The sequence below is a fragment of the Petromyzon marinus genome, unplaced genomic scaffold (assembly GCF_048934315.1).
Source record: "Petromyzon marinus isolate PM22_M1 ecotype Great Lakes invasive population unplaced genomic scaffold, UKy_Petmar_22M1.pri1.0 PM_Scaffold_1, whole genome shotgun sequence".
In the NCBI taxonomy this organism is placed as follows: Eukaryota; Metazoa; Chordata; class Hyperoartia; order Petromyzontiformes; family Petromyzontidae; genus Petromyzon; species Petromyzon marinus.
In genome coordinates, this window is record NW_027423057.1 from 2,969,951 (window position 1) to 3,042,039 (window position 72,089).

The window sequence follows — 72,089 nt, forward strand, 5'->3', positions numbered from 1 at the left end:
CTCAGGGTGAACGGCTACATCATGGACCTTCTTTGGGAGTATATTTTGGTATTGGCAAAGGAGGTCCCATGATGTAGCTGCTATAACGCAGAACGCACACGTTATAACACGGAACACGCCCGTTATGACATGGGACAACCCCATTACAGCGTGGAACACGCCTTTTATAGCGTGGAACGTGCCCATGATAACATGGAAGGCTCCCATTATAACACGGACCGCACCCATTATAATCCGGAATGCTTCTGTTCTAATGCAGGAAAGCGCCCATTATAACGTGGAATGTGCCCGCTATAAAATTGCAAAGCTGAGCGGTATGACACAGTAGGCGGAATGCGGAATGATCACGTGACGTGACAGCATGCCCTCCGTTATTGATCTCTTTACATCACTGTGTGCGTGTATTTTATCTTGCAAAACTTTATCGTTACATTATATATGGGGATATTATGTTTGCTTAATGTGCTTTCCCTTAATGCGGCACTTTTCAGGAATGCATCTACCGGGTTAAATGAAGACTTAATGTAATGTAAGAGTGAACTGATCCAGAACAGGGGGAGAACATACAAACTCCACACAGGAGGACACCCGAGTCAGGAGTCGAACCGGGGACCCTCTACGTGAGGCACGACTTGTCACCACCTCATCACACAGCCGCCCACAGCACTTGACGTAACAACAACGTCGTCCTTGTGACGACACCACTCTGAATTCTTACCTCAATGGTGATCTCAAGATCTTCACTGCCACCAGGGTGTTCATCTTGTGGTCAAGGCACCGGATCACCTGGCCTTGAGCTCCATCCCCAATCTTCTTCAGCACCTCATAGCGGTAGTGAAGGTGCTCATGGTGGACCTGCACAAAATTACACAAATTTAGACTGACTATATTTTGAAAATCACAACATGTGAGCATTATTTTACGAAATAATTGCTTTTATTAAGTATTTGGTTTTCTTAAATCTGTAATTGTGGAATGCTCTGATGTCTGCTGGCCGAGTCACCCTAAAAAAAGCTCTTTAGCTCAATGGGCTTAACTTGGGAAATAAACTTCTGATTGTGAAGTGTGTGGGAGAGTGCACGTGTGCTTTCTCTGGTTGGTTGCTGCTTAAATTGCAATGACAAGAAGCCACGAACCCCGCGACCGCTGCGCCCTGTGACCGCCCCCACGGCGGGGGCTTTGTGGCGAGTCTCACCGGAATGTAATGATGTTCGTGGTCGTCGTATCCATCGTTGTTGTGTCCCCGGGATCTGTTACGGAGCGCAAAGTACCATACTTCCTGTATGGCGACAAGCTCCAGCTTCTCCCGGTGGGTCATTTGTGGGCCAAAGAGAGCCAGGATTGCTGCAGGCAAGAGAATAACAACAGCTGTCGGTGATCTTTCATTTAAGCAGCACTGCCTCAAAAAGTCTCAAGATTCCTTTTCAGGAGGTTCCTGCAGATGCTTTACAGAGAATGGGGGTGACGCTGCTGCCATTACGTCTGCTGTGTGATCCCAATTTGAGGAATTTGCAGGGGATTTGGATGTTTTGGCCAATACCAGTTATGTCCGTATGTTAAACCGTGCTTCGGCAGCCCTGCTAATCAGAAGTGAGGGGGAAAGGCAACAAACTAACAAGTTCGCAAAAATTATTGATTTAAAAGTGCATCGCTCCAGTGGCTGCCTAATGTCGGAAGAGCATTCCAGATGACTGCAGAAGCACATCTGAAAGCGTGCCATGCAGTGATCATCTTTGTTCGATGTCCAGCTATATGCAGCTCTGAGGACATCTTAGGTTGCTTGGGTTTGAAAACGGGGTTAACGAATTAGATAAATATAACACAGGTATGCCAAGAAGGATTTTATGAAATAAGAATAGCTTTTACCATTTCTGGCACAAAAACAGGTGTTAATATGTTCAAACACCAAATAGATACCTTTTGCAAGGCATCAAGTCTGCATTTACCACACGTACTTGTTGAAAAATATGCAAACAAACATGCTCCGATAATATATGGGCATTGTCTTTGAAACTGACTGGCCCGCACCAGAGACAGCCTTCTTTATGACCTTGTCTCGTCGGTGTTAGACCAGAGAACGGCAAAATTCGAACGGTACATCACCCATGCAACATGGCCACCATGAAGTCCCCCATGCATCATGGTCACTGTGACGTCCCCCTTGAAACATGACCGTCGTGATGTCCCACCATTCAGCGTGGCCATCTTGACGTCACTCATTTCTATTCTTACCTTGTGGCGATTTGCTGTGGATGGAGCCGGTGCGCGCTGAGGACAGCGCACTCCACGTGGTGCAAGACTCGCCGTTACTCCGAGCCTCTCCAGCTCGGCTGATCTACACACACAAAAACAAAGGTCCACCACATGGGCTTGATTAAGATGTTGGAGCAAGTGCAGTGGGCGAGCACTGAGCCAGCATCTCTGACATCCTGGGCTCCACATTCAGGAGGGTCCTGCCGAGATGTTGCCAGTTCTCAGCGTTGGGATATTTGGCCAATATCAGTTGCCATGCTTGGATTTACAATGAAAGACGTGTGGATTTCGAGGTCACACGCAGGTCAATGGGATCGTTCAAACTGTTAAGAGGAGTGAGTGGGACTCGGGCCGGACGAGCCATGGCTAGGAGGGACAACAATGGCTCACGGTCAAGAATAATAACGGAGCGACAACCAAGGAACAGAACACATCAGAGAGGAGAGCCGCCAGAGAGATGGTGCGACGAAATCGGCGCTTGGCGGATTATTCCATCACAGGATGTGAGGGGTAGTAGGGTCTCAGGGAGGGAGGCGTTCATCCATCAGTGGATAGATAACAGCGCTGTAGATGCTCACGCGTAGACGGGCACGTACACCAACAGGATCTCGGAGAGACACTCTGATAGACCCGCACACACTTAGGCGGGCAAGGAGAAGCACACCCAGGTATACAGGTGACAGGTAGGCACACGCAGAGGGGAGAACACACGTCCACCCATACTTCACCACACGAGTCGAGGAGCCACATGTACCTCCATGGTAGCAACTTGCAGACGAGGGTGCTCAGAGCTCACGGTGTCTCTCGCGCGGTCCGGGTCTCTGCGTGGAGAGCGGCAGACAGAGGCAAGGGACACGCAGAGTTGAAGGGGCATGACACACCCACGTCTAAACCCACGTCACGTCACAATGCGGACTCTCATCAACACGGACTCACATCCTCACCAGTCACACAATACGAAAAATACAAAAAACAACAACTGCCATTCGCCACTAAGTAGCGGTGATGTGACCACGGCGCCTGTGCCAGGCCAGGTGCACTTTGAGACCACGTGAAGTGCCGAAGGCTCACTGACAGGCGGTCACAGGTCAGACCCAGGTGCCATGAGTTGTCTGACTGAGATGACTGTGCCAACTTGCTGCATTTTAGATGCCCGGCTCAAAGGTTGTTGTCGTGAGCGTTGCTCCTCTGTTCGGACACCACTACTAACACTACTCCTAACACCACCAACACCACCACTACGAACACCACCACTACGAACACCACCACTACGAACACCACTACTACGAACACCACTACTAACACCACAATTAACACCATGAACAAAGATCCCCCGTATAGCCTTAACAGACTGTTGGGGTAAGTGCTGTCCGCGAGCACCTATGAAGGCCGCCACGGCACACGAGGGGGTGGGTAGCCAACACCACGCCCGGCCGCCTTTGTCTCCCCAGTGGCAATGTTTGCACCTCGCACCAGATACTCATTTAAGGCTGAGTCAATCTAGGGTGAGGCCCAGAACCAGTTCAGATAATCGTCACCAATGTTGACTGTGAGCGGGAATCAAACCCAGGTCGCCAGGTTCTTAGCGCAGCGCGCTAACTGCTACACTACCCCACTAACACCATCACTAACACCACTACTAACACCACCACCAATAATACCACCAACACTAACACCACCACTAAGACCACCACGAACACCACTACCAGCACCAATAATACCACCATCACTAACACCACCACGACTAACACCAGCAACAAAAATTCCACCATCACTAACACCAACAACAACAATCGCCATTCGCCACTAAGTGGCGGTGATGTCACCACGACGCTTGTGCCAGGCCATGTGCACCTTGAGGCCACGTGAAGTGTCGAACGCCCGCCCGCTGGCAGGAGGTCACGGGGCAGACCCAGGTGCCACAGGTCGACTGAGTGAGATGACTGGCTGATGCACCACCTGTGCCCCTTACTGTGCCAACTTGCTGTGCTTTAGCCATCCGGCGCTCTGCTCGTTGTTGTGAGCGTCGTTCCTGCGCTCTCCGTTGTTGTTGGAGGGCGACTGCCTCCAACTGCCCAGTAGCGTCCTTCACGAGCCTCTTCCACAGAGGCCGATCTTGACACAGCTGGTACCAGTTATCGGCAAGTCCACTCAGCTCCACATCCTGCTGTACCACATCATTCTATCTCTTCTCTAGCCCGTGCTGCGTCCCTTCAGCCCCCTCGATCCGGCCAAATAAAAGCTGCTTGGGCATGCGGTGATTGGGCATGCGGGCTACATGGCCCAGCCAACGCAGCCTTGCCTGCCGGAGGAGCTCACTGATGAGGCTTTGTCCAGATCTTTCGAGGATTTGTGAGTTCCTCACACAATCCAGCCTGGTTAAACCCAGGATTGATCAGAGGCAGGCCAGCCTCAACGTTTCTAACCGGCAAAGATGTTCCATTAGGGGGGTCCACGTTTCACAAGCGTAGGGAAGGGAGGGAATGACTGTGGCTGAGAAGACCCGAAGCTTCGTGTGGAGCGACAGACCAGGTAGCTTCCACACAGCGTTACGCAACTGCTGAAAAGATAATGCCGCTCGACTGATTCGAGTGAGACCTCTGCTGTTAAACCGGAGACGGTCATGAGCACACTGCCCAGGTATGGGAAACTTTCCACTCTCTCCACAACTGCCCCATCACCGATTGGGAGTTGTGGAGGTGGAGTGCCCGATGGTACAATATACCCAGGCAGGTGCTTCGTTTTGGTGGGGCTGATGGTAAGGCCCCACCTCTTAGTGGCACACTCCAGTTTTAGCAGCAGCGCCTCCAACTCCTCCTCTGAGTGAGCCGCAATTATCACATCATCGGCATACATAACGTGGTTGACCAATAGGGAGCCATCCCTTGACGGCATCCGGGCATTGATCAGCCTCCCACTGTATCTGTACCAGATGGAAATTCCTCCGGTACAGCTACTGAAGGCCTCACAAACTACGTGGTCGAAATAGATGTTAAATAATGTTGGAGCCAGAGGACATCCCTGTCGCACCCCAAGGTGAACAGGGAATGGCTCCGACTCCCGGCAATGTAGTTTTACCCGGGTCCGCTCACCATAATGAAGGTCCATAAAGATCGTGAGCAGCGGGTCAGGGACTCCGAAAGCACGAAGAACCCAGAGCCCAGGCCTACTGATGGTGTCATAGGCCTTTACCAGGCCAATAAAGCAGAGATGTAGGTCTTGTTGGAATTCCCTACACCTCTGCTTTAGCAAACGGACAGAAAATATGGCATCTGTGCAGGACCACCCTTTCCTGAAACCACAGTGGGGCTCCGCAAGCCTCTCCTCAGCATGCCTGGTAAGGCAGTGTTGAATAATCCTTGCCAGGACCTTTCCCGGCACACTGAGGAGTGAGATGCCCCTGTAGTTGTTACAGTCTGTGCGGTCTCCCTTCTTAAAGATGGGGACCACCATGGCATCCAATCACCTCACTTACACCACCATCACTAATACCACCAACACCACCATCACTAACACCAGTAACACCACCACTATCACCACTACTAACAACCACAATCACTAACACCACCATCACTAACACAACTAACACCACCACCATCACGAGCACCCCCACCACTAATACCACCAACATTAACACCACCACTCCTCCCCCTGCCAGTATGGGACACCAAAGACAAAGATCCCCGTAGAGACTTAACAGGCTGTAGGGGCAAGTGCTGTTAGCCAGCAGTACGTATGAAGGCCGGCACGACACACGAGGGGGTTGGATTGCCAGCACCACGCCCGGCCGCCTTTGTCTCCCCAGTGGCGATCTTTACACACCACACCAGGTACTCATTCGAGGTTGAGTCGATCTAGGGGAGGCCCAGCACCGGTTCAGATAACCGTTACTGCTGTTGGCCTTTAGAGGGAATCCAACTCGGGGTCGCCGGGTTCATAGCACGGCGCGCTGTCAGCTCTACGACCGTTCCACACACACACAGACTCACACAGAGCCTCGCACACATACAGACTCACACACACAGAGACTCACACAGACTCACACACACACACACAGACTCACACAGAGACTCACACACACAGAGACTCACACAGAGACTCACACACACACAGAGACTCACACACACACAGACACAGAGACTCACACACACACACAGAGACTCACACATACAAAGAGTCACACACACACACAGACTCACACACACAGAGACTCACACAGAGAGTCACACACACAGAGAGTCTCACACACACACACAGACTCACACAGAGACTCACACACATACAGAGAGTCACACACACAGAGCCTCACACACAGACTCACACAGAGAGACTCACACACACACAGACTCACACAGAGAGACTCACACACACACACAGAGAGTCACACACACACAGACTCATATAGAAAGCCTCACACACACACAGACTTGCACATAGAGACTCACACCACCACCGCCACCACTCACCCACAGCTCGGTTCCACTCCTGCTCTGGGGTCGGTCCGCGTCTCTCTAACGGCCAAACTGCCAGTCGGAAGCACGTGGCGCGAGAGGCGGGGGTGGTCCAAGGTAACCACGCCCCCCGTGACGTCAGAGCAATGAGCTCCTCCCCCTCACACCTGAGCTCCTCCCCCCCTGCCCCCCCTCGCGACCACCCCCCATGGTCCGCCATTTCTCTCCCCCTCGCTACCCCCCTGCCCCCCCTGGTGACCCCCCTTCCCCCCCCGCCCCTCCACATTCGCAACCCCCCATGCCCCCTCACAACCCCCCATGCCCCCTCACAACCCCCCATGCCCCCTCACAACCCCCCATGCCCCCTCACAACCCCCCATGCCCCCCCTTTTTCTCCACCTAACGAACCCCCTCTATGCTCCCCCTCACCCCCCCCTTGCCCTCCCTGCCCTCCCCCTCGTGACCCGCCCCCTCACCCCCCATGCCCCGCCCCCCTCCCCCGCTGCTACTTCCGGTCAGGCAGGGGGCGAGTGGAGGCGGCGCGCGCTGTGGATTGTGGGTGGCGAGCGGCTGATTTGGATTCCCGCTCACGGCCACCGTCAGTGGCTCGCGAAAGCTTCTGAAGCTGCGGCTCGCTGGGCCTCCTCTACGTCGACTCAGCCTGAAGGTGAGAACCTCGCGCGGTGTGCACACATCAGCAGTGGCGGCGGTGGTGGGGGGAGACAGAGGAGGAGGCGCCTGGCCCACAGCCGTCACGTCCTAGACGCCTGCTGAGTTCACGGCGCTGCTTCAAGCAGAGCCCGGCCCTGCTGCTGCTGATGATGAGGCGCTGACGGTGGAAACCGGCCCCAGAGTGGCCCTCGTGTTGAGCCATAGCTGATGAGAGGCACTCCCAGACTGCCGTGTGTTTTTATCCCTGGAGGGACGGGTTTGTTGTGGAGGCGAATCGCCTGCTGCTGGAAAAGGCATCCACTAGAGGCCGCTATATAGAGGTATTTGGTCTACTCTTCCACGCTGGTCCGGACGTGTTGGAGCAAAGTGGCCATGCCCACACTTTACCCCATCACACGCAGGGCGTTAGCTCGCTGGACTTGCAATGCAGAGGTGCAGGTTAGATTTCATTCCCACTCACATACCCACCGACACTCACTCAGCCACCTACTCAGCCACTCTCTGGGCATCTATGAAAAAGAGCTTCATAGCTCATCGGATTCCTCCAGCAAAAACATACTGATTCTCACCCACCCACTCAGCCATTCACCCACCCACTCTGGCACTCATCCACTCACCAATTCACTCAGCCACCCACTCGGCCACCCACTCAGCCACCCACTCTCTCACCCACTTCGTCACCGGTCACCCACTGCCACCCACCCACTTGGTCACCGGTCACCCACTGCCACCCACCCACTTAGTCACCGGTCACCCACTGCCACCGGTCACTCACTCTGCCACCGGTCACTCACTCTGCCACCCACCCACTCTCTCACCAACCCACCGACTCTCTTGCCAACCCACCGACTCTCTCGCCAACCCATCCACTCACCCACAGGGAGACACAAGGAGACAAGGGGACCCACATGGTGTGAGAGTGTATCAGCATCATTGTGGTTGTTGTGGTGGTTATGTTGGTTGTTATGGTTGTGGTGGTTATGGTTATATTTGTGGCAGTAGTGTTTATACTTGTGGTTATGTAGCTGGTGGTTATGATTATATTTGTGGTTACGGCGATTATGGTCGCAGTGATTGTGATTATATTTGTTGTGGTTATAACCCGCGATGTATTTCGTCGAGGATGGATGCCGCCGCGTGCAGGAGTTGGGCGAGGCGGGAGTGAGCCACCTGAAGCGCCCTCTCCGACGGTGGTGAGCCGCCGGGCGGCCGGGCAGTGAGCAGCTCGGCCGGCGTCGCTTCTCCTCCCCCTTCCGGGGCTGCCAACCCCAGTGGTGTTGAGTCGTCCTCCTCTTCCACTGGAGCCCTGGTACGAGTTTTTCTTCGCGTCTCCATTATAGCGATTCATCTTACTATTTGGCTACTTCTGACGCCAGTTGTAGTGGGTGGAACGGAGAGCGAGACTTCTTACCGAAAGAACCAAAGAGTATGAACTTATATGGTTTATTTCATCTATTTTTAGTGGTTTGCTACCATTCCCTTTGCACTCCTATCGTTTTTGTATTGTTTGTTGTGACGTTATGACCCCGTGCCCCCTACTGGCACATCTTTGATCAAAGAGCTTTATAGCTCATTGGATTCCTCCAGCACAGAATCAATACCGATTCTGATGAGACCGGAACGAACACGTTTGAATCGAATCGCGTACTTCGCTTTACTAAAATAGTTGTGGAATCGATTCTTGTGGAATCTGTTCTCGTGGAATCGAATCATCGATATTAATTACAGAGATTCACCATCGATATTAATTACAGACATTAATCAACGACGTCGCTAGGAGTATCGTGGTGCCGCTCTGCAAACCTTCGGGCTACTATCAAAGGTTTGTTCATCAAGCCATCCAGATATATAAACACAGACATAACTTCAACCGAGAAGATGGATACAAATTGAGTAATCATTGGAAGAATGTTATTAACCAGGTAAAACCTTAACTACTTTATGGTGTTGCCTTAACTTTCCGCATCTCTAATTTCTTAAGCTTCCCACTCCCAGCCCCGCTCTCTTCAGCACTCCCCTCCTCATACCCCCCCTCTCTATCTCTCCTCCCTGATCCTCCCCCCTTCTCTTACCTATATAGTCTCTTGTTTACAGCAGCTCTTTTGCCCACGTCGGCAATTGTTTCTTGCTGTGGTTTGTCCCACCTGATGATGGACGCTTGTGTTGTGCCCGAAACGTCGTGATTTAATTTATTTTATATTTTATGCCTATGTGACTTTACCGAAAGAACCAAAGAGTATAGCCCAAGAGAGTTTGTGTAGGTTGGAGCGGTAGTGTAGCACAGTAGGGGGCACAGGTGGTGCATCGGCCAGTCATCTCAGTCAAGCAACCAATGGCAACCTGGGTCTGTCTGTCTGTGACCTCCTGCTGCCAGCGGGCGTTCGACGCTTCATGTGGCCTTAACCTGCACGTAGCCTGGCACGAGCGCCGTGGTGACATCTCCACCACTTCGTGGCGAATGGCGGTTGTTGTTTATGGTCGTCTCGCGATTAGCACTACGCTGCACTACTAACCCAGCGACCCGAGTTCAATTCCCGCTCACGGCCAACACTGGTGACGATTCCGTTCCTGGGCCTCCCCTTGGTCAACTCAGCCTCAAATGAGTACCTGGTGCGTTGTGTAAACATCGCCACTGGGGAAATTAAGGCGGCCGGATGTGGTGCTGGCCACCTACCCCCCTTCGTGTATCAAAGGTGCTGCTCGTTAACAGCACTTGCACCCGACAGTCCTGTCGAAGGCTACATGGGGGATCTTTGTCTTTGTTTGGTGGTGCAGCTGAGGAGGCGCAACTGCACGGCGAGTACCTCTACCGCAAGGCGCAGGAGGCCAAGAAGGTCCTCGTAGAGGAGAAGGCGCGGCTCAAGAGGGCGCTCGATGGTAACGGGCGGCGAGACGGATCTAGAGATGGGCTCGCGCCGACAAGACAGACGAGAGACAGCGAGACAGACTAGAGACGTTGAGACACGCAAGACAGACTAGAGACGGATCTAGAGACAATGAGACACGCAAGACGGACTAAGATGGGACAAGACGGTCTGACAATACAGGCGAGAAGACAACCGCGCGTTGGAAAGCGTTTCCGAATGAATCCATGCGTGCGCATGATTTTTCTTCCTTGTTAATTCTCCCCTGCCCGCCCCCCACCCACTGCCCCCTGTCCCCCTGACGTCGTCACCGAAGAAAACCTGGTGCTGCCTACGGACCTGCGGTGGGAGGCGCTTGAACTCCAGAAGGCCGTGGAGTTCGACCAGGGAGGGGAGGGTGATCTCACATCCCTCACCATCACGTCTCCTCGCATCTCTCTCTCTCTTCCTTCCCGCGAGACTCCCGAGGCAGAGGGATAAGCGTCGCGCGTCTCCGCCCGCTAGACACGCCGAGTCGGCGCGCATCCCCGGCTCGCCGTCGGTCCTTCCTGCCAAGCGGTGGCACCGTGTTTTGCCGCGGAGGTTCGCGGTTCGAGAACGGCGGGCCCTCAACCCCCCCCCCCCCCCCACCGGTTTAATGGGTTTAATGCCGCAGTTGCGTTGACCGTAAATACTGCACGGCGATTGCTTCCCAAGTGGACTTTGAAAAATCCCGTGGCGTGAACGTGGAAAAAGAGTCGGCCGTGTGTGTGTGATGGCTGGCGTAAATTTTTGTGGAATGTCAAATGAAGGCCGTGGTCACCACATAACGTGTGCTTCTGGAACAGTCTTCCTTCTGGAGCGGTCTTCCTTACAATATTAGGAAGCCACTGGAGCTTTGCACTTTTAAATCATCGTCTAGATTGACAAACTCATTTCTTGAGAACTACTTTTTGTGGTTAGTTTGTCACACTTCCGATTACCACGGTTGGCTACGTGCTGTAACAAAGAGGTTTAACATGCACTGACGCACTCATTCACTCACTCATCATTTTACTCAATTTACCCACTCACCTGCCATATCACCCACCCACTCTTGCAATTGGGACTCATCCAGGTCTCATTATTGCTCAGCTCGCTACACAAAATCAACGCGATCACTGCAGAGTGATATTCTCAACCATTCCTGGTCGCTCCTTCCATCCATCCACCCACACACACACCTTCACTCACCTGCACGGTGAAGTATGGCAAATGATAACCTACCCTCTCCGTCCCCCCTGCCCCATCTACCACCTCTTTCTATCCACCCCCCCCCCCGTGTCAGTAGGAGTGAGCAGCCACATGGATGACGAGTACCGCTGAGCCGGCGTGAAGGACCCACACATCATGGCGACGACCTCACGCGACCCCAGCTCCCTCCTCAAGCAGTTCATCAAGGTGCGGGCACGGGGTCACAGGGGCTACAGGGTTTGGGGTCACACGAGGAATGTGGGTCCTCGTGTATTGCATGTGTACAAGCGCGCAAAGACAGAGGTCCCCCATATAGCCTTAACAGGTTTTTGGGACAGGTGCTGTTTGCGTGGGTGTAGGTGGCTAGCACCACAACTGGCCACCTTTATCTCTCTGGTAATGATGTTTAAACACCGCACTAGGTACTCGTTTGAGGCTGAGTTGATCTAGGGGAGGCCCAGGACCAGTTCAGATAATCGCCACTGGTGTTGGCCATGAACGGAAATAAACCTCGGGTCACTAGGTTTTTGGGGCAGCATGCTAACTGCTAAATTACTGCACACACACACGTGTTCTCTATCGGCTTTAGAATCAGTTCCTTGCACCTCACACGAGTCGTGTCGACCAATCATCGGGCTTGTGCAGTGTGAGACAACTCGCATCCGTTGAGTTAACCAGAAGAAATCTGGTTGTTGATGAAAGGTGGAGGCTGTGTGGGGGGGGGGGGGGGGTCGTAAGTGGTGGAGCGTTGGACACTTTGGTTTGGTGCATGCAGCTTTTGTCAACTTCATTCCTCGCGATTCAGTCCGCCTTTTCGCGATGACCGATCCCTTCCATTCATCGAAAATGTATCTACTGTAGCACTACGCACGGTCGGTGGTCACGGAAAGATGTACCATTGGGGGCGCCACTGTGGCGAGATGTTAACTCCCTCACCTGGTATACAGGAGGTCGCAGGTTCAATCCTGACCCTGATGCCTGCTGTATATTTGGAGTTGCGTGCCTCTTTCCGAGGAGTCGCGTGGATTTCTCTCCAGGTCCTCCGGTTTTTCCCTCCGCATTTAGAATCAACGTCCGTTTAAGAGTATTTGGCTGCTATAAATTTCCACATGGCGATAAGCCACTTAGTTGAGCTATGATTTGTGGCCAGGTCGCTTCTGGAAAAGAGCTGCATAGCTCAGTGGGCCTTACCTGGTAAAATAAAAATAGTAAAGTTTTTCCAATGGTGCATCCCAGTTGTGCCAACACGGGGTTTGGCGACCCTGTATACCGGCACGGCTCGGCTCGGCTTCCGCAATGGAAAAAACAAACAACACAACCCGAGTCGGATACAGTGGGGGGGCGGGGAAGTGGGGGGGCGAACGCAGCGTGGCCGGGAAGGACGCCGGTGGGAAGAGCGGACTCGGCGTGTGACCGCTTGCTGTCATGTTACCACACCACCACCACCATCCCACCACCACCGCAGGAGAAGAAGCTGATCCTGCCGAACGCTCAGCCGATGAACCACGGAGGCCACAAGCTGCAGGCGCTGGTGTGGGCGTGCTGCGCCAACGCCGTCAACGACTTCATCGTCCTGCATGAGCACCGCGGTATGCCAGGCACGCGCACGCACCGCAGTCGACAAAGCTCCTCCGTGTAGCCTTTAACAGGCTGTCAGGGCAAATGCTGTTTGTCGAGCGACCTACGAAGGCCGGCAGGGCACACGGCGGGGTGGGTGGTGTGGTCATTACCGCATCTGGCCCCTTTTGTCTCCCCACTGTCGATGCTTGGACACACCGGAAATCGAAGTCAGGTCACCGGATTTGTAGTGTAATGAGATAGCCACTCCGCTCCCGCTCCCCGGTGTGATGCATGGTGTGACGTGTGTGATGCGGTGCAACAGACGGGGATGGAGGTGTATTTAGCTGTGCGTACGATGTGCGGTGTGTAGTATGACGCTGCAGACATGGAATTGTGGTGTTTTAACTGTGTATGTGGTGTGATGTGGTATGATGCCGCAGATGGAAGGGCAGTCTGTTTAACTCTCCAGTACAGTCTGTGTGACACCTGTGGTGTGTCTAACTTTCCGGCATGCTGTTCATGTGACACGTGGTACGATGCCACGGTGTACTTGACACTCTCGAGCGTGGTGATGCGGCACGACATCCGGACATGGACATGATGTCCGAGGCATTCCAACACCTCGTGATGCACAACTTCACGTCGCGACTCGGAAAGAGGGTGCGTGCGGGCACCGTGCCAGTCTCACCCACATCTTCCTCCCCCATCCCCAAAGCACAAAGATCCCTCGTATAGACTATAACCCTTTCTCATTTCCATGATGTACATATACGTCGTCGAAACGGAACCGTAAGAAAAACTCAAGTACGTCTTCTGACCTGAAGACATACCTTTTGCTCCCATAAGACTATGCGGGAGGGCGTGTGGCACAGTTTTGTTCCATAGAGTGCCGGTCGTGTCACTACGGTTCTCTGCGGTGAGGGCAACGCCTTTTAAAAACAGCAGCGCTACGCCTCTATAAATAAAATTAACGCCGAGCCGCTCGCGCGTACCGAGATTCAGCGGTGAACGTGACACCTACCACCCGGCAACTTGCAGATGTCTCGGAATGGGAAAGAGTGAGCAGACTTTTGGGCCAGGTGCTGTGTGTCCGCCTGTATATTCGGAGTTTGCATGTTCTCCTCCTGGTCACTTTGATTTTTCTCCGGGTCCTCCGGGTTTTTCCCTACACATTTAGAAACTTGAATTTCGAGTATTTTGCTGCTATACATTTTTATGTGAAAAAGAGCTACATAGCTCAGTGGTAAAATAAAAATAGTTTCGTTTTACTTTAGTTTTCGAGCAACAGCACAGAGTTTTTATTTAACGCCATCTCTGAAGCTCAAGGCGCGTAATGTTGTTCATTTGCTAATGCATCCGCAGTTTTAAACAGGGTGGCCGCTGGCCTCTAACTGGCAAACGTCTGCGAGGACACGTAATGAGAGTCCAGCGCCGTCCGTGTGACTTGCCGCGACCCCTCCCGTGACTTCTGTGCCCCCCTTCCCCCCTCCCAACAGGCACAACGTCTACAAGCGCGACGGCAAGGACATCGAGTTGAAGGAGGTGGGACCGTGATTCGAGATGGAGCGTAAGTCTGCCTGACACATTGTTACTCGTCTCCACTTTACACCCCTGCAGAGGCGGTGGAAATTCCACATTCCTTGTGGACTTCCCTACGAAGTGGTTGTAAATTTTATCGACCCCTGAGAGGATGATGGGCTGAATGTAAGAGTCTAGCCTCGGGCTAGGTGGCCCGCGGGTGACTTGTAGAGCGGATCGGAACTTGAGTCGGTGGGGTCGCTGCTCTGGTCGCATTCGCTGTACCGTGACCCGACTCGCATTTCCCCACCCCGGATGCGATGTGTAAATTCAAAGATGATCGGATGTAATGCTGGCCACCCACACCCACCCCTTGGTGTGCCGTGCTGGCTTTCCTACATGCTAACACACGAACAGCGCTTTTCCCACGCCGTCTGTTAAAGGCTGCATGGGGGGGATCTTTGCTTTTGTGTGTCGCGCAGTCTATGAGATTAAACTGGGCACGCTGGACAACGCGGCCACCGCCGAGGTGGAGTGGCCTTGGCGACCGTACATGAACACGGCGAAGAAGAGGAAGTTCCTGAGCGTGGAGTGAGGGAGGGGAGCGACTTCCCCCCCCCCCCCATGGGCCTGGGGGGAGGGGCATTGGGGGGGGGGTTTGTCCCTGGAAAGCCGGAGTTGGAGTCGAACCTCGCGGCGCTCTCCGCCGAGGCTCGAGACGTTGAGGAGAGGTCGCCGCGTGGATAGGGCAGTGCGTGAATCTCTGTTCCAACCGTCGTCACACACGCGCATCATACGCGTCACACACACATTGCGGATGTACATTTATCAAACACAAACATGCACATCGTCGCATGCGTCGCACACAGAAGCACACAATTGCACAAAAAGACAAAGGTACTCCGTATCGCCGTTAACAGATTGCTGGGGCAAGTGCTGTTAACGGGTAGCACCTATGATGGCCGGCATGGCACAGAAGTGGTTGTGTGGCCAGCCCCACGTCTGGCTGCCTTTGTCCTCCCCAGTTTTGCGATGTTATACACACCCCACACCACGTACTCAGATGGCTGAGTTCGTAGTGCGCTAACTGCTGCACCACCGCTCCCCAAACGGTGTACATACACGCGTACACAAAACGAAACATTAACATTTATTTAAGTAACAAAAAAGAAAATACCAAGTCAGGCAGATGGAGAAAGTGGCGTGTCGCCGTGCACAGCACCGCTCTCGTAGCTACTCACCTAGGGTGGGAGCTCTTGGCTTCAATGCCACCCGGGATGTTTAGATGTGAAAACCTGCCATAAATAATATTTTTGGGAAGTCACAAGCGCCTTAAGTTGCATCTCATCTCGACCATTTTAATGGGCACCCCCCCCCCTGTAGCTGTCCCCCTGTGGCACAAAATAAACTAACAAAACTAATCTCTTTTTATTTTACCAGGTAAGGCCCACTCAGCTGTATAGCTCTCTTTCAGGAACGACCGGGCCACAAATGAAAGCGCTATAAAGTGGCTTGTCACGCAGAAATATATAGCAGCCAAATACTTTTAAACGCATGTTTCTAAATGTGGAGGGAAAAACCGAAGGACCCAGAGAAAAATCCACGCGGTCACGGGGAGAACTTGCAAACTCCAGATATACAGGCGTCGGGATTTAACCCACGACCTCTATACCAGGCGAGGCCCCAAGGTGAATCAGCACTTGGCCTGCGAGCGGGTATTATTAGTCTGTCAGTAGGGGGTAATGATTCCGGATTTCAGTCTCAATTGAAACTGAAATCTGGAACACTTTTGTCATATTTTGCTCGTATAAGTGTGTTCATAAAATACAAGTTTGGTCATTGAGAGAGTTATAAATGTCCTATACGCATTTCATGTTTATTGTGTTTATTGTATTTAATGTATGAAGAAAATACAATTTTGTATATGCTACAGTATGTTTCACACGTTATTCAGTGACACTGCATATGACGGGCAATGTTTGGGGCAATCGGCCTTCAACATGGAAAATACATAGAGGCCACATGACCCGTGGCCACCGCCACTTCAACCGTGGCCCCACCACTTCAACCGTGGCCCCATTGGCACGTTGATGTGTGGCTCTGCCTTCACCTGTGGTGAGAATGAGACCAGAAAAATTACAGGAGGCCGACTCCATATGAGTCCGTCACGCTCTGGATCTCGCTAATGGGACGTCGGATGAAAATAAAGCATGGAAGCGACAAGTTTCTTCTCTGGCGAGGACATTCCCACAAGATTGCCACCTTTCCCAATTAATGGAATTTGCCCCAACATCACCCTGATCCAAACCAGCGGGAGCTGAAATCTTCCAGAAGGTTCAGGATTTATTGGTACAATCGTTCGGATGTTGGTGTCCGCATGGACTTGCATTTAAAACCCCCGGTCCGCTTGACGTCTTTTAAACAATACCTGTGGTCGGGTCCGCTCCCCCACCTTTCTATCCCCTGCTTTTTTTTTATAACCGGTGTAGTATATGTTGACGGTGTGTGCGTGTATCACAACGCGATGTAACCGGGCCCTCGAATTGCCTCAAGAAATGAATAAACAACACCTGTCGCTTTGCTGTTGTGATGTCACCACGAGGCGCCGAATGACGGTGGGACGGCGTCGTCGCACTCGTCGAGCGGACAAGGACTCCGTGAAATGACGGTGCGGATTGCGCCAAGCGTATAGAGGTCGCCGATTGCACGCCGCTGTGGCTCAAACACTCGTGGGTCCACCTCAAAGTTCCTGTGCCCATTTGAACCTCATTGCCTGCGATGATGCTGCTGCTGCCATGGAAGAACACACGTGGCGCCCTCTTGTCTCTCCATGTTGTCTTTCACGTCCCATCGCAGTTTTCAGGTCACTTGATGTTTACATCCTCCGGTAAGGAGGCAGTGAGGTTCAGCCGCTCCATTTTTCTTCCTTTAGTGCACAGTACCGTACACGGATACGGGCACAGTACAACACCGTAGCTTTATTGATTGTTCAACAAAAAAGACCATCCCTCGCCCAATCTAGTTACCTATACGGTGTAATATATGGCGAGACATTTGTTAACGTAAAAAAAATGGAACTGTAATGCTGAAAATTATACTCCATGAAACTCGGGGTTTTATGGAGTATCTGAGGGCTTCTCAACGCTTCATGCCTCGCCCCCACTGATGCCCTCTTCTCCCCACTACTACTGACGATTGTATGTAGGGTGTGTAGGCATTTACTTCCGACTGTTGTATGTAGGGTGGTGGTGGTGGTGATGGTGGGAGTAAATGAGATTTAAAACTGGGTGCTTAACTTGAACTCACCACCACTCACATCATGTATGCACTCATCCGCCATCTTGCTCACTGACCCTGTTTCCGTGTTGATGGTGTGAGTCCGTATTGATGCTGTGAGTCTGTTGATGCTGTGAGTCTGTGTTGATCATGTGAGTCTGTGTTGATGCTGTGAGTCCGTGTTGATGGCTCGGGGGCACGGTACAGAGGGGCAGTACAACTGTAGAGTAATAGTTGTTGTCCAGCAGCGGCAACTGCGGTGGACGGGGAGTACACACGCCAGTGAGCCTCATGCGGGTTTGTCAGCAGGGCGGAGGCACTGGGGCAAGGATCACAGAGACCCTCCCTGGAAGACACTGGAACCCGCTCGTGGGTTGGAGAAGGGAGGCGCGGCCGAGTCGGATAAAAGCAGCGGAGAGCGAGAGCTCGTGGTTGCACGTTCTGGGAAGTGGAGTCGTCTCGTCGGCACTGTCGTCTTTGCCGACTTGGTCGCTGCCGTCTTCACTAGATAATTGGGCGGCCGGATAGTTGTTGGCTGTCTCGGTCGATGCCGTCAGTGTAACATGGTGGGGGTTGTGTCTAAGCTAGGCTATTTGACTGGGAGAAGCGAGGGCGAGTCTGTGAACCTGATGGTGTTAAATAAGGAAGGTGCGGAAGGTACGGGAGAGGATGAGGAAGATCGTGGGATGGATGGGGGAGGATGAGAAGATAGTGGGAGGGACGGGGGAGGAAGGAGGTGGGAGGGATGTGAGAGAAAGAAGGAGATAGCGGGGGGGACGGGAGAGGAAGAGGGAGATGGTGGGAGGGAAGGGGGCGGAAGAGGGAGATAGTGGCAGGAAAGGGGAATGAAGAGGGAGATAGTTGGAGCGACTGGGGAAGTAGAGGGAGATAGTGGGAGTTATTTGGGAGGATTAGGCAGATCGGTTAGAGTAAGAAGGTGATAGTGGGAAGGAAGAGGAAGGAAGAGGGAGAGAGTGCGAGGGATTGGAGATGCAGAGGGAGATAGTGGGAAGGATGGGGGAAGAAAAGGGAGATAGTGCGAGGGACGGGAGAAGAGGGAGATTACTAGTAGAGCCAAGTGGGAGGAAGAGGGAGATAGTGGAAGGTACTGGGGAGGAAGTGGGAGATGGTGGGAGGGACGAGGGAGGAAGAGGGAGATGGTGGGACGGATTGGAGAGGTAGATAGTGGGAGGGACGCGGGAAGAAGAGGGAGATAATAGCAGGGACGAGAGAGGAAGAGGGAGATAGCCACTGATGTTCGCCGTGGCCAGAAATTTAAACTCGGTTCACAAAGTTCATGGTGTAGTGGGTGTTGAGGTGGCATATCCTGGCTGGCCAGGAGAAGGCAGTACAGCAAGTGGGATAAGCACCATCTCTGTCTGCATGGGATAGAGGGTTGCCCCCTTGCACGAGTGGGTTTTCTCTGGGTACTCCTGTATCCCCTCACGTTTATGAACGCTCAGTAATTGCCCAATTGAATTATTGCTATGCACCGCGACGTTCGTTTTGCTATGTCATGTGATCAGAATTGGGCGCCAAGGTGGCGAGATGTTAACTATTTTGTAGGGTATACAGGAGGTCGTGTATTAAATCCTTACCCTGACACCTTTGTATTTGGAGTTTGTATGCTATCTCCCCGTGGTCGCGTGTATTTTTCTCCGGATCCTCCGGGTTTTCCCTCCACATTTATTAGCACATGTTTAGAGTATTTGGCTACTAATGTCCACGTAATAAGCCAATTTGTTGAGCTGTAATTGTGTGGCCGCTTCTGAAAGAGAGCTGTATAGCTCAGTGGGCCTTGCCTGGTTAAAGTAAAAAAAAATAGTCAAATAGTTTGCAATTGTTTATATCTGGGATAAATGCACCCGTGGCTTTAATGATGTGGGGATCTGCGCCTGGCATTTTCAGGTGGGATCCGGAGCAATGAATGAGCCCTGACAAGGCAATGGCCCACCCGTTGATTTGCTCCATGAGGAACTTTTAGGGGGCTCGGGACCGTGGCGCCAAGAAGACCAGCTATTGGACCATGGAGGCACCGAAGGGGGCGGTTTCCCCCCCACACGTAACGCTCCCTATCTGGTCGATAAAAACGTATCAATAGGGTCACAGAGCTTGGGCAATCGTTGGTGCCAGCTTACCAAGTGGCTTCCTTCCTGATTGTCTGTGGTTCCTCGCACCTCCGAGGCCTGCTTGATCACGTTATAAGTATAAATATTGTTGTTATCAAGTTCTAAGTGTAAATAATAATTGTTATTGTTATTACTCGCCTGTTCTAAACATACGCCTGTTGTTATCATTCGCCTGTTATCATTCGCCTGTTTTCATTTGCCTGTTATCATTCGCCTGTTTTAATTGGCCTGTTATAATTTGCCTGTTGTTTTCTTTCGCCTGTTGCTACCAAGTAATAAGTATAGTTATTGTTGTTGTTGTTATCATTCGCCTGATGTTAGTGGTGCACGTCTCAAATCCAGCACTGGGGAAGGCAGCGAGGGTTCGTAAATCACCGCACAATGATGTTGTGAAATCCTCTTCCCGTGGGCGTCGAGGTGCATAACCTGCCTCGCCAGGAGAAGGCAGTACAGCAAGTGGACTCATCGCCATCGTCACCTGTACGGTTTAAAATGCTGCCCCTTCACACACGTGGCTTTTCTCTGGGTGCTCCGATTTCCCCCACTTGTACAAACACTCGTTATTAATTAGCCAATAATGCCTCCATACATAGAGTACCGTAGAGCCTGGACAATCGTTGGTGCTGGCTCACCACGTGGCTTCCTTCCTGCATGTCTGTGGCTCCTCGCGCCTCTTGAGTCGTTCTTGTGAGTGCTATATAGCTTTAAATAATAACTACAAATACTCGCCAGAAGGTGGTGACGCAAGCCTGCGATCCAGCACTGTAGAAGGCAGCAAGGGTTGGTGGATCACACAGTAAATATTGTGAAACCCCCTTCCCGTGGACATTGAGGTGCCTTCTCCTGGCTGGCCAGGAGAAAGCATCTGACTGGCCAGGAGAAGGCATTATAGCAAGTGGGATCATCGCCATCGTCACCTGTACGGTTTAAAATGCTGCCTGCTGCCCCTTCACATACGTTTGTTTTCTCCGGGTGCTCCGGTTTCCCCCCACTTGTGTAAGCATTCGTTATTCATTGATTGAAAAGATTTTACAATAAAAACCAAATTCAGGACCTTACTATGACTCAGCGTGGCTTTCCTGGAGTAAGTCTAATTATTATTATAAAGAATTACAGGGGCTGTATGATGACACGACTAGAGAGCTGGCTTGCACTGCGGGGAGCTTAATAGTCAACTTGGATTCCGCACCCCTCAATGCCCTTTTTAAGTTCAGTTTGTGCGCTTAAGACTCGCACAAACAACCATACTCAGAGAACCATAGATTCCCACTCAGACCCAGAACCAGAAACCCATAGACTCCAACAGAGACCCATACATTCCTTCAGACACTCAGACTCATACGGCGACCCTATATACTGACACAGGGATCCATAGACTCAGACAGAGACCCATACACTCACAGAGGCCCACAAACTCAGAAATCCATAGACTCGCACAGAGGTCAATAAAATTTAAATCTGAATATTTATTTACACTGGATGAAATCGATGAGCTACAAAGATCTGTTTTCACAGCTGTCCAATCGGGCAGGTCAGAACATAACTAAAAAAATACAAAACATGACAGGAAAGACAAACTGTTCAAAAATAAACAAATTAAACTAAACTATTTTAATCTTTATTTGAAGCTTTCGTGACTGCAGGAATCCATATTCTTTGGTTCTTTCGGTAAAGTCACGTAGGTATAAATTAAATAAAATTAAACAAATCACGACGTTTCGATCGCAACATAAGTGATATTTTCAGGTGGGACAACCACAGCAAGAAAATGCTGAAGTCGGCGGGAGAGCTGCCATGGCAAGAGGTTATACAGGTATGAGATGGGGGCGGAGGCAAGGGGGGAGAGAGAGAGGGGAGGGTGTGGGGTAGGGAGAGGAAGGGGAGCCGCGTGAGCGCTAGGAGAAGAGGACGTGAGGCTGGGGTGGGGGGACGTGGGCGGGGCTAGCAGTAATCGGCAGGTAATGATGGAAACAACAACACAAGTTAAGGCATTACCTGGTTGATAACATCCTTCCAGTGATTGTTTAATTTGTATCCATCTTCTCGATTGAAGTTTTGTCCTTGGCCTCCGAAAATAACAATATCATTCGAGCCCACAGCGTTCTAACAATGGCCACTACGGCAGAGGTATTGGTTCTGCCATGTTTCAGATCAGCCTTGTGTTCGCGAACACGGTCCGAGACGTGTCGTTTTATTTCTCCAACGTAACTGCGGCCGAAGTTACAACTCAGTTTGTAGACTGCAGGGTATAGACAAAACTTCAACCCAGAAGATGGATACAAATTAAACAATCACTGGAAGGATGTTATCAACCAGGTAATGCCTTAACTTGTGTTGTTGTTTCCATCATTACCTGCCGGTTTTACTGCTGCCCCGCCCATGTCCCCCCACCAGCCTAACGTCCTCTTCCCCTAGCGCTTACGTGCCCCCCCCCCACTCTTCCTACCCCACACCCCCCCCCCTTTTCTCTCTGTCCCCTTGCCTCTTCCCCCCTCTCTTAACTATATAACCTCTTGCCATGGCAGCTCTCCCGCCGACTTCATCATTTCTTGCTGTGGTTGTCCCACCTGATGAAGATCGCTTGTGTTTTGTCCCACCTGATGAAGATCGCTTGTGTTGCGATCAAAACGTCGCGATTTGTTTTATTTTATTTCTACCTATGTGACTTTACCGAAAGAACCAAAGAGTATGGATCCCTGCAGTCACGAAAACTTCAAATCTACATTTAACACCCATACCCTCTAAAGAACTAACCCTCAAGACACCTAACCCTTAAAACACCTATACCCCTAAAACGCTAACCCTCTAAACACATAACACTCTAAGCCCCTAACCCTCTAAACCCATAATAAATATATTTTCGGGTTAGATCGTGTAAATATAAATGTGTCGTTAAACCAGACACCACCCGACACAGCCAATTAGTAAAGTTTGTCATGACAATAAAAAAGTGCCATTAAGTGTTGGAGAGAAATCCAAAACACCTTTAGTATGGATAATATTAGTTGTCAAAGTCTTGGTGTTAAACCCTCTAAACTCCCAAATCCCAAAACCCATAACCCTCTAAACCGCTAAACCCCATTACCCTATAAACCCCTAACCCTCAAAACCCCCATACCTCTAAACCCCTAAACACATACAATTATAACCTCCTAAACTCCTAACCATCTAAACCATTCAACCTCTAACAATCGAAACCCAAACATCTCTAAACACCTAACTCTCTAAACCCCCAACCCTCTTTACCCCAAAATCTTCTAAACTCTAACATTCTAAACACCTAATCCTCTAAACGACCTTACCCTTAAAACCCTAACTGTCTAAAAACCTCTCCCTCGAAAACCCCACCCATAAACCCCCAAAACTCTAACTGTCTAAACACCAAACCCTCTAAACTCCGCAACCCCTAAAACCGTAACCCTCTCGGCACCTAACCTGCTAAACCCCTCACCCTCTAAACTCCTACACCACTAATAGCCCAATCCTCTAAACACCTAACACTATAAAGCCCTTTAACCTTAAAACCCTAACCCTCTAAACCCCTAACCCTTGAATCCCCTCAAGCGCTAACACTCTCAACCCCTAAACCCTCGAAGTCTATAAACCACGAAACCCCTTATCCCCGAAACACCCCGAAACTTCTAAGCTCCTAACCCTCTAAACCACTTAACCTATAACAATCGAAACCCATAAACCCATTAAACAGCTACTTCTCGAAACCCATAACACTCTAAACCCCTTTATCCTTAAAACCTTCACCCTCTAACCCCCTAAACCTCTAAACCCCTAAACCCATAACCCTGTAAACCTCTAAACGGCTCAACTTATAATCCTCTAAATCCCAAACCCTCTAAACGCCTTTACCCATTAAATCAAATCCTTTCTAAACTCCTCACCCTTTGAAACCAGAACCCAAATACCCTGAAACCCCAAACCCCCTAACACTCTAAACCCCTTTACCGTTAAAATCCGAATTCTCAAATGCCCTAGATCTCTGCACCCCTAACCCTCTAAACACCAACCCTCTCAACCCCTAACCCTTAAAATCCTCAACCCCTAAAACGCTCAACCCCTAAACACCATAACCCTAGAAACCCCCAAAACATCGAAGACGCTTATCCCCTAAAAAACCCCAAAACCTCTAAACCCTTAACACGTAACCTTATAAACTCCAAGCCCTCTAAACCACTAACCCTTTAACAATCGAAACCCATAAACCGTCTAAACCTCAGGACACCAAACTCCTTACAATTATAACCCTATAAACCCATAACCTTCTAAACTGTACCCCTCTAAAACCCTAACCCTCTAAGCTAATCACCTTCTAAACCGCTAAACCTTTAAAACATTTTACCCTTAAAACCCTCAGCCTCTAAACCCCTAAACCTCTAAACCACACACCCTCTAAATACCTAACCCTCTAAACCCCTAAACCCATCACCCTGTAAACCTCTAAACCCTTAACTTATAATCCTCTAAATCCCTAACCCTTTAAACCGATTTACCCATAAAACCCTATCCATCTAAACTCCTCACCTTTTGAAACCATAACCCAAATACAACAAAAAATCCCAAACCCCCTAACACTCTATACCCCTTTACTGTTAAAACCATAATTCTATAAACCCCTAGATCTCTCCACCCCTAATCCTTTAAACACGTAACCCTCAAAACCCTTAACCCTTTGTGTGGAGTGTGGTGTGTGGTGGTTGTCACGGGGTAGGTGGGTGCAGGGTGTGTGTGGAGTGTGGTGGGTGGTGGGTGTCACGGAGTGGGTGGGTGCAGGGGGTGTGTGGAGTGTGGTGGCTGGTGGGTGTCACGGGGTGGGTGCAGGGTGTGTGTGGAGTGTGGTTGGTGTCACAGGGTGAGTGGGTGCAGGGTGTGTGGAGTGTGGTGGGTGGTGCGTGTCACGGGGTGGGTGGGTGCAGGGTATGTGGTGGGTGATGGGTGTCACGCGGGGTGGGTGGGTGCAGGGTGTGTGTGGAGTGTGGTGGGTGGTGGGTGTCATGGGGTGGGTGGGTACAGGGTGTGTGGTGGGCGATGGGTGCCACGGGGTGGGTGGTTGCAGGGTGTGTGGTGAGTGGTGGGTGTCATGGGGTGGGTGAGTGCAGGGTGTGTAGAGTGTGTTGGGTGTCACAGGGTGGGTGGGTGCAGGGTGTGAGTGGATTGTGGTGGGTGGTGGGTGTCAAGGGGGTGGGTGGGTGCAGGGTGTGTGGTGTGTGGTGGGTGTCACGGGGTGGGTGGTTGCAGGGTGTGTGGAGTGTGGTGGGTGTCACGGGGTGGGTGGGTGCAGGGTGTTTGGAGTGTGGTGTGTGGTGGGTGTCACGGCGTGGGTGGGTACAGGGTGTGTGGAGTGTGGTGGGTGTCACGGGGTGGGTAGGTGCAGGGTGTGTGGTGGGTGATGGGTGTCACGGGGTGGGTGGGTGCAGGGTGTGTGTGGAATGTGGTGGATGGTGGGTGTCACGGGGTGGATGGGTGCAGGGTGTGAGTGGTGTGTGATGGGTGGTTGGTGCCACGGGTGGGTGGGTGCAGGGTGTGTGTGTGGAGTGTGGTGGGTGGCGGGTGTCACGGGGTGGGTGGGTGCAGGGTGTGTGGTGTGTGGAGTGTGGTGGGTGTCACGGGGTGGGTGGGTGCAGGGTGTGTGGAGTGTGGTGTGTGGTGGGTGTCACGGCGTGGGTGGGTGCAGGGTGTGTGGAGTGTGGTGGGTGTCACGGGGTGGGTGGGTGCAGGCTGTGTGGTGGGTGATGGGTGTCACGGGGTGGGTGGGTGCAGGGTGTGTGTGGAATGTGGTGGATGATGGGTTTCACGGGGTGGATGGGTGCAGGGTGTGTGTGGTGTGTGATGGGTGGTTGGTGCCACGGGGTGGGTGGGTGCAGGGTGTGTGTGTGGAGTGTGGTGGGTGGCGGGTGTCACGGGGTGGGTGGGTGCAGGGTGTGTGTGTGGAGTGTGGTGGATGGTGGGTGTCACGGGGTGGGTGGGTGCAGGGTGTGTGCGGAGTGTGGTGGGTGGTGGGTGTCACAGTGTGGGTAGGTGCAGGGTGTGTGTGGAGTGTGGCGGGTGTCATGGGGTGGGTGGGTGCAGGGTGTGTGTGTGGAGTGTGGTGGATGGTGGGTGTCACGGGGTGGGTGGGTGCAGGGTGTGTGTGGAGTGTGGTGGGTGTCACGGGGTGGGTGGGTACAGGGTGTGTGTGGTAGGTGTGGTGATAGTGGTCATGGATCAGACCGATCAACGACCACCACCATCTCTACTGTGCGGTGGACCGGCCACCACACAGCAGCACGCGTCGGAGGAGTGAGCGGATGACTCTCCCCATGCGGGCCAGGCCCCCTGGCTTCCTCTTCTCCTGCATCACCATCACTTGATCCTCTTTCCTTGTTTTCTCCTTCTCCTCCACCACCATCTCTTCCACAACGATCTCCTCCACCAGGGTGTCCTCCTCCTGCACCACCAGCTCCTCCACCAGAGTCTCCTCCTCTGGCAAAACCAGCTCCTCCACTAAGGTCTCCTCCTGCAAAACCAGCTCCTCCACCAAGGTCTCCTCCTCCTGCAAAACCAGCTCCTCCACCAAGGTCTCCTCCTCCTGCACCACCAGCTCCTCCACCAGAGTCTCCTCCTCCTGCACCACCAGCTCCTCCACCAAGGCCTCCTCCTCCTGCAAAACCAGCTCCTCAACCAAGGTCTCCTCCTCCTGCACCACCAGCTCTTCCACCAGAGTCTCCTCCTCTTGCACAACCAGCTCCTCCACCAGGGTCTCTTCCTCCTGCAACATCAGCTCCTCCACCTGGGTTTCCTCTTCCTCCACAACCTTCAGCCTCCAATCAGAGGCCCAGGCGAGCAAAGAGAATGGGGGCAGCGCCGGCTCCGCTCTGTGAAGATATGCGCACGACATTGTTCCAACTTACTGCTACAGCAGAGATCGCAGCCATCCCCTCCCCCACCATCGGGGGGGAGGGGGGGAGCTGGCGATGTCGCAGTGGATGAAGGTTTACCTACATGGCAAAGATATGGCCACTTCATTATTTGTCCTCACCCAGAAAGCAATTATAAAAATACATCCGTATATAACCGAATGTACAGGTGAGATTTGAACTCTCCGTGTGTTAGTTTGTGGGCGGCAGGGCTGGAACTCACAGCCAAAGAGGGACCTGGGTTTGATGCCCATACTTGGGCCACTTTCTCCATGTGGGAGTTGTGACTTGCCCTGGGCCCCACACCTCTCTATGGACTGCCTTGAAAATTGGTCAGCAGAATGTGGGTTACCGTCGTTCAGCAGCTCCAAAGCACTGGACACGGCCAGGAGTAGCAGTGGTGGTGGCATTGCTGGTGGTGCTGGTGGCCGCGGTCTGGAGCCAGCTGTGATCCAGCGCCTGCGCTGGCGTCATACGAGAATCCGGAACCCATCTGTTGAGAGACGCGTGGGAGACACACGCGCCACACGTAGTGAGAGAAGCGTGGTGAGAGCATTGAAGTTGCTTCCCTTCTCCTACAAGGTCAGGAATGCACGGCAGCAGCGGAAGCAGCAGGAACAGTGGCAATCCTCTGATGCCCAGTAGACTAAAAATGCCCCGAGCATCGCATTGGCCAGCAGCATCTTGCACGGACCTCCCCATCCTCCACAGAGGGCGATCTTGACACCGGTGGTACTGCACATCGGCAGTCCCACTCAGCTCCACATTTTCCTGGCGATCGGTGGAGAGTGATCGCCGATCAATTGGAGGGGGGGGGATCCTCATTGGGAGGGGGTGGTGGGTGTGTCTTACCGCAGACAGAAGCTGACGAATTCCACAAACGCCGGGTCGTGGCTTTTGAGCACACTTTCAAGTGGGAAGCTCCCCGGTACCCTTTTCTTGCCTGGGCACAACATCTTCCCTTGACGGTCTGCGGGAGCCATGCACAGCGGGACAGATGCAGTCACCAACCACCACGTCACCTACTTACCCACTTACCGACCCATCCATCAACCTACTCACCCACCCACCCACTCTTCCACCTACACAATCACTCACTCACTTACCCACCTACCCAATCACCGAACCACCCCCCCCACTCACCCGCCCACCCGCTTACCCACTGACCAATTCGCCCACTTACCCTACAACCTACTTGCCCACACACCGACTTACCCACCCACTCACCAAAGGAATTTAAAATAAAAAGAGGCCATTCCCCCCCCCCCTCCCACCAAAAAAATAACAACAGCCGCAGGCCTCTTCTTAAAACTGAATCCGGTCCGTCACTCGCACCACCCTTTAACTCACCAAAAAACTGCCTTCTGTCGGGAGCTGAATTCACCATGTATCGTGGAGGCATTCCCAGAATCTGCACATGGTTGAGACAAAGACAAAGGTCACCCGTGTATCCTCGGCTGACTGTAGGGGCAAGTGCTGTTAGTATAGCGTAACAACAGCAGCAGCGCTTGTTGAGGGCAAGCATTATGGCACACAGAGACAGGGGGTGGTGGGCCACATTGACCCAGGTATTTTACACACTGCACTAGGTACTCATTTAAGGCTGAGTCTAACTAAGGGAGGCCCAGGACCGGTTCAGATAATCATCACTAGTGTGGGCCATGAGCGCAGCATGCTAACCGCTACACTACTGCTCCCCTCACACGTACAAGATGGACACGTGTACACTCATACACAACATACGACGGCCGCTATTCGCCAGATCACTAAGTGGCCACCTCCCCTCCTGCCACCCCCAAAACCCACGACTCCAAGGAAAGAGAGGGGCATCACGAGCGGATGGACGCCCAGTGGGAAATACCTCAATGCAGCGCGGGAGGTAATCTTTGTCACTGTCGGACTGAAATAATTGCCTGCCCGTCGCCAACTCCGCCACCGTGCAACCCAGCGCCCACATGTCTACGCCACAGGTCAAGCTGTAGCCCAAGTGCAGCTCCGGAGCCGAGTATTCCAGAGTCCCACCAACATTCATAGCTGCACACCAATCACAAGAACAACACATATATGTGTTTGTGTACTCACTGTTTCTTAAACAGCATCTTCATCACACACATGAACAGTCACATGTACAGACACGCAGATACTCACACATATACACAATCAGACAAACACCCACACGCAGACGCTCACACCCAGGAGAGGTCACTCACGTTGACTTTCCACAAAAAAGCTCGTGCCAAAGTCCGTGACCCTCACAGTGCCGGTCACGGTGTCCTTGATGAGAACATTTTCCTGCAGGAGAAGGGGCAGAATGAATTCAAATGCAGAGGTTATGCCGATAACATTCAGCCAGCAGTGGAACGATCACGTACCACCACCTACGCTAAACAGGGGAACTAGACGAGGCGTAGTGCCGTCAACGAGCGTCAGTCAAGTGCAACATTTGATGTTTGTTGACAGCTATTACTGGGGGTTGCCCCTTTCAATTGCATCTAGAAAAGAGATTTGATTTGAGGCTCATGTTCAAAGCACTCTAAGGGACCATCGAAGTAAAGGAGGGCAGCTCTATTGACAACTGATCATGGTTCCTCTGACAGGAGAGTGCATTGAGCTCACAGCTGCAAGAGTGCCCTTTAACGGGTTACGGACCAAAAGCTACACATGAGAGCTCGCGTATTCCATGACGCTATCCACCGCGCGTTTGTCTTCGGAAGTTTTCCATTCGCAGTGTGAAAGCCGACAACGGGCAGCTGTCAGGTCAAAATACACGTTTGGCACACTTAGGAAATAGTCTTTATTTGCTCCAGCTTCTGTCTCCGAAGGACTGGGGCAACGCTGTGATCAACGTTGCCGGTTTTGTCTATGGTGAGTCCCCAATACCGACACGACTCTACACTACAGTTTAATTCATACCGCATTATCTTCACCAGGGGTACAATGACCCTGCCTCCTTCCAGTTAGATGGAAACAGCGAACGCATAGACCTTGTGACTAATGTGGCCGGTTTTCTCCGTGGAACGATTCCCTACTAACAATACGCCTCTGCAACAAAATCATACTGAATGCTGTGTCCACTCACTGGCTTGATGTCCGCGTGAACTATGTTCCTGGAAGAGATGTGGGACAGGAACATGAGGATTCCCCTGGTATAACTTTTCACCATTTCCATGTCCAACCGGAACCCCGATTCTCTCATCACATCATAAAGGCTCTCCCTGTGAGAGAGACAAAAGCAGAAACAACACCAACACAGTGTCAGTGTCATCTCCTTAAATGCTGTGCTGATTCTGCTAACAACAATCTTAATATTGTTCGTGCATGTTCACGACCAATATTCAGAGTCATAGTTCAGTGTAGGTTCAGGTCGTTGGTTTGTCGATGAACCAAATTAGTTGGCTCATTTGCCCACTTGACAACTTGATTTCATTGGCATTTTTGCCAGGTGGTAGAGGGTTATCCATGGGGAGAAGATAACAACTCCGCCTGGTAAGGTCGTGGGGTTTGATTCCGAACCTGACGCATGTACATTTGGAGTTTGCATGTTCTCCCTGTGATCATGTGGATTATTCTGTAGGTCCTCTGGTTTTCCCCTCCACATTTCGAATCGACATGCATTCATAGTATTTGGCTGCTATACATTTCCACGTGATAAGTTACTTTGTTAAGCTATCATTTGTGGGCAGGTCGCTTACAAAAAAATAACTAATAGGTCAGTGGACTTTCCCACGAAAACAAAAAAGTTTGTTTAGTTAATCAGTTAACCACGCTATTAGCGGAGGGAGGGGGAGATGGAACACGCGGTACATACTTCAACAGCTCCAGGACAAGGCAGTGGTGTCCCCTGAAATCAAAGCTGTTTAGGACTTTGATGACGTTGTAATCTTCATTGCTGTCCTCACTCTGAAGTTCCAGAGCTATCTGGAGCTCCATCCTCTGCAATGTTTCTTCCTTGGAGCTGCGCAGAGGAAGTCCACAAATTAATAACTTACACTTGCTTAAGGGACACCCAGAGGCAAATGCTATTCAGAATTAATAATTAAATATACTTTCACCAGGTCTAACGGCATTGTGAGCTAGAGTAGCGTTCTCGACTCTCATTGGTACCATACGGGGCGCAGGAGCTGGCGTAGGGTACCCAATAGGATTTGAAGGTGAAGAGCCATTCAAATCGGATTGGTCATTCGGGAAAACTAAATGCAAACGCCCGTTAAAACAACGCGTTTTCGTTATAACGTGGTTCTTCAACACTTTTTACACAATGCAGAATGTGTCCGTTGTAACAAGAAACGCGACCATTACAACATGGAACACGCACATTCTAACAAGATACGCACCCATTATAACACGGAATAAGCCCATCATAACGTGGTTTGTGAGTAGTCGACAACAAAATACTTTTTTGAGCTGCACTGTTGAGCGGTATGATACAGTACTCGGAATGATAAAAGTAACGTGACAGCATAGCCTCATTATGAGACCTCCTTTGCCAGTAACAAGATATAGTAATAGGTTTTACCCTTTTAACTGGCACAAAAACTGACACCTTTATTCAAGGCATCATGTTTGCAATAACCACAACACAAGCAGTCAAAATGCAAACAAAAGAGACAACTCTGATAATAATATGCACTGTCCTTGAATTTGATTGGTCCACACCCGAGACGGCTTTTCTTAGAGCCTAGTCTCAACTCTTCTGGTCCAACACCAGTGGAGACTAAGCTCTAAGAAAAGCCGTCTCGGGTGTGTTGAGCTCTGTCGTCCCGACAGGTCTGTAACTTTCACCTGAAGACGGCCGCTTGCGTTGTGGCCGAAACGTCGTGAGAATTTTATCGTATTATTTTATTATTTTATTCTCATTCTACGTGACATTACCGAAAGAACCAAAGAAGGTGTCAGTTTTTGTGCCAGTTAAAAGGGTAAAACCTATTACTATAGCATAGCCTCAGTTATTGGTCTCATCATCTCACAGTGTATGCATACATTGCATCTCGCCAAACTTTATTGTTACATTATTTATGGAGAGATTCTTTTCGCTCAATGCTTTTTCGCTTAACGCGGAACTTTTCATGAATGTATCTACAGCATTAAATGATGACTTACTGTAATGTGGAGGTAATCTTGTAGCAATGGGATGTTTTGGCTGATACCAGTTCACACTGTGTGTGTATGTATTTTAAGCTTTAGAGACGAAAAACCAGAGTACCTAGAAGGAACCGATGCAGAACAGGGGTAGAAGGTACACACTCCACACACGATGGTGCCCGAGTCAGGAGCCGAACCAAGTCCCCCCTTCTCGCTGTGAAGCATGAGTGTCACCACCGCATTGCACGGCAATGGACTTAACAACGTCGGCCTCGTGATGGCACGTCTCTGAAGTCTTACCTCGACGGTGACACCAGGATCTTTACAGCTACCAGGGTGTTCCTCTTGTGGTCAAGGCACTGGATCACCTGGCCTTGACCTCCTTCCCCAATCATCTTGAGCACCTCATAGCGGTAGTGGAGGTGATCATGTCGGAACTGAACAAAAGGTACAATCATTTAAACTGACTATTGTTAAAATCACAACGTTTAATAAGTGCGAATGTAATTTTAACAAAAAAATTTGCTTGGAATTATGAAGTTATTTTTAACCATAATTTGGAATGCTCAGATGTCTGCTGGCTGAGTCACCCTTAAAAAGAGCTTCTGAGCTCAATGGGCTTTACTCGGGAAATAAACTTCTGATTCAGATGTGTGCGGGTGAGTGCATTGGTGAGTGGGCGAGTGGGTCGGTGAGTGATTGAGTGGGTGAATGAGTGAGTGAGTCAGCAAGTGAGTGCGTCTGGGGGTGGGTGAGTAAGTGTGTGAGTGGGTGTAATTGTCGAATGCTTTGATACTGTCTGCTGGCGAAGATTCCCTTGAAAAATTGCTTCTTATCTAAAAGGGCTTTACTCGGGATTAAACATTCTGATTTTGAAGCGCGTTGGTGTGTGCCCTGGTTGGTAATTCAGGTGCAATAATAAGAAGCCACAAACCCCGCTATCTCTGGGCCCTGTGACCGCCCCCAAGGCTGTAGTTTTGTGGTGAGCCTCACCAGAATGTAATTACGTTCGTCGTCATCATATCCATGCCTGTTGCATCCCTTGGGTTTGTTGTCGAGCGCAAAGTACCACACTTCTTGCATGGCTGTGAGCTCCAGCTTTTCGCGGTCGGTCAAGTGAGGGCCAAAGTGAGCCAGGATTTCTGTAGGCACGAGGAGAATAACAACAACAGGTGTGTGAACCAAACTTTTGTGCAATTTATAGGGTAAATATTTCAGGATTGGGATGTTTTTGCCAATCCCAGCTATGTATGTTGAAATTCTTTTGCACCGCATGTAGCCAATGGTGCTAATCAACAGTGTGGGGGAAGGTTAATAAACTAACCACGCAAATAGGTTCCACACATCTGTTAGAACCATTAACAGACTGCGAGACAAGAAGGCTCACATGTTCGAGTCACTCACCTTTCTGAAGAGATGCCGCGACAACAAGATAATACCGACCACATTTAAACTCACATCTGCTTCTGTCACTTAACCCAACTCTAAACGGATCTTATTCAGAGCTAGCCTTTCTCTAATCTCAGAGAGGATAAGACTACTCCGGCTTGAACTTGATAATTTAGACAAATGTCTCCTACAATCACACTTAACATTAACAGATAAAATGTCCGCATCTGATTGGAACCTTGTAGATAACATGACTGCTTCTTCTGCCACAACAATGTCTTCCAAATGCAAGGTTAACCTTATTGCTAAATTCAATAACTTGTCAAAAAAGAAACCAGATCCACACATAAAAAAGACTGCTATTAATCAGAGTAACAGCACAATCTCCGATAGCCTAAAATCGGTACTAGCTAGAGGGCTGAATTTTGCTGTCACCCTCAAACACATCCCAGTGGATGATATAAAAACCCAGGTAGATGTAGCCCTCAAAGGCTTGGGACACATCCCTACAGACGTGGCAAGATTTAAAATTGCCACCATCTTTAAAAATGCTAAGAATCCTATTAATAACATCAGCAAGGACGAGCGCTCTGAACTCACCAAATTAAAAAATAGAGAGGACAAAGTCATCCTCTCAGCCGACAAGGGCAATGCTACTGTCATCATGGATAAAACCACATTCAGCAACATAATCCAGGACCTTCTTAATGATAGCAATTACACCAAAATCAACAAAGATCCGACCAACTGCCTGGCTTTAAAAACAAACAATATCATTACCAATTCGACTTCTCTAATCGAACCATTCAAGCAGTTCTCCCTAAAACCTTCTGCTAATAGACCACCCAGATTATATGGTCTTCCAAAAATCCATAAAGAAGATACTCTACTTCGACCCATCGTTTCCACTATCAACTCACCTCCCTACAAACTGGCCCAATTTCTGTCTGAGACCTTGCTTCCATTCACGGGCAAGACTACCTCAGCAGTATGAAACTCAGCTCACTTTATCTCTCTAATCAAAGGCATTTCACTGTCCCCAGATGATTTGCTCGTCAGCTTTGATGTAGTCTTTCTGTTCACCAAGGTTCCTGTACCTGACACCTCAGCAATAATTGAAGACTTGGTCCAACATGGACTGAATGCTGATGTACCAACTTTGGTTAGGAACTGCCTTACTAACACTTCCTCTTTGTTTTTTTCGGTAAAGTCACATATGGATAAAATAAAATAAATGACGACGTTTCGATCGCAACACAAGCGGTCGTCCTCAGGCGGAAAAAAAATGCATGCAGCAGTAGAAACGCTGAACCAGCACTTACTTCACCAGGAATGGTACTTTCTACAAACAAAATGAAGGTACCCACATGGGTCCCCCCTTATCACCAGTGATAGCGAATGTTTTCATGGAGAAATTTGAAACTGATGTCATCCAGACATGCATCCAACGTCCTTCCTTGTGGAAGAGATACGTAGATCACACTTTCGTCATTTGGCCACATGGCCTGCCAACATTGAATCAATTTCTCAACAACATAAATTCCATACACCCATCCATCAAATTCACCATGGAAGTGGAGAATGATGGTAAGCTACTAATTCCTGGATGTTTTGTTTGAGAAGAGACCTATCTAAAACCTAATTCCCACCACCATCCGGCGCAGAAGAATTCCCTCATCAAACCACTACACCATAGGGCCACTGCATTTGCAACCAACACCACCAAGCCAGTGAACTGGAACACGTACACCAGACTCTTAAGATGAATGGGTACTGGGACAGTATTATTCGCAAAGCTGTTTCTCCAACCATGTAGAAACAATCCACTGAGACCATCACTTTACCATACATAGCAGGTGTTACCAAAAATATTTCCAAAATCTTAAACAAACACAAGATCCAAGTCCGATTCAATACAGTACACAAAATCCGTGATCTAATCCCATCCTGACATGCAATATCCTGGAGTCGACAAACTGAGTTGTACCTGCGGTAGCAGTTACATTGGGAAAACGAATTGACATGTCGCGGACCGTGTTAGCGAACACAAGGCAGATCTGAAACATCGCAGAACCAATACCTCTGCCGTGTCTGACCATTGTTATAACGCTGTGGGCTCGCGTGATATTGTTTTTTTCCGAGACCAAGGTACTCTGCAAACCTTCAGGTAACTATCAAAGGTTTTTTCATGAAGCCATCCAGATATACAAACATAGACATAACTTCAACCGAGAAGATGGATACAAATTGAGCAATCATTCGATGGATGTTATTAACTAGGTAAAGCCTTAACTGGTTGTGGTTGTTTCCATCCCACGCGCCAGGTACTAGTAGATTTTTCAGATTTACTTTCCCACCATGTCCCATACTCAGCTTACCACTTCTACCTCCGCCTACGTCCCCCCCCAGCCTCACTTCTTCTCCCCCTAGCGCTGACGCAGCTCCCCTCTCTCTCCCCCGCTTGCTCCTCCCCCCTTTCTTACCGATAACCTCTTGCCACAGCAGCTCTCTCACCTACTTCAGCATTTTATTATTGCTGTGGTTGTTCCACCTGATGAAGATTGATTGTGTTGCGATAGAAACGTCGTGATTTGTTTTATTTTATTTCTACCTAGGTGACATTACCGAAAGAGCGAATGAGTATAGATATTAGTTGTCAAACTTGATGATTTAAACGTGGATAGCTTCAGTGGTTTCCTAATATTGGAAGAGCATTCAAGATGGCCGCAGAAGCAATTCTGAAAGCGTTTGATGTTGTTTCAGTACTGAGGCCAGAGCACAGATAATTATCCCCATGCAACATGGCCACCATGAAGTCCCCCATGTAACATGGCAACCATGATGCAGTCTCTAATGCAACATGATTACCATATTCTTGGTTCTTTCGGTAAAGTCACGTAGAAGGGAAACAATAAAATAATAAAATAATGCAATTCTCACGACGTTTCGACTGCAACACAAGCAATCATCATCAGGTGTGAAAACCACAGCAAGAAAATTTCAATTTTTCTTGCTGTGGTTCTTGCTGTGGTTTTCACACCTGATGATGATTACTTGTGTTGCAGTCGAAACGTCGTGAGATTTTTATTGTTTTATATTTTTATAATTTTATTATTGCCCTTCTACGTGATTTTACCGAAAGAACCAAGAATATGAATCCCTGCAGCCACGAAAGCTTTAAATCAAAACATGATTACCATTAAGTCCCCCATGTAGCATTGCTATCTTGACATCACCCATACAATCACCATAAAATCTCTCATACACCAAAGGCACTGTGACGTCCCCCATGCAACATGGCCATCATGATGTCCCACTATTTACCATGGCCACTGTGACGTCCCTCATTACTGTTCTTACCTTTCGGCGATTTGCTACAGATGGAGCCGGTGCCGTCTGAGGACAGCGCACTCCACGTGGTGCAAGACGTGTCGTTACTCCGAGCCTCTCCAGCTCGGCTCATCTACACACACACAAAGACAAAGGTCCACCACATAGGCTTGATTAAGATGTTGGAGCAAGTGCAGAAGGCGAGCACTGAGCCAGCATCTCTGAGATCCTGGGCTCCACATTCAGGAGGGTCCTGCCGAGATGTTGTCGTTTCTCAGCATTGGAATATTTGGCCAATATCAGATGCCATGCTTGGATTAACAATGAAAGATGCGTGGATTTTGAGGTCACACGCAGGGATTGTTCAAATTGTTAAAGAGTGATTGGGGATCGGGCATGACGAGCCATGGCAAGGAGGGACAACAATGGCTGATAGTGAAGAATAATAACGGAGCGGCAGCCAAGGAAGGAAACACATCGGAGAGGAGAGCCACCAGAGAGATGGTGCGACAAAATCGGCGCTTGGCGGATTATTCCATCACAGCATTTGAGGGGTAGCAAGGTCTCAGGGAGGAAGGCATTCTCATTCATCAGTGGATAGATAATAGTGCTGTAAATGCTCACGCATAGACAGGCAGGCACACCAACAGGATCTCGGAGACACACTCTGATAGACATACACATACTCAGGCGGACAAGGAGAAGCACATCCAGGTATACAGGTAGGTGACAGGTAGGCACAAGTCGAGGGGAAAACACACGTCCACCCATATTTTACCACACGAGTTGAAGAGCCACACGTACCTCCATGGCAGCAACTTGCAGAGTAGGGTGCTCAGAGCTCACTGCGTTTCTCGCACGGTCCGGGTCTCTGCGTGGAGAGCGGGAGACGCAGGTGAGGGTCACACAAAACCGATGGTGTGCGACAATACTCATGTCTAAACACGCGTCATGTCACAATGCGGACTCTCATCATCAACACGGACTCACATCATCATCACAGACTCACAACCTCACCACTCACCCACAACACGAAACACAACAAAAACAACAAAGACCGCCATTTGCCACTAAGTAGCAGCAAATGCCAGGCCAGGTGCACTTTGAGACCACGTGAAATGCTGAAGGCTCACTGACAGGTCACAGGTCAGACCCAGGTGCCAAGAGTTGACTGACTGAGATGACTGTGCCAACGTGCTACATTTCAGCCGCCCAGGTCAAAGGTCGTTGTTGTGAGCGTCGCTCCTTTGTTCGGACACCAGCAACACCGCGACAAACACCACCACTAGCACCACCACTAACACCACTACTAACACCACCACCACTAACAAAGACAGATCCCCCGTATAGCCTGAATATACTGTAGGGGCAATTTCTGCTAGCGAGCACCTATAAAGGTCGGCATGGCACACGAGGGGGTGGGTGGCTAACACCACGCCTGGCCGCCTTTGTCTCCCTAGCGGCGATGTTTACACATCATACCAGGTATTCATTTGAGGCTGAGTCTACCTAGGGGAGGCCCAGGACCGGTTCAGATAATCGTTGCTGGTGTTGGCCGTGAGCGGAAATCAAACCCGGGTCGCCAGGTTTGTAGCGCAGCACGTTAACCGCTACACTACCGCTCCCCTCAACTAACACCACAACTAACACCAGCACTGACACCACTCCTAACACCACCACTAACACTACGAACCCTAAAAACACCACCACCAACATCAACTCCACCACCACCAACACCACTACCACTAACACCACCACCACTAACACTACCACCAATAATACCACCAATAATACCACCATCACTAACACGACCACCACTAATACCACCAACACCACCATCACTAACACCAGCAACAATACCTCGAACAACCACCACCACTAACACCACCATCACTAACACCAACACCACCATTATTAAGACCACAAACACCACCACTAACACCACCATCACTAACACCACCACCACTAATACCACCAACATTAACACCACCACTCCTCCTCCTGCTAATACAGGACACCAAAGACAACGATCCTCATAGAGCCTTAACAGGCTGTAGGGGCAAGTGCTGTTAGCCAGCAGTACGTATGAAGGCCGGCACGGTAAACGAAGGGGTGGGTGGTTAGCACCACGCCCGACCGCCTTTGTCTCCCCAGTGGCGATGTTTACGCATCGCACCAGATACTCATTTGAGACCGGGTCACTGCTACACACAGACTCACACAGACCCACACACACGTACACAGACTCACACAGAGAGACTCACTTAGAGAGACTCACACACAGACTCACATAGAAAGACTCACACCACCACCGCCACCACTCACCCACAGCTCGGTTCCACGCCTAACGGCCAAACTGCCAGGGGAAGCACGTGGCGCGAGACGCGGCGTGGTGTAATAGCCATTAGCTCCTCCCCCTCACCTAAGCTCCTCCCCCATGCTCCCTCTTTCCCCCCCTGCCCCTCCCCCTTCACAACCCCCCCCCCCCAAGCATCCCCCCCCCCTCGCGACCCCCCTTGCCCCCCCTGGCAACCCCCGCCCATGCTCCCCCTCAACCCCCCCCCTCACGCCCCCATTGCCCACCCCCCTCCCCCGCTGCTACTTCCGGTCAGGCAGGGGGCGAGTGGAGGCGGCGCGCGCTGTGGATTGTGGGTGGCGAGCGGCCGATTTGGTTTCCCGCTCACGGCCACCGTCAGTGGGTCGCGAAAGCTTCTGAAGCGGCGGCTCGCTGGGCCTCCTCTACGTCGACTCAGCCTGAAGGTGAGAACCTCGCGCGGTGTGCACACATCAGCAGTGGCGGCGGTGGTGGGGGGAGACAGAGGAGGAGGCGCCTGGCCCACAGCCGTCACGTCCTAGACGCCTGCTGAGTTCACGGCGCTGCTTCAAGCAGAGCCCGGCCCTGCTGCTGCTGATGAGGCGCTGACGGTGGAAACCGGCTCCAGAGTGGCCCTCGTGTTGAGCCATAGCTGATGAGAGGCACTCCCAGACTGCCGTGTGTTTTTATCCCTGGAGGGACGGGTTTGTTGTGGAGGCGAATCGCCTGCTGCTGGAAAAGGCATCCACTAGAGGCCGCTATATAGAGGTATTTGGTCTACTCTTCCACGCTGGTCCGGACGTGTTGGAGCAAAGTGGCCATGCCCACACTTTACCCCACCACACGCAGGGCGTTAGCTCGCTGGATTTGCAATGCAGAGGTGCAGGTTAGATTTCATTCCCACTCACACCCACCGACACTCACTCAGCCACCCACTCAGCCACTCTCTGGGCATCTATGAAAAAGAGCTTCATAGCTCATCGGATTCCTCCAGCAAAAACATACTGATTCTCACCCACCCACTCAGCCATTCACCCACCCACTCTGGCACTCATCCACTCACCAATTCACTCGGCCACCCACTCAGCCACCCACTCTCTCACCCACTTCGTCACCGGTCACCCACTGCCACCCACCCACTTGGTCACCGGTCACCCACTGCCACCCACCCACTTAGTCACCGGTCACCCACTGCCACCGGTCACTCACTCTGCCACCGGTCACTCACTCTGCCACCCACCCACTCTCTCACCAACCCACCGACTCTCTTGCCAACCCACCGACTCTCTCGCCAACCCATCCACTCACCCACAGGGAGACACAAGGAGACAAGGGGACCCACATGGTGTGAGAGTGTATCAGCATCATTGTGGTTGTTGTGGTGGTTATGTTGGTTGTTATGGTTGTGGTGGTTATGGTTATATTTGTGGCAGTAGTGTTTATACTTGTGGTTATGTAGCTGGTGGTTATGATTATATTTGTGGTTACGGCGATTATGGTCGCAGTGATTGTGATTATATTTGTTGTGGTTATAACCCGCGATGTATTTCGTCGAGGATGGATGCCGCCGCGTGCAGGAGTTGGGCGAGGCGGGAGTGAGCCACCTGAAGCGCCCACTCCGACGATGGTGAGCCGCCGGGCGGCCGGGCAGTGAGCAGCTCGGCCGTCGTCGCTTCTCCTCCCCCTTCCGGGGCTGCCAACCCCAGTGGTGTTGAGTCGTCCTCCTCTTCCACTGGAGCCCTGGTACGAGTTTTTCTTCGCATCTCCATTATAGCGATTCATATTACTATTTGGCTACTTCTGACGCCAGTTGTAGTGGGTGGAACGGAGAGCGAGTCTTCTTACCGAAAGAACCAAAGAGTATGAACTTATATGGTTTATTTAACCTATTTTTAGTGGTTTGCTACCATTCCCTTTGCACTCCTATCGTTTTTGTATTGTTTGTTGTGACGTTATGACCCCGTGCCCCCTACTGGCACATCTGTGATCAAAGAGCTTTATAGCTCATTGGATTCCTCCAGCACAGAATCAATACCGATTCTGATGAGACCGGAACGAACACGTTTGAATCGAATCGCGTACTTCGCTTTACTAAAATAGTTGTGGAATCGATTCTTGTGGAATCTGTTCTCGTGGAATCGAATCATCAATATTAATTACAGAGATTCACCATCGATATTAATTACAGACATTAATCAACGACGTCGCTAGGAGTATCGTGGTGCCGCTCTGCAAACCTTCGGGCTACTATCAAAGGTTTGTTCATCAAGCCATCCAGATATATAAACACAGACATAACTTCAACCGAGAAGATGGATACAAATTGAGTAATCATTGGAAGAATGTTATTAACCAGGTAAAACCTTAACTGCTTTATGGTGTTGCCTTAACTTTCCGCATCTCTAATTTCTTAAGCTTCCCACTCCCAGCCCCGCTCTCTTCAGCACTCCCCTCCTCATACCCCCCCTCTCTATCTCTCCTCCCTGATCCTCCCCCCTTCTCTTACCTATATAGTCTCTTGTTTACAGCAGCTCTTTTGCCCACGTCGGCAATTGTTTCTTGCTGTGGTTTGTCCCACCTGATGATGGACGCTTGTGTTGTGCCCGAAATGTCGTGATTTAATTTATTTTATATTTTATGCCTATGTGACTTTACCGAAAGAACCAAAGAGTATAGCCCAAGAGAGTTTGTGTAGGTTGGAGCGGTAGTGTAGCACAGTAGGGGGCACAGGTGGTGCATCGGCCAGTCATCTCAGTCAAGCAACCAATGGCAACCTGGGTCTGTCTGTCTGTGACCTCCTGCTGCCAGCGGGCGTTCGACGCTTCATGTGGCCTTAACCTGCACGTAGCCTGGCACGAGCGCCGTGGTGACATCTCCACCACTTCGTGGCGAATGGCGGTTGTTGTTTATGGTCGTCTCGCGATTAGCACTACGCTGCACTACTAACCCAGCGACCCGAGTTCAATTCCCGCTCACGGCCAACACTGGTGACGATTCCGTTCCTGGGCCTCCCCTTGGTCAACTCAGCCTCAAATGAGTACCTGGTGCGTTGTGTAAACATCGCCACTGGGGAAATTAAGGCGGCCGGATGTGGTGCTGGCCACCTACCCCCCTTCGTGTATCAAAGGTGCTGCTCGTTAACAGCACTTGCACCCGACAGTCCTGTCGAAGGCTACATGGGGGATCTTTGTCTTTGGTGGTGCAGCTGAGGAGGCGCAACTGCACGGCGAGTACCTCTACCGCAAGGCGCAGGAGGCCAAGAAGGTCCTCGTAGAGGAGAAGGCGCAGCTCAAGAGGGCGCTCGATGGTAACGGGCGGCGAGACGGATCTAGAGATGGGCTCGCGACGACAAGACAGACGAGAGACAGCGAGACAGACTAGAGACGTTGAGACACGCAAGACAGACTAGAGACGGATCTAGAGACAATGAGACACGCAAGACGGACTAAGATGGGACAAGACGGTCTGACAATACAGGCGAGAAGACAACCGCGCGTTGGAAAGCGTTTCCGAATGAATCCATGCGTGCGCATGATTTTTCTTCCTTGTTAATTCTCCCCTGCCCGCCCCCCACCCACTGCCCCCTGTCCCCCTGACGTCGTCACCGAAGAAAACCTGGTGCTGCCTACGGACCTGCGGTGGGAGGCGCTTGAACTCCAGAAGGCCGTGGAGTTCGACCAGGGAGGGGAGGGTGATCTCACATCCCTCACCATCACGTCTCCTCGCATCTCTCTCTCTCTTCCTTCCCGCGAGACTCCCGAGGCAGAGGGATAAGTGTCGCGCGTCTCCGCCCGCTAGACACGCCGAGTCGGCGCGCATCCCCGGCTCGCCGTCGGTCCTTCCTGCCAAGCGGTGGCACCGTGTTTTGCCGCGGAGGTTCGCGGTTCGAGAACGGCGGGCCCTCAACCCCCCCCCCCCCCCACCGGTTTAATGGGTTTAATGCCGCAGTTGCGTTGACCGTAAATACTGCACGGCGATTGCTTCCCAAGTGGACTTTGAAAAATCCCGTGGCGTGAACGTGGAAAAAGAGTCGGCCGTGTGTGTGTGATGGCTGGCGTAAATTTTGGTGGAATGTCAAATGAAGGCCGTGGTCACCACATAACGTGTGCTTCTGGAGCAGTCTTCCTTCTGGAGCGGTCTTCCTTACAATATTAGGAAGCCACTGGAGCTTTGCACTTTTAAATCATTGTCTAGATTGACAAACTCATTTCTTGAGAACTACTTTTTGTGGTTAGTTTGTCACACTTCCGATTACCACGGTTGGCTACGTGCTGTAACAAAGAGGTTTAACATGCACTGACGCACTCATTCACTCACTCATCATTTTACTCAATTTACCCACTCACCTGCCATATCACCCACCCACTCTTGCAATTGGGACTCATCCAGGTCTCATTATTGCTCAGCTCGCTACACAAAATCAACGCGATCACTGCAGAGTGATATTCTCAACCATTCCTGGTCGCTCCTTCCATCCATCCACCCACACACACACCTTCACTCACCTGCACGGTGAAGTATGGCAAATGATAACCTACCCTCTCCGTCCCCCCTGCCCCATCTACCACCTCTTTCTATCCACCCCCCCCCCCCCGTGTCAGTAGGAGTGAGCAGCCACATGGATGACGAGTACCGCTGAGCCGGCGTGAAGGACCCACACATCATGGCGACGACCTCACGCGACCCCAGCTCCCTCCTCAAGCAGTTCATCAAGGTGCGGGCACGGGGTCACAGGGGCTACAGGGTTTGGGGTCACACGAGGAATGTGGGTCCTCGTGTATTGCATGTCTACAAGCGCGCAAAGACAGAGGTCCCCCATATAGCCTTAACAGGTTTTTGGGACAGGTGCTGTTTGCGAGGGTGTAGGTGGCTAGCACCACAACTGGCCACCTTTATCTCTCTGGTAATGATGTTTAAACACCGCACTAGGTACTCGTTTGAGGCTGAGTTGATCTAGGGGAGGCCCAGGACCAGTTCAGATAATCGCCACTGGTGTTGGCCATGAACGGAAATAAACCTCGGGTCACTAGGTTTGTGGGGCAGCATGCTAACTGCTAAATTACCGCACACACACACACGTGTTCTCTATCGGCTTTAGAATCAGTTCCTTGCACCTCACACGAGTCGTGTCGACCAATCATCGGGCTTGTGCAGTGTGAGACAACTCGCATCCGTTGAGTTAACCAGAAGAAATCTGGTTGTTGATGAAAGGTGGAGGCTGTGTGGGGGGGGGGGGGTCGTAAGTGGTGGAGCGTTGGACACTTTGGTTTGGTGCATGCAGCTTTTGTCAACTTCATTCCTCGCGATTCAGTCCGCCTTTTCGCGATGACCGATCCCTTCCATTCATCGAAAATGTATCTACTGTAGCACTACGCACGGTCGGTGGTCACGGAAAGATGTACCATTGGGGGCGCCACTGTGGCGAGATGTTAACTCCCTCACCTGGTATACAGGAGGTCGCAGGTTCAATCCTGACCCTGATGCCTGCTGTATATTTGGAGTTGCGTGCCTCTTTCCGAGGAGTCGCGTGGATTTCTCTCCAGGTCCTCCGGTTTTTCCCTCCGCATTTAGAATCAACGTCCGTTTAAGAGTATTTGGCTGCTATAAATTTCCACATGGCGATACGCCACTTAGTTGAGCTATGATTTGTGGCCAGGTCGCTTCTGGAAAAGAGCTGCATAGCTCAGTGGGCCTTACCTGGTAAAATAAAAATAGTAAAGTTTTTCCAATGGTGGATCCCAGTTGTGCCAACATGGGGTTTGGCGACCCCGTATACCGGCACGGCTCGGCTTCCGCAATGGAAAAAACAAACAACACAACCCGAGTCGGATACAGTGGGGGGGCGGGGAAGTGGGGGGGGCGAAAGCAGCGTGGCCGGGACGGACGCCGGTGGGAAGAGCGGACTCGGCGTGTGACCGCTTGCTGTCATGTTACCACACCACCACCACCCTCCCACCACCACCGCAGGAGATGAAGCTGATCCTGCCGAACGCTCAGCCGATGAACCACGGAGGCCACAAGCTGCAGGCGCTGGTGTGGGTGTGCTGCGCCAACGCCGTCAACGACTTCATCGTCCTGCATGAGCACCGCGGTATGCCAGGCACGCGCACGCACCGCAGTCGACAAAGCTCCCCCGTGTAGCCTTTAACAGGCTGTCAGGGCAAGTGCTGTTTGTCGAGCGACCTACGAAGGCCGGCAGGGCACACGGCGGGGTGGGTGGTGTGGTCATTACCGCATCTGGCCCCTTTTGTCTCCCCACTGTCGATGCTTGGACACACCGGAAATCGAAGTCAGGTCACCGGATTTGTAGTGTAATGAGATAGCCACTCCGCTCCCGCTCCCCGGTGTGATGCATGGTGTGACGTGTGTGATGCGGTGCAACAGACGGGGATGGAGGTGTATTTAGCTGTGCGTACGATGTGCGGTGTGTAGTATGACGCTGCAGACATGGAATTGTGGTGTTTTAACTGTGTATGTGGTGTGATGTGGTATGATGCCGCAGATGGAAGGGCAGTCTGTTTAACTCTCCAGTACAGTCTGTGTGACACCTGTGGTGTGTCTAACTTTCCGGCATGCTGTTCATGTGACACGTGGTACGATGCCACGGTGTACTTGACACTCTCGAGCGTGGTGATGCGGCACGACATCCGGACGTGGACATGATGTCCGAGGCATTCCAACACCTCGTGATGCACAACTTCACGTCGCGACTCGGAAAGACGGTGCGTGCGGGCACCGTGCCAGTCTCACCCACATCTTCCTCCCCCATCCCCAAAGCACAAAGATCCCTCGTATAGGCTATAACCCTTTCTCATTTCCATGATGTACATATACGTCGTCGAAACGGAACCGTAAGAAAAACTCAAGTACGTCTTCTGACCTGAAGACATACCTTTTGCTCCCATAAGACTATGCGGGAGGGCGTGTGGCACAGTTATGTTCCATAGAGTGCCGGTCGTGTCACTACGGTTCTCTGCGGTGAGGGCAACGCCTTTTAAAAACAGCAGCGCTACGCCTCTATAAATAAAATTAACGCCGAGCCGCTCGCGCGTACCGAGATTCAGCGGTGAACGTGACACCTACCACCCGGCAACTTGCAGATGTCTCGGAATGGGAAAGAGTGAGCAGACTTTTGGGCCAGGTGCTGTGTGTCCGCCTGTATATTCGGAGTTTGCATGTTCTCCTCCTGGTCACTTTGATTTTTCTCCGGGTCCTCCGGGTTTTTCCCTACACATTTAGAAACTTGAATTTCGAGTATTTTGCTGCTATACATTTTTATGTGAAAAAGAGCTACATAGCTCAGTGGTAAAATAAAAATAGTTTCGTTTTACTTTAGTTTTCGAGCAACAGCACAGAGTTTTTATTTAACGCCATCTCTGAAGCTGAAGGCGCGTAATGTTGTTCATTTGCTAATGCATCCGCAGTTTTAAACAGGGTGGCCGCTGGCCTCTAACTGGCAAACGTCTGCGAGGACACGTAATGAGAGTCCAGCGCCGTCCGTGTGACTTGCCGCGACCCCTCCCGTGACTTCTGTGCCCCCCTTCCCCCCTCCCAACAGGCACAACGTCTACAAGCGCGACGGCAAGGACATCGAGTTGAAGGAGGTGGGACCGTGATTCGAGATGGAGCGTAAGTCTGCCTGACACATTGTTACTCGTCTCCACTTTACACCCCTGCAGAGGCGGTGGAAATTCCACATTCCTTGTGGACTTCCCTACGAAGTAGTTGTAAATTTTATCGACCCCTGAGAGGATGATGGGCTGAATGTAAGAGTCTAGCCTCGGGCTAGGTGGCCCGCGGGTGACTTGTAGAGCGGATCGGAACTTGAGTCGGTGGGGTCGCTGCTCTGGTCGCATTCGCTGTACCGTGACCCGACTCGCATTCCCCCACCCCGGATGCGATGTGTAAATTCAAAGATGATCGGACGTAATGCTGGCCACCCACACCCACCCCTTGGTGTGCCGTGCTGGCTTTCCTACATGCTAACACACGAACAGCGCTTTTCCCACGCCGTCTGTTAAAGGCTGCATGGGGGGGATCTTTGCTTTTGTGTGTCGCGCAGTCTATGAGATTAAACTGGGCACGCTGGACAACGCGGCCACCGCCGAGGTGGAGTGGCCTTGGCGACCGTACATGAACACGGCGAAGAAGAGGAAGTTCCTGAGCGTGGAGTGAGGGAGGGTAGCGACTTCCCCCCCCCCCCCCCATGGGCCTGGGGGGAGGGGCATTGGGGGGGGGGGTTTGTCCCTGGAAAGCCGGAGTTGGAGTCGAACCTCGCGGCGCTCTCCGCCGAGGCTCGAGACGTTGAGGAGAGGTCGCCGCGTGGATAGGGCAGTGCGTGAATCGCTGTTCCAACCGTCGTCACACACGTGCATCATACGCGTCACACACACATTGCGGATGTACATTTATCAAACACAAACATGCACATCGTCGCATGCGTCGCACACAGAAGCACACAATTGCACAAAAAGACAAAGGTACTCCGTATCGCCGTTAACAGATTGCTGGGGCAAGTGCTGTTAACGGGTAGCACCTATGATGGCCGGCATGGCACAGAAGTGGTTGTGTGGCCAGCCCCACGTCTGGCTGCCTTTGTCCTCCCCAGTTTTGCGATGTTATACACACCCCACACCACGTACTCAGATGGCTGAGTTCGTAGTGCGCTAACTGCTGCACCACCGCTCCCCAAACGGTGTACATACACGCGTACACAAAACGAAACATTAACATTTATTTAAGTAACAAAAAAGAAAATACCAAGTCAGGCAGATGGAGAAAGTGGCGTGTCGCCGTGCACAGCACCGCTCTCGTAGCTACTCACCTAGGGTGGGAGCTCTTGGCTTCAATGCCACCCGGGATGTTTAGATGTGAAAACCTGCCATAAATAATATTTTTGGGAAGTCACAAGCGCCTTAAGTTGCATCTCATCTCGACCATTTTAATGGGCACCCCCCCCCTGTAGCTGTCCCCCTGTGGCACAAAATAAACTAACAAAACTAATCTCTTTTTATTTTACCAGGTAAGGCCCACTCAGCTGTATAGCTCTCTTTCAGGAACGACCGGGCCACAAATGAAAGCGCTATAAAGTGGCTTGTCACGCAGAAATATATAGCAGCCAAATACTTTTAAACGCATGTTTCTAAATGTGGAGGGAAAAACCGAAGGACCCAGAGAAAAATCCACGCGGTCACGGGGAGAACATGCAAAATCCAGATATACAGGCGTCGGGATTTAACCCACGACCTCTATACCAGGCGAGGCCCCAAGGTGAATCAGCACTTGGCCTGCGAGCGGGTATTATTAGTCTGTCAGTAGGGGGTAATGATTCCGGATTTCAGTCTCAATTGAAACTGAAATCTGGAACACTTTTGTCATATTTTGCTCGTATAAGTGTGTTCATAAAATACAAGTTTGGTCATTGAGAGAGTTATAAATGTCCTATACGCATTTCATGTTTATTGTGTTTTTTGTATTTAATGTATGAAGAAAATACAATTTTGTATATGCTACAGTATGTTTCACACGTTATTCAGTGACACTGCATATGACGGGCAATGTTTGGGGCAATCGGCCTTCAACATGGAAAATACATAGAGGCCACATGACCCGTGGCCACCGCCACTTCAACCGTGGCCCCACCACTTCAACCGTGGCCCCATTGGCACGTTGATGTGTGGCTCTGCCTTCACCTGTGGTGAGAATGAGACCAGAAAAATTACAGGAGGCCGACTCCATATGAGTCCGTCACGCTCTGGATCTCGCTAATGGGACGTCGGATGAAAATAAAACATGGAAGCGACAAGTTTCTTCTCTGGCGAGGACATTCCCACAAGATTGCCACCTTTCCCAATTAATGGAATTTGCCCCAACATCACCCTGATCCAAACCAGCGGGAGCTGAAATCTTCCAGAAGGTTCAGGATTTATTGGTACAATCGTTCGGATGTTGGTGTCCGCATGGACTTGCATTTAAAACCCCCGGTCCGCTTGACGTCTTTTAAACAATACCTGTGGTCGGGTCCGCTCCCCCACCTTTCTATCCCCTGCTTTTTTTTTATAACCGGTGTAGTATATGTTGACGGTGTGTGCGTGTATCACAACGCGATGTAACCGGGCCCTCGAATTGCCTCAAGAAATGAATAAACAACACCTGTCGCTTTGCTGTTGTGATGTCACCACGAGGCGCCGAATGACGGTGGGACGGCGTCGTCGCACTCGTCGAGTGGACAAGGGCTCCGTGAAATGACGGTGCGGATTGCGCCAAGCGTATAGAGGTCGCCGATTGCACGCCGCTGTGGCTCAAACACTCGTGGGTCCATCTCAAAGTTCCTGTGCCCATTTGAACCTCATTGCCTGCGATGATGCTGCTGCTGCCATGGAAGAACACACGTGGCGCCCTCTTGTCTCTCCATGTTGTCTTTCACGTCCCATCGCAGTTTTCAGGTCACTTGATGTTTACAGCCTCCGGTAAGGAGGCAGTGAGGTTCAGCCGCTCCATTTTTCTTCCTTTAGTGCACAGTACCGTACACGGATACGGGCACAGTACAACACCGTAGCTTTATTGATTTTTCAACAAAAAAGACCATCCCTCGCCCAATCTAGTTACCTATACGGTGTAATATATGGCGAGACATTTGTTAACGTAAAAAAAATGGAACTGTAATGCTGAAAATTATACTCCATGAAACTCGGGGTTTTATGGAGTATCTGAGGGCTTCTCAACGCTTCATGCCTCGCCCCCACTGATGCCCTCTTCTCCCCACTACTACTGACGATTGTATGTAGGGTGTGTAGGCATTTACTTCCGACTGTTGTATGTAGGGTGGTGGTGGTGGTGGTGGGAGTAAATGAGATTTAAAACTGGGTGCTTAACCGCTCGTGGGTTGGAGAAGGGAGGCGCGGCCGAGTCGGATAAAAGCAGCGGAGAGCGAGAGCTCGTGGTTGCACGTTCTGGGAAGTGGAGTCGTCTCGTCGGCACTGTCGTCTTTGCCGACTTGGTCGCTGCCGTCTTCACTAGATAATTGGGCGGCCGGATAGTTGTTGGCTGTCTCGGTCGATGCCGTCAGTGTAACATGGTGGGGGTTGTGTCTAAGCTAGGCTATTTGACTGGGAGAAGCGAGGGCGAGTCTGTGAACCTGATGGTGTTAAATAAGGAAGGTGCGGAAGGTACGGGAGAGGATGAGGAAGATCGTGGGATGGATGGGGGAGGATGAGAAGATAGTGGGAGGGACGGGGGAGTAAGGAGGTGGGAGGGATGTGAGAGAAAGAAGGAGATAGCGGGGGGGACGGGAGAGGAAGAGGGAGATGGTGGGAGGGAAGGGGGCGGAAGAGGGAGATAGTGGCAGGAAAGGGGAATGAAGAGGGAGATAGTTGGAGCGACTGGGGAAGTAGAGGGAGATACTGGGAGTTATTTGGGAGGATTAGGCAGATCGGTTAGAGTAAGAAGGTGATAGTGGGAAGGAAGAGGGAGAGAGTGCGAGGGATTGGAGATGCAGAGGGAGATAGTGGGAAGGATGGGGGAAGAAAAGGGAGATAGTGCGAGGGACGGGAGAAGAGGGAGATTACTAGTAGAGCCAAGTGGGAGGAAGAGGGAGATAGTGGAAGGTACTGGGGAGGAAGTGGGAGATGGTGGGAGGGACGAGGGAGGAAGAGGGAGATGGTGGGACGGATTGGAGAGGTAGATAGTGGGAGGGACGCGGGAAGAAGAGGGAGATAATAGCAGGGACGAGAGAGGAAGAGGGAGATAGCCACTGATGTTCGCCGTGGCCAGAAATTTAAACTCGGTTCACAAAGTTCATGGTGTAGTGGGTGTTGAGGTGGCATATCCTGGCTGGCCAGGAGAAGGCAGTACAGCAAGTGGGATAAGCACCATCTCTGTCTGCATGGGATAGAGGGTTGCCCCCTTGCACGAGTGGGTTTTCTCTGGGTACTCCTGTATCCCCTCACGTTTATGAACGCTCAGTAATTGCCCAATTGAATTATTGCTATGCACCGCGACGTTCGTTTTGCTATGTCATGTGATCAGAATTGGGCGCCACGGTGGCGAGATGTTAACTATTTTGTAGGGTATACAGGAGGTCGTGTATTAAATCCTTACCCTGACACCTTTGTATTTGGAGTTTGTATGCTATCTCCCCGTGGTCGCGTGTATTTTTCTCCGGATCCTCCGGGTTTTCCCTCCACATTTATTAGCACATGTTTAGAGTATTTGGCTACTAATGTCCACGTAATAAGCCAATTTGTTGAGCTGTAATTGTGTGGCCGCTTCTGAAAGAGAGCTGTATAGCTCAGTGGGCCTTGCCTGGTTAAAGTAAAAAAAAATAGTCAAATAGTTTGCAATTGTTTATATCTGGGATAAATGCACCCGTGGCTTTAATGATGTGGGGATCTGCGCCTGGCATTTTCAGGTGGGATCCGGAGCAATGAATGAGCCCTGACAAGGCAATGGCCCACCCGTTGATTTGCTCCATGAGGAACTTTTAGGGGGCTCGGGACCGTGGCGCCAAGAAGACCAGCTATTGGACCATGGAGGCACCGAAGGGGGCGGTTTCCCCCCCACACGTAACGCTCCCTATCTGGTCGATAAAAACGTATCAATAGGGTCACAGAGCTTGGGCAATCGTTGGTGCCAGCTTACCAAGTGGCTTCCTTCCTGATTGTCTGGTTCCTCGCACCTCTGAGGCCTGCTTGATCACGTTATAAGTATAAATATTGTTGTTATCAAGTTCTAAGTGTAAATAATAATTGTTGTTGTTATTACTCGCCTGTTCTAAACATACGCCTGTTGTTATCATTCGCCTGTTATCATTCGCCTGTTTTCATTTGCCTGTTATCATTCGCCTGTTTTAATTGGCCTGTTATAATTTGCCTGTTGTTTTCTTTCGCCTGTTGCTACCAAGTAATAAGTATAGTTATTGTTGTTGTTGTTATCATTCGCCTGATGTTAGTGGTGCACGTCTCAAATCCAGCACTGGGGAAGGCAGCGAGGGTTCGTAAATCACCGCACAATGATGTTGTGAAATCCTCTTCCCGTGGAAGTCGAGGTGCATAACCTGCCTCGCCAGGAGAAGGCAGTACAGCAAGTGGACTCATCGCCATCGTCACCTGTACGGTTTAAAATGCTGCCCCTTCACACACGTGGCTTTTCTCTGGGTGCTCCGATTTCCCCCACTTGTACAAACACTCGTTATTAATTAGCCAATAATGCCTCCATACATAGAGTACCGTAGAGCCTGGACAATCGTTGGTGCTGGCTCACCACGTGGCTTCCTTCCTGCATGTCTGTGGCTCCTCGCGCCTCTTGAGTCGTTCTTGTGAGTGCTATATAGCTTTAAATAATAACTACAAATACTCGCCAGAAGGTGGTGACGCAAGCCTGCGATCCAGCACTGTAGAAGGCAGCAAGGGTTGGTGGATCACACAGTAAATATTGTGAAACCCCCTTCCCGTGGACATTGAGGTGCCTTCTCCTGGCTGGCCAGGAGAAAGCATCTGACTGGCCAGGAGAAGGCATTATAGCAAGTGGGATCATCGCCATCGTCACCTGTACGGTTTAAAATGCTGCCTGCTGCCCCTTCACATACGTTTGTTTTCTCCGGGTGCTCCGGTTTCCCCCCACTTGTGTAAGCATTCGTTATTCATTGATTGAAAAGATCTTACAATAAAAACCAAATTCAGGACCTTACTATGACTCAGCGTGGCTTTCCTGGAGTAAGTCTAATTATTATTATAAAGAATTACAGGGGCTGTATGATGACACGACTAGAGAGCTGGCTTGCACTGCGGGGAGCTTAATAGTCAACTTGGATTCCGCACCCCTCAATGCCCTTTTTAAGTTCAGTTTGTGCACTTAAGACTCGCACAAACAACCATACTCAGAGAACCATAGATTCCCACTCAGACCCAGAACCAGAAACCCATAGACTCCAACAGAGACCCATACACTCCTTCAGACACTCAGACTCATACGGCGACCCTATATACTGACACAGGGATCCATAGACTCAGACAGAGACCCATACACTCACAGAGGCCCACAAACTCAGAAATCCATAGACTCGCACAGAGGTCAATAAAATTTAAATCTGAATATTTATTTACACTGGATGAAATCGATGAGCTACAAAAATCTGTTTTCACAGCTGTCCAATCGGGCAGGTCAGAACATAACTAAAAAAATACAAAAAATGACAGGAAAGACAAACTGTTCAAAAATAAACAAATTAAACTAAACTATTTTAATCTTTATTTGAAGCTTTCGTGACTGCAGGAATCCATACTCTTTGGTTCTTTCAGTAAAGTCACGTAGGTATAAATTAAATAAAATTAAACAAATCACGACGTTTCGATCGCAACATAAGTGATATTTTCAGGTGGGACAACCACAGCAAGAAAATGCTGAAGTCGGCGGGAGAGCTGCCGTGGCAAGAGGTTATACAGGTATGAGATGGGGGAGGAGGCAAGGGGGGAGAGAGAGAGGGGAGGGTGTGGGGTAGGGAGAGGAAGGGGGGCCGCGTGAGCGCTAGGAGAAGATGACGTGAGGCTGGGGTGGGGGGACGTGGGCGGGGCTAGCAGTAATCGGCAGGTAATGATGGAAACAACAACACAAGTTAAGGCATTACCTGGTTGATAACATCCTTCCAGTGATTGTTTAATTTGTATCCATCTTCTCGATTGAAGTTTTGTCCTTGGCCTTCGAAAATAACAATATCATGCGAGCCCACAGCGTTATAACAATGGCCACTACGGCAGAGGTATTGGTTTGCTATGTTTCAGATCCGCCTTGTGTTCGCGAACACGGTCCGAGACGTGTCGTTTTATTTCTCCAACGTAGCTGCGGCCGAAGTTACAACTCAGTTTGTAGACTCCAGGGTATAGACAAAACTTCAACCGAGAAGATGGATACAAATTAAACAATCACTGGAAGGATGTTATCAACCAGGTAATGCCTTAACTTGTGTTGTTGTTTCCATCATTACCTGCCGGTTTTACTGCTGCCCCGCCCATGTCCCCCCACCAGCCTAACGTCCTCTTCCCCTAGCGCTTACGTGCCCCCCCCTCTTCCTACCCCACACCCCCCCCCCCTTTTCTCTCTGTCCCCTTGCCTCTTCCCCCCTCTCTAAACTATATAACCTCTTGCCATGGCAGCTCTCCTGCCGACTTCAGCATTTCTTGCTGTGGTTGTCCCACCTGATGAAGATCGCTTGTGTTGCGATCAAAACGTCGCGATTTGTTTTATTTTATTTCTACCTATGTGACTTTACCGAAAGAACCAAAGAGTATGGATCCCTGCAGTCACGAAAACTTCAAATCTACATTTAACACCCATACCCTCTAAAGAACTAACCCTCAAGACACCTAACCCTTAAAACACCTATACCCCTAAAACGCTAACCCTCTAAACACATAACACTCTAAGCCCCTAACCCTCTAAACGCATAATAAATATATTTTCGGGTTAGATCGTGTAAATATAAATGTGTCGTTAAACCAGACACCACCCGACACAGCCAATTAGTAAAGTTTGTCATGACAATAAAAAAGTGCCATTAAGTGTTGGAGAGAAATCCAAAACACCTTTAGTATGGATAATATTAGTTGTCAAAGTCTTGGTGTTAAACCCTCTAAACTCCCAAATCCCAAAACCCATAACCCTCTAAACCGCTAAACCCTATTACCCTATAAACCCCTAACCCTCAAAACCCCCATACCTCTAAACCCCTAAACACATACAATTATAACCTCCTAAACTCCTAACCATCTAAACCATTCAACCTCTAACAATCGAAACCCATACATCTCTAAACACCTAACTCTCTAAACCCCCAACCCTCTTTACCCCAAAATCTTCTAAACTCTAACATTCTAAACACCTAATCCTCTAAACGACCTTACCCTTAAAACCCTAACTGTCTAAAAACCTCTCCCTCGAAAACCCCACCCATAAACCCCCAAAACTCTAACTGTCTAAACACCAAACCCTCTAAACTCCGCAACCCCTAAAACCGTAACCCTCTCGGCACCTAACCTGCTAAACCCCTCACCCTCTAAACTCCTACACCACTAATAGCCCAATCCTCTAAACACCTAACACTATAAAGCCCTTTAACCTTAAAACCCTAACCCTCTAAACCCCTAACCCTTGAATCCCCTCAAGCGCTAACACTCTCAACCCCTAAACCCTCGAAGTCTATAAACCACGAAACCCCTTATCCCCGAAACACCCCGAAACTTCTAAGCTCCTAACCCTCTAAACCACTTAACCTATAACAATCGAAACCCATAAACCCATTAAACAGCTACTTCTCGAAACCCATAACACTCTAAACCCCTTTATCCTTAAAACCTTCACCCTCTAACCCCCTAAACCTCTAAACCCCTAAACCCATAACCCTGTAAACCTCTAAACGGCTCAACTTATAATCCTCTAAATCCCAAACCCTCTAAACGCCTTTACCCATTAAATCAAATCCTTTCTAAACTCCTCACCCTTTGAAACCAGAACCCAAATACCCTGAAACCCCAAACCCCCTAACACTCTAAACCCCTTTACCGTTAAAATCCGAATTCTCAAAAGCCCTAGATCTCTGCACCCCTAACCCTCTAAACACCAACCCTCTAAACCCCTAACCCTTAAAATCCTCAACCCCTAAAACGCTCAACCTCTAAACACCATAACCCTAGAAACCCCCAAAACATCGAAGACGCTTATCCCCTAAAAAACCTCTAAACCCTTAACACGTAACCTTATAAACTCCAAGCCCTCTAAACCACTAACCCTTTAACAATCGAAACCCATAAACCGTCTAAACCTCAGGACACCAAACTCCTTACAATTATAACCCTATAAACCCATAACCTTCTAAACTGTACCCCTCTAAAACCCTAACCCTCTAAGCTAATCACCTTCTAAACCGCTAAACCTCTAAAACATTTTACCCTTAAAACCCTCAGCCTCTAAACCCCTAAACCTCTAAACCACACACCCTCTAAATACCTAACCCTCTAAACCCCTAAACCCATCACCCTGTAAACCTCTAAACCCTTAACTTATAATCCTCTAAATCCCTAACCCTTTAAACCGATTTACCCATAAAACCCTATCCATCTAAACTCCTCACCTTTTGAAACCATAACCCAAATACAACAAAAAATCCCAAACCCCCTAACACTCTATATCCCTTTACTGTTAAAACCATAATTCTATAAACCCCTAGATCTCTCCACCCCTAATCCTTTAAACACGTAACCCTCAAAACCCTTAACCCTTTGTGTGGAGTGTGGTGTGTGGTGGTTGTCACGGGGTAGGTGGGTGCAGGGTGTGTGTGGAGTGTGGTGGGTGGTGGGTGTCACGGAGTGGGTGGGTGCAGGGGGTGTGTGGAGTGTGGTGGCTGGTGGGTGTCACGGGGTGGGTGCAGGGTGTGTGTGGAGTGTGGTTGGTGTCACAGGGTGAGTTGGTGCAGGGTGTGTGGAGTGTGGTGGGTGGTGCGTGTCACGGGGTGGGTGCGTGCAGGGTATGTGGTGGGTGATGGTGTCACGGGGTGGGTGGGTGCAGGGTGTGTGTGGAGTGTGGTGGGTGGTGGGTGTCATGGGGTGGGTGGGTACAGGGTGTGTGGTGGGTGATGGGTGCCACGGGGTGGGTGGTTGCAGGGTGTGTGGTGAGTGGTGGGTGTCATGGGGTGGGTGAGTGCAGGGTGTGTGGAGTGTGTTGGGTGTCACAGGGTGGGTGGGTGCAGGGTGTGAGTGGATTGTGGTGGGTGGTGGGTGTCAAGGGGGTGGGTGGGTGCAGGGTGTGTGGTGTGTGGTGGGTGTCACGGGGTGGATGGTTGCAGGGTGTGTGGTGTGTGGAGTGTGGTGGGTGTCACGGGGTGGGTGGGTGCAGGGTGTTTGGAGTGTGGTGTGTGGTGGGTGTCACGGCGTGGGTGGGTACAGAGTGTGTGGAGTGTGGTGGGTGTCACGGGGTGGGTGGGTGCAGGGTGTGTGGTGGGTGATGGGTGTCACGGGGTGGGTGGGTGCAGGGTGTGTGTGGAATGTGGTGGATGGTGGGTGTCACGGGGTGGATGGGTGCAGGGTGTGAGTGGTGTGTGATGGGTGGTTGGTGCCACGGGGTGGGTGGGTGCAGGGTGTGTGTGTGGAGTGTGGTGGGTGGCGGGTGTCACGGGGTGGGTGGGTGCAGGGTGTGTGGTGTGTGGAGTGTGGTGGGTGTCACGGGGTGGGTGGGTGCAGGGTGTGTGGAGTGTGGTGTGTGGTGGGTGTAACGGTGTGGGTGGGTGCAGGGTGTGTGGAGTGTGGTGGGTGTCACGGGGTGGGTGGGTGCAGGGTGTGTGGTGGGTGATGGGTGTCACGGGGTGGGTGGGTGCAGGGTGTGTGTGGAATGTGGTGGATGGTGGGTGTCACGGGGTGGATGGGTGCAGGGTGTGTGTGGTGTGTGATGGGTGGTTGGTGCCACGGGGTGGGTGGGTGCAGGGTGTGTGTGTGGAGTGTGGTGGGTGGCGGGTGTCACGGGGTGGGTGGGTGCAGGGTGTGTGTGTGGAGTGTGGTGGATGGTGGGTGTCACGGGGTGGGTGGGTGCAGGGTGTGTGTGGAGTGTGGTGGGTGGTGGGTGTCACAGTGTGGGTAGGTGCAGGGTGTGTGTGGAGTGTGGCGGGTGTCATGGGGTGGGTGCAGGGTGTGTGTGGAGTGTGGTGGATGGTGGGTGTCACGGGGTGGGTGGGTGCAGGGTGTGTGTGGAGTGTGGTGGGTGTCACGGGGTGGGTGGGTACAGGGTGTGTGTGGTAGGTGTGGTGATAGTGGTCATGGATCAGACCGATCAACGACCACCTCCATCTCTACTGTGCGGTGGACCGGCCACCACACAGCAGCACGCGTCGGAGGAGTGAGCGGATGACTCTCCCCATGCGGGCCATGCCCCCTGGCTTCCTCTTCTCCTGCATCACCATCACTTGATCCTCTTTCCTTGTTTTCTCCTTCTCCTCCACCACCATCTCTTCCACAACGATCTCCTCCACCAGGGTGTCCTCCTCCTGCACCACCAGCTCCTCCACCAGAGTCTCCTCCTCTGGCAAAACCAGCTCCTCCACTAAGGTCTCCTCCTCCTGCAAAACCAGCTCCTCCACCAAGGTCTCCTCTTCCTGCAAAACCAGCTCCTCCACCAAGGTCTCCTGCACCACCAGCTCCTCCACCAGAGTCTCCTTCTCCTGCACCACCAGCTCCTCCACCAAGGCCTCCTCCTCCTGCAAAACCAGCTCCTCAACCAAGGTCTCCTCCTCCTGCACCACCAGCTCTTCCACCAGAGTCTCCTCCTCTTGCACCACCAGCTCCTCCACCAGGGTCTCTTCCTTCTGCAACACCAGCTCCTCCACCTGGGTTTCCTCTTCCTCCACAACCTTCAGCCTCCAATCAGAGGCCCAGGCGAGCAAAGAGAATGGGGGCAGCGCCGGCTCCGCTCTGTGAAGATATGCGCACGACATTGTTCCAACTTACTGCTACAGCAGAGATCGCAGCCATCCCCTCCCCCACCATCGGGGGGGAGGGGGGGAGCTGGCGATGTCACAGTGGATGAAGGGTTACCTACATGGCAAAGATATGGCCACTTCATTATTTGTCCTCACCCAGAAAGCAATTATAAAAATACATCCGTATATAACCGAATGTACAGGTGAGATTTGAACTCTCCGTGTGTTAGTTTGTGGGCGGCAGGGCTGGAACTCACAGCCAAAGAGGGACCTGGGTTTGATGCCCATACTTGGGCCACTTTCTCCATGTGGGAGTTGTGACTTGCCCTGGGCCCCACACCTCTCTATGGACTGCCTTGAAAATTGGTCAGCAGAATGTGGGTTACCGTCGTTCAGCAGCTCCAAAGCACTGGACACGGCCAGGAGTAGCAGTGGTGGTGGCATTGCTGGTGGTGCTGGTGGCCGCGGTCCGGAGCCAGCTGTGATCCAGCGCCTGCGCTGGCGTCATACGAGAATCCGGAACCCATCTGTTGAGAGACGCGGGGGAGACACACGCGCCAAACGTAGTGAGAGAAGCGTGGTGAGAGCATTGAAGTTGCTTCCCTTCTCCTACAAGGTCAGGAATGCACGGCAGCAGCGGAAGCAGCAGGAACAGTGGCAATCCTCTGATGCCCAGTAGACTAAAAATGCCCCGAGCATCGCATTGGCCAGCAGCATCTTGCACGGACCTCCCCATCCTCCACAGAGGGCGATCTTGACACCGGTGGTACTGCACATCGGCAGTCCCACTCAGCTCCACATTTTTCTGGCGATCGGTGGAGAGTGATCGCCGATCAATTGGAGGGGGGGGGGATCCTCATTGGGAGGGGGTGGTGGGTGTTTCTTACCGCAGACAGAAGCTGACGAATTCCACAAACGCCGGGTCGTGGCTTTTGAGCACACTTTCAAGTGGGAAGCTCCCCGGTACCCTTTTCTTGCCTGGGCACAACATCTTCCCTTGACGGTCTGCGGGAGCCATGCACAGCGGGACAGATGCAGTCACCAACCACCACGTCACCTACTTACCCACTTACCGACCCATCCATCAACCTACTCACCCACCCACCCACTCTTCCACCTACACAATCACTCACTCACCTACCCAATCACCGAACCACCTCCCACTCACCCACCCACCCGCTTACCCACTGACCAATTCGCCCACTTACCCTACAACCTACTTGCCCACACACCGACTTACCCACCCACTCACCCAAGGAATTTAAAATAAAAAGAGGCCATTCCTCCCACCAAAAAAATAACAACAGCCGCAGGCCTCTTCTTAAAACTGAATCCGGTCCGTCACTCGCACCACCCTTTAACTCACCAAAAAACTGCCTTCTGTCGGGAGCTGAATTCACCATGTATCGTGGAGGCATTCCCAGAATCTGCACATGGTTGAGACAAAGACAAAGGTCACCCGTGTATCCTCGGCTGACTGTAGGGGCAAGTGCTGTTAGTATAGCGTAACAACAGCAGCAGCGCTTGTTGAGGGCAAGCATTATGGCACACAGAGACAGGGGGTGGTGGGCCACATTGACCCAGGTATTTTACACACTGCACTAGGTACTCATTTAAGGCTGAGTCTAACTAAGGGAGGCCCAGGACCGGTTCAGATAATCATCACTAGTGTGGGCCATGAGCGCAGCATGCTAACCGCTACACTACTGCTCCGCTCACACGTACAAGATGGACACGTGTACACTCATACACAACATACGACGGCCGCTATTCGCCAGATCACTAAGTGGCCACCTCCCCTCCTGCCACCCCCAAAACCCACGACTCCAAGGAAAGAGAGGGGCATCACGAGCGGATGGATGCCCAGTGGGAAATACCTCAATGCAGCGCGGGAGGTAATCTTTGTCACTGTCGGACTGAAATAATTGTCTGCCCGTCGCCAACTCCGCCACCGTGCAACCCAGCGCCCACATGTCTACGCCACAGGTCAAGCTGTAGCCCAAGTGCAGCTCCGGAGCCGAGTATTCCAGAGTCCCACCAACATTCATAGCTGCACACCAATCACAAGAACAACACATATATGTGTTTGTGTACTCACTGTTTCTTAAACAGCATCTTCATCACACACATGAACAGTCACATGTACAGAGATGCAGATACTCACACATATCCACAATCAGACAAACACCCACACGCAGACGCTCACACACCCAGGAGAGGTCACTCACGTTGACTTTCCACAAAAAAGCTCGTGCCAAAGTCCGTGACCCTCACAGTGCCGGTCACGGTGTCCTTGATGAGAACATTTTCCTGCAGGAGAAGGGGCAGAATGAATTCAAATGCAGAGGTTATGCCGATAACATTCAGCCAGCAGTGGAACGATCACGTACCACCACCTACGCTAAACAGGGGAACTAGACGAGGCGTAGTGCCGTCAACGAGCGTCAGTCAAGTGCAACATTTGATGTTTGTTGACAGCTATTACTGGGGGTTGCCCCTTTCAATTGCATCTAGAAAAGAGATTTGATTTGAGGCTCATGTTCAAAGCACTCTAAGGGACCATCGAAGTAAAGGAGGGCAGCTCTATTGACAACTGATCATGGTTCCTCTGACAGGAGAGTGCATTGAGCTCACAGCTGCAAGAGTGCCCTTTAACGGGTTACGGACCAAAAGCTACACATGAGAGCTCGCGTATTCCATGACACTATCCACCGCGCGTTTGTCTTCGGAAGTTTTCCATTCGCAGTGTGGAAGCCGACAACGGGCAGCTGTCAGGTCAAAATACACGTTTGGCACACTTAGGAAATAGTCTTTATTTGCTCCAGTTTCTGTCTCCGAAGGACTGGGGCAACGCTGTGATCAACGTTGCCGGTTTTGTCTATGGTGAGTCCCCAATACCGACACGACTCTACACTACAGTTTAATTCATACCGCATTATCTTCACCAGGGGTACAATGACCCTGCCTCCTTCCAGTTAGATGGAAACAGCGAACGCATAGATCTTGTGACTAATGTGGCCGGTTTTCTCCGTGGAACGATTCCCTACTAACAATACGCCTCTGCAACAAAATCATACTGAATGCTGTGTCCACTCACTGGCTTGATGTCCGCGTGAACTATGTTCCTGGAAGAGATGTGGGACAGGAACATGAGGATTCCCCTGGTATAACTTTTCACCATTTCCATGTCCAACCGGAACCCCGATTCTCTCATCACATCATAAAGGCTCTCCCTGTGAGAAAGACAAAAGCAGAAACAACACCAACACAGTGTCAGTGTCATCTCCTTAAATGCTGTGCTGATTCTGCTAACAACAATCTTAATATTGTTCGTGCATGTTCACGACCAATATTCAGAGTCATAGTTCAGTGTAGGTTCAGGTCGTTGGTTTGTCGATGAACCAAATTAGTTGGCTCATTTGCCCACTTGACAACTTGATTTCATTGGCATTTTTGCCAGGTGGTAGAGGGTTATCCATGGGGAGAAGATAACAACTCCGCCTGGTAAGGTCGTGGGGTTTGATCCCGAACCTGACGCATGTACATTTGGAGTTTGCATGTTCTCCCTGTGATCATGTGGATTATTCTGTAGGTCCTCTGGTTTTCCCCTCCACATTTCGAATCGACATGCATTCATAGTATTTGGCTGCTATACATTTCCACGTGATAAGTTACTTTGTTAAGCTATCATTTGTGGGCAGGTCGCTTACAAAAAAATAACTAATAGGTCAGTGGACTTTCCCACGAAAACAAAAAAGTTTGTTTAGTTAATCAGTTAACCACGCTATTAGCGGAGGGAGGGGGAGATGGAACACGCGGTACATACTTCAACAGCTCCAGGACAAGGCAGTGGTGTCCCCTGAAATCAAAGCTGTTTAGGACTTTGATGACGTTGTAATCTTCATTGCTGTCCTCACTCTGAAGTTCCAGAGCTATCTGGAGCTCCATCCTCTGCAATGTTTCTTCCTTGGAGCTGCGCAGAGGAAGTCCACAAATTAATAACTTACACTTGCTTAAGGGACACCCAGAGGCAAATGCTATTCAGAATTAATAATTAAATATACTTTCACCAGGTCTAACGGCATTGTGAGCTAGAGTAGCGTTCTCGACTCTCATTGGTACCATACGGGGCGCAGGAGCTGGCGTAGGGTACCCAATAGGATTTGAAGGTGAAGAGCCATTCAAATCGGATTGGTCATTCGGGAAAACTAAATGCAAACGCCCGTTAAAACAACGCGTTTTCGTTATAACGTGGTTCTTCAACACTTTTTACACAATGCAGAATGTGTCCGTTGTAACAAGAAACGCGACCATTACAACATGGAACACGCACATTCTAACAAGATACGCACCCATTATAACACGGAATAAGCCCATCATAACGTGGTTTGTGAGTAGTCGACAACAAAATACTTTTTTGAGCTGCACTGTTGAGCGGTATGATACAGTACTCGGAATGATAAAAGTAACGTGACAGCATAGCCTCATTATGAGACCTCCTTTGCCAGTAACAAGATATAGTAATAGGTTTTACCCTTTTAACTGGCACAAAAACTGACACCTTTATTCAAGGCATCATGTTTGCAATAACCACAACACAAGCAGTCAAAATGCAAACAAAAGAGACAACTCTGATAATAATAATATGCACTGTCCTTGAATTTGATTGGTCCACACCCGAGACGGCTTTTCTTAGAGCCTAGTCTCCACTCTTCTGGTCCAACACCAGTGGAGACTAAGCTCTAAGAAAAGCCGTCTCGGGTGTGTTGAGCTCTGTCGTCCCGACAGGTCTGTAACTTTCACCTGAAGACGGCCGCTTGCGTTGTGGCCGAAACGTCGTGAGAAAATTTATTGTATTATTTTATTATTTTATTCTCATTCTACGTGACATTACCGAAAGAACCAAAGAAGGTGTCAGTTTTTGTGCCAGTTAAAAGGGTAAAACCTATTACTATAGCATAGCCTCAGTTATTGGTCTCATCATCTCACAGTGTATGCATACATTGCATCTCGGCAAACTTTATTGTTACATTATTTATGGAGAGATTCTTTTCGCTCAATGCTTTTTCGCTTAACGCGGAACTTTTCATGAATGTATCTACAGCATTAAATGATGACTTACTGTAATGTGGAGGTAATCTTGTAGCAATGGGATGTTTTGGCCGATACCAGTTCACACTGTGTGTGTATGTATTTTAAGCTTTAGAGACGAAAAACCAGAGTACCTAGAAGGAACCGATGCAGAACAGGGGTAGAAGGTACACACTCCACACACGATGGTGCCCGAGTCAGGAGCCGAACCAAGGACCCCTTCTCGCTGTGAAGCATGAGTGTGACCACCGCATTGCACGACAATGGACTTAACAACGTCGGCCTCGTGATGGCACGTCTCTGAAGTCTTACCTCGACGGTGACACCAGGATCTTTACAGCTACCAGGGTGTTCCTCTTGTGGTCAAGGCACTGGATCACCTGGCCTTGACCTCCTTCCCCAATCATCTTGAGCACCTCATAGCGGTAGTGGAGGTGATCATGTCGGAACTGAACAAAAGGTATAATCATTTAAACTGACTATTGTTAAAATCACAACGTTTAAGAAGTGCTAATGTAATTTTAACAAAAACATTTGCTTGGAATTATGAAGTTATTTTTAACCATAATTTGGAATGCTCAGATGTCTGCTGGCTGAGTCACCCTTAAAAAGAGCTTCTGAGCTCAATGGGCTTTACTCGGGAAATAAACTTCTGATTCAGATGTGTGCGGGTGAGTGCATTGGTGAGTGGGCGAGTGGGTCGGTGAGTGATTGAGTGGGTGAATGAGTGAGTGAGTCAGCAAGTGAGTGCGTCTGGGGGTGGGTGAGTAAGTGTGTGAGTGGGTGTAATTGTCGAATGCTTTGATACTGTCTGCTGGCGAAGATTCCCTTGAAAAATTGCTTCTTATCTAAAAGGGCTTTACTCGGGATTAAACATTCTGATTTTGAAGCGCGTTGGTGTGTGCCCTGGTTGGTAATTCAGGTGCAATAATAAGAAGCCACAAACCCCGCTACCTCTGGGCCCTGTGACCGCCCCCAAGGCTGTAGTTTTGTGGTGAGCCTCACCAGAATGTAATTACGTTCGTCGTCATCATATCCATGCCTGTTGCATCCCTTGGGTTTGTTGTCGAGTGCAAAGTACCACACTTCTTGCATGGCTGCGAGCTCCAGCTTTTCGCGGTCGGTCAAGTGAGGGCCAAAGTGAGCCAGGATTTCTGTAGGCACGAGGAGAATAACAACAACAGGTGTGTGAACCTAAATTTTGAGCAATTTATAGGGTAAATATTTCAGGATTGGGATGTTTTTGCCAATCCCAGCTATGTATGTTGAAATTCTTTTGCACCGCATGTAGCCAATGGTGCTAATCAACAGTGTGGGGGAAGGTTAATAAACTAACCACGCAAATAGGTTCCACACATCTGTTAGAACCTTTAACAGACTGCGAGACAAGAAGGCTCACATGATCGAGTCACTCACCTTTCTGAAGAGATGCCGCGACAACAAGATAATACCGACCACATTTAAACTCACATCTGCTTCTGTCACTTAACCCAACTCTAAACGGATCTTATTCAGAGCTAGCCTTCCTCTAATCTCAGAGAGGATAAGAATACTCCGGCTTGAACTTGATAATTTAGACAAATGTCTCCTACAATCACACTTAACATTAACAGATAAAAAGTCATAATCTTAGTTTTTTCGGTAAAGTCACGTTGAAGGGAAACAACAAAATAATAAAATATATATAAAACAATAAAAAAATTCTCACGACGTTTCGACCATAACTCAAACGGTCGTCTTCAGGTGTGTTGGTTTGCATAAATTTATTTTTAAACGGCGCATTTATTTATTTATAAAAAACGTTAGCGCCATGCGCAACGATTTGGCAGTTTATTTAGGACTAGTCCATCTATATTCTGAAAAGAGGAGGGGGGAGACGAATTTTTTTTTATTTTTTTTTATTTTTTATAATGTATGCTGTCTGAAAGCCACTGTAAGCGTGAACAATCAATTAAGACCTGAAATGGTTTATCAAATCTTTCCAATGATTGCTAAGATAGAATCCATCTTCTCGGTTGAAATTGTCTCTGTGCTTGTATATGTGGATAGCCTCATGAACGAATCTCTCATGGAAGCCAGATGGCTTACAAAGAACCTCTGTCTTGGAAAAGTCAATGTCATGTGAGCCTACTGAATTATAACAATGATCTGTCACGGCCGAGGTGTTGGTCCAACACACCTGAAGACGACCGTTTGAGTTATGGTCGAAACGTCGTGAGAATTTTTTTATTGTTTTATATATATTTTATTATTTTGTTGTTTCCCTTCAACGTGACTTTACCGAAAAAACTAAGAATATGAATTACTGCAGTCACGAAAGCTTTAAATCAAAAGATAAAATGTCCGCATCTGATTGGAACCTTGTAGATAACATGACTGCTTCTTCTGCCACAACAATGTCTTCCAAATGCAAGGTTAACCTTATTGCTAAATTCAATAACTTGTCAAAAAAGAAACCAGATCCACACATAAAAAAGACTGCTATTAATCAGAGTAACAGCACAATCTCCGATAGCCTAAAATCGGTACTAGCTAGAGGGCTGAATTTTGCTGTCACCCTCAAACACATCCCAGTGGATGATATAAAAACCCAGGTAGATGTAGCCCTCAAAGGCTTGGGACACATCCCGACAGACGTGGCAAGATTTAAAATTGCCACCATCTTTAAAAATGCTAAGAATCCTATTAATAACATCAGCAAGGACGAGCGCTCTGAATTCACCAAATTAAAAAATAGAGAGGACAAAGTCATCCTCTCAGCCGACAAGGGCAATGCTACTGTCATCATGGATAAAACCACATTCAGCAACATAATCCAGGACCTTCTTAATGATAGCAATTACACCAAAATCAACAAAGATCCGACCAACTGCCTGGCTATAAAAACAAACAATATCATTACCAATTCGACTTCTCTAATCGAACCATTCAAGCAGTTCTCCCTAAAACCTTCTGCTAATAGACCACCCAGATTATATGGTCTTCCAAAAATCCATAAAGAAGATACTCCACTTCGACCCATCGTTTCCACTATCAACTCACCTCCCTACAAACTGGCCCAATTTCTGTCTGAGACCTTGCTTCCATTCACGGGCAAGACTACCTCAGCAGTATGAAACTCAGCTCACTTTATCTCTCTAATCAAAGGCATTTCACTGTCCCCAGATGATTTGCTCGTCAGCTTTGATGTAGTCTCTCTGTTCACCAAGGTTCCTGTACCTGACACCTTAGCAATAATTGAAGACTTGGTCCAACATGGACCAACTTTGGTTAGGAACTGCCTTACTAACATTTACTCTTTGTTTTTTTCGGTAAAGTCACATATGGATAAAATAAATGATGACGTTTCGATCGCAACACAAGCGGTCGTCCTCAGGCGGAAAAAAAATCATGCAGCAGTAGAAACGCTGAACCGGCACTTACTTCACCAGGAATGGTACTTTCTACAAACAAAATCAAGGTACCCACATGGGTCCCCCCTTATCACCAGTGATAGCGAATGTTTTCATGGAGAAATTTGAAACTGATGTCATCCAGACATGCACCCAACGTCCTTCCTTGTGGAAGAGATACATAGATCACACTTTCGTCATTTGGCCACATGGCCTGCCAACATTGAATCAATTTCTCAACAACATAAATTCCATACACCCATCCATCAAATTCACCATGGAAGTGGAGAAGGATGGTAAGCTACTAATTCCTGGATGTTTTGTTTGAGAAGAGACCTATCTAAAACCTAATTCCCACCACCATCCGGCGCAGAAGAATTCCCTCATCAAACCACTACACCATAGGGCCACTGCATTTGCAACCAACACCACCAAGCCAGTGAACTGGAACACGTACACCAGACTCTTAAGATGAATGGGTACTGGGACAGCATTATTCGCAAAGCTGTTTCTCCAACCATGTAGAAACAATCCACTGAGACGCCTATCAAAACCATCACTTTACCATACATAGCAGGTGTTACCAAAAATATTTCCAAAATCTTAAACAAACACAAGATCCAAGTCTGATTCAATACAGTACACAAAATCCGTGATCTAATCCGATCCTGACATGCAATATCCTGGAGTCGACAAACTGAGTTTTACCTGCGGTAGCAGTTACATTGGGAAAATGAATTGACATGTCACGGACCGTGTTAGCGAACACAAGGCAGATCTGAAACATCGCAGAACCAATACCTCTGCCGTGTCTGACCATTGTTATAACGCTGTGGGCTCGCGTGATATTGTTTTTTTCCGAGACCAAGGTACTCTGCAAACCTTCAGGTAACTATCAAAGGTTTTTTCATGAAGCCATACAGATATACAAACATAGACATAACTTCAACCGAGAAGATGGATACAAATTGAGCAATCATTCGATGGATGTTATTAACTAGGTAAAGCCTTAACTGGTTGTGGTTGTTTCCATCACACGCGCCAGGTACTGGTAGATTTTTCAGATTTACTTTCCCACCATGTCCCATACTCAGCTTACCACTTCTACCTCCGCCTACGTCCCCCCCAGCCTCACTTCTTCTCCCCCTAGCGCTCACGCAGCTCCCCTCTCTCTCCCCCGCTTGCTCCTCCCCCCTTTCTTACCGATAACCTCTTGCCACAGCAGCTCTCTCACCTACTTCAGCATTTTATCATTGCTGTGGTTGTTCCACCTGATGAAGATTGATTGTGTTGCGATAGAAACGTCGTGATTTGTTTTATTTTATTTCTACCTACGTGACATTACCGATAGAGCGAATGAGTATAGATATTAGTTGTCAAACTTGATGATTTAAACGCGGATAGCTTCAGTGGTTTCCTAATATTGGAAGAGCATTCAAGATGGCCGCAGAAGCAATTCTGAAAGCGTTTGATGTTGTTTCAGTACTGAGGCCAGAGCACAGATAATTATCCCCATGCAACATGGCCACCATGAAGTCCCCCATGTAACATGGCAACCATGATGCAGTCTCTAATGCAACATGATTACCATATTCTTGGTTCTTTCGGTAAAGTCACGTAGAAGGGAAACAATAAAATAATGCAATTCTCACGACGTTTCGACTGCAACACAAGCAATCATCATCAGGTGTGAAAACCACGGCAAGAAAATTTCAATTTTTCTTGCTGTGGTTCTTGCTGTGGTTTTCACACCTGATGATGATTACTTGTGTTGCAGTCGAAACGTCGTGAGATTTTTATTGTTTTATATTTTTATAATTTTATTGTTGCCCTTCTACGTGATTTTACCGAAAGAACCAAGAATATGAATCCCTGCAGCCACGAAAGCTTTAAATCAAAACATGATTACCATTAAGTCCCCCATGTAGCATTGCTATCTTGACATCACCCATACAATCACCATAAAATCTCTCATACACCAAAGGCACTGTGACGTCCCCCATGCAACATGGCCATCATGATGTCCCACTATTTACCGTGGCCACTGTGACGTCCCTCATTACTGTTCTTACCTTTCGGCGATTTGCTACAGATGGAGCCGGTGCCGTCTGAGGACAGCGCACTCCACGTGGTGCAAGACGTGTCGTTACTCCGAGCCTCTCCAGCTCGGCTCATCTACACACACACAAAGACAAAGGTCCACCACATAGGCTTGATTAAGATGTTGGAGCAAGTGCAGAAGGCGAGCACTGAGCCAGCATCTCTGAGATCCTGGGCTCCACATTCAGGAGGGTCCTGCCGAGATGTTGTCGTTTCTCAGCATTGGAATATTTGGCCAATATCAGATGCCATGCTTGGATTAACAATGAAAGATGCGTGGATTTTGAGGTCACACGCAGGGATTGTTCAAATTGTTAAAGAGTGATTGGGGATCGGGCATGACGAGCCATGGCAAGGAGGGACAACAATGGCTGATAGTGAAGAATAATAACGGAGCGGCAGCCAAGGAAGGAAACACATCGGAGAGGAGAGCCACCAGAGAGATGGTGCGACAAAATCGGCGCTTGGCGGATTATTCCATCACAGCATTTGAGGGGTAGCAAGGTCTCAGGGAGGAAGGCATTCTCATTCATCAGTGGATAGATAATAGTGCTGTAAATGCTCACGCGTAGACAGGCAGGCACACCAACAGGATCTCGGAGACACACTCTGATAGACATACACATACTCAGGCGGACAAGGAGAAGCACATCCAGGTATACAGGTAGGTGACAGGTAGGCACAAGTCGAGGGGAAAACACACGTCCACCCATATTTTACCACACGAGTTGAAGAGCCACACGTACCTCCATGGCAGCAACTTGCAGAGTAGGGTGCTCAGAGCTCACTGCGTTTCTCGCACGGTCCGGGTCTCTGCGTGGAGAGCGGGAGACGCAGGTGAGGGTCACACAAAACCGATGGTGTGCGACAATACTCATGTCTAAACACGCGTCATGTCACAATGCGGACTCTCATCATCAACACGGACTCACATCATCATCATCACAGACTCACAACCTCACCACTCACCCACAACACGAAACACAACAAAAACAACAAAGACCGCCATTTGCCACTAAGCAGCAGCAAATGCCAGGCCAGGTGCACTTTGAGACCACGTGAAATGCTGAAGGCTCACTGACAGGTCACAGGTCAGACCCAGGTGCCAAGAGTTGACTGACTGAGATGACTGTGCCAACGTGCTACATTTCAGCCGCCCAGGTCAAAGGTCGTTGTTGTGAGCGTCGCTCCTTTGTTCGGACACCAGCAACACCGCGACAAACACCACCACTAGCACCACCACTAACACCACTACTAACACCACCACCACTAACAAAGACAGATCCCCCGTATAGCCTGAATATACTGTAGGGGCAATTTCTGCTAGCGAGCACCTATAAAGGTCGGCATGGCACACGAGGGGGTGGGTGGCTAACACCACGCCTGGCCGCCTTTGTCTCCCTAGCGGCGATGTTTACACATCGTACCAGGTATTCATTTGAGGCTGAGTCTACCTAGGGGAGGCCCAGGACCGGTTCAGATAATCGTTGCTGGTGTTGGCCGTGAGCGGAAATCGAACCCGGGTCGCCAGGTTTGTAGCGCAGCACGTTAACCGCTACACTACCGCTCCCCTCAACTAACACCACAACTAACACCAGCACTAACACCACTCCTAACACCACCACTAACACTACGAACCCTAAAAACACCACCACCAACATCAACTCCACCACCACCAACACCACTAACACCACTAACACTACCACCAATAATACCACCACCACTAACACGACCACCACTAATACCACCAACACCACCATCACTAACACCAGCAACAATACCTCGAACAACCACCACCACTAACACCACCATCACTAACACCAACACCACCATTATTAAGACCACAAACACCACCACTAACACCACCATCACTAACACCACCACCACTAATACCACCAACGTTAACACCACCACTCCTCCTGCTAATACAGGACACCAAAGACTACGATCCTCATAGAGCCTTAAACAGGCTGTAGGGGCAAGTGCTGTTAGCCAGCAGTACGTATGAAGGCCGGCACGGTAAACGAAGGGGTGGGTGGTTAGCACCACGCCCGACCGCCTTTGTCTCCCCAGTGGCGATGTTTACGCATCGCACCAGGTACTCATTTGAGACCGGGTCACTGCTACACACAGACTCACACAGACCCACACACACGTACACAGACTCACACAGAGAGACTCACACAGAGAGACTCACTTAGAGAGACTCACACACAGACTCACATAGAAAGACTCACACCACCACCGCCACCACTCACCCACAGCTCGGTTCCACGCCTAACGGCCAAACTGCCAGGGGAAGCACGTGGCGCGAGACGCGGCGTGGTGTAATAGCCATTAGCTCCTCCCCCTCACCTAAGCTCCTCCCCCATGCTCCCTCTTTCCCCCCCTGCCCCTCCCCCTTCACACCCCCCCCCCAAGCATCCCCCCCCTCGCGACCCCCCTTGCCCCCCCTGGCAACCCCCGCCCATGCTCCCCCTCAACCCCCCCCCTCACGCCCCCATTGCCCACCCCCCTCCCCCCGCTGCTACTTCCGGTCAGGCAGGGGGCGAGTGGAGGCGGCGCGCGCTGTGGATTGTGGGTGGCGAGCGGCTGATTTGGATTCCCGCTCACGGCCACCGTCAGTGGGTCGCGAAATCTTCTGAAGCGGCGGCTCGCTGGGCCTCCTCTACGTCGACTCAGCCTGAAGGTCAGAACCTCGCGCGGTGTGTCCACGTCAGCAGTGGCGGCGGCGGCGGTGGGGGGAGACAGAGGAGGAGGCGCCTGGCCCACAGCCGTCACGTCCTAGACGCCTGCTGAGTTCACGGCGCTGCTTCAAGCAGAGCCCGGCCCTGCTGCTGCTGCTGATGAGGCGCTGACGGTGGAAACCGGCCCCAGAGTGGCCCTCGTGTTGAGCCATAGCTGATGAGAGGCACTCCCAGACTGCCGTGTGTTTTTATCCCTGGAGGGACGGGTTTGTTGTGGAGGCGAATCGCCTGCTGCTGGAAAAAGGCATCCACTAGAGGCCGCTATATAGAGGTATTTGGTCTACTCTTCCACGCTGGTCCGGACGTGTTGGAGCAAAGTGGCCATGCCCGCACTTTACCCCACCA

The 72,089-nt window shown here is 50.3% G+C and overlaps 2 long non-coding RNA genes across 4 annotated transcripts; both read left to right on the top strand.

Annotated features, from left to right (window-relative positions):
* Positions 1-10,156: 10,156 nt before the first annotated feature.
* On the top strand, positions 10,157-17,110 carry LOC142922512 (uncharacterized). 2 transcript variants are annotated; one of them, XR_012940109.1, is made up of 5 exons: positions 10,157-11,659; positions 12,918-13,041; positions 13,577-13,672; positions 14,509-14,579; positions 15,013-17,110. It is a non-coding gene; the product is annotated as an uncharacterized LOC142922512 (long non-coding RNA). The 2 variants fall into 2 exon arrangements; XR_012940108.1 differs by lacking the exons at positions 10,157-11,659; positions 12,918-13,041 and having other exon boundaries at positions 13,050-13,672.
* A 27,819-nt stretch (positions 17,111-44,929) lies between these two features.
* Positions 44,930-49,120, top strand: LOC142922513 (uncharacterized). Of its 2 annotated transcripts, XR_012940111.1 has the most exons (4): positions 44,930-45,049; positions 45,585-45,680; positions 46,517-46,587; positions 47,021-49,120. It is a non-coding gene; the product is annotated as an uncharacterized LOC142922513 (long non-coding RNA). The 2 variants fall into 2 exon arrangements; XR_012940110.1 differs by lacking the exon at positions 44,930-45,049 and having other exon boundaries at positions 45,406-45,680.
* The last annotated feature ends 22,969 nt before the right edge of the window (positions 49,121-72,089 follow it).